At 37.1% G+C, this 60948-nt stretch overlaps 1 protein-coding gene across 1 annotated transcript; it reads left to right on the top strand.

The window, feature by feature from the left end:
* The first annotated feature begins 9252 nt into the window (after window positions 1-9252).
* Window positions 9253-59857, top strand: IFIH1 (interferon induced with helicase C domain 1). The gene is made up of 16 exons (XM_081143444.1): window positions 9253-9985; window positions 16264-16432; window positions 21375-21521; window positions 32118-32222; window positions 38331-38551; window positions 42948-43158; window positions 44034-44251; window positions 45841-45957; window positions 47857-47980; window positions 48513-48782; window positions 49121-49380; window positions 51980-52129; window positions 53649-53810; window positions 56958-57148; window positions 57606-57699; window positions 57800-59857. The coding sequence occupies exons 1-16, from the start codon at window positions 9533-9535 to the stop codon at window positions 57977-57979; spliced, it is 3072 nt and encodes a 1023-aa protein (XP_080999570.1). The 5' UTR covers window positions 9253-9532; the 3' UTR covers window positions 57980-59857.
* Window positions 59858-60948: the final 1091 nt, after the last annotated feature.

A 60948-nucleotide genomic window follows, 5' to 3' on the forward strand; every position in this document is an offset into this window, starting at 1 on the left:
TCAAAGAAACTATGCAATAAATATTTTAGAGATTGATTATGGACTCCAAGTTAGTTCATTTGTTTGCTGTGTGTCACTGGGCAACATCATACAACTTCTACAAATCTTAGTTCTTCCTTTGCAAAATGGGGATATTCCCACTAGAAAATCAATTAGTTTTCTGCTTTTGTAAAATAAAATACTTCAAGGTTATACTGAATTATAGCCATGGTTTTATCTTCCCATTAGAAAATATAGATTACCTCCTTTTTCTGTTACCTCTCAAAAAGTTTATAGTTGTACATAATTACAATGTTACTTGAAACAAACTGAACCAGTTTGACCTAGTTAAGATTTGATAGTAAAACTCCACAAGGTGGCAGCAGAGGCAACGCCATCATCACAGGTCTTGGTACAGAGGAGCCTAAGGAGGAAAGCAGGGAGGGAAGGCCTCCCCACTTCATTCCTCTCGGAGAATAGAGTGAATACAGCGGAAAGTCCAAGGCCTGGCGGGGCTGCTTTGTGTCTACTGGCTCCTCAGAGGAGACACTGTGTCATTAAGGTTTCAGGGAATATAATGAGCCACAGGCAGTGCTCGCCCCTACCAGCCAAGAATTGGGGTTAGCTGTCAGAATTCATTTTGTGAGGAAGCTCAGGTATTCTCTATAGTTCACTGTGGTGTTCTACAGATATTAAATGTTAATATTATTCTTAATTCCTTCTTAACAGCATGAAGCACATGTATGTATACGTAAGCAGTTTATTCCTGAAAAACCAAACCATTTCTGTAATGAATAAAATCAAATTTCCCTCAGTTCATGCTTGCAGCTTTACTTACATTCATCTATCTACTAAAATCATAATCCTTCATCTTGAAATATTGTAAAGTAGTTCATTTATAGTAATAAAGTAATTTAGACTATGCTATAATGTTTAAGTATCTCCATCATAGTAAAATATGTCCCTCTTGATGTTTTTACTGCAGTTCAGGGAGAAAGAATCAATGAAATGACCATCTGTGCTAAATAAGTTCTAAAATTTTGTTCCAGTTTTAAGGATTGGAAAGAACTATGCAAGCTCCCCTAGAGCTGTTAAATCTATACACCTTCAACACATATATGCATACAGATGTGAAAATGCAACACACATATACACACACATTCTAATTAGAATTTCAGAATAGAAAAATTTAATTCTTTTCATCAAGATATATTTTATAAAATATTTTCAAAGTGATTTAAAAAGTTATAAATTTTAAATTGATTTAATTTTAATTGTGAATTTAAATTTTAAAATTTAGTATAATATTTTATTAAATGTGATATAACTTGCAGCCTCAATAAGTCAATCTGTCATTCTTTCATTCTTTTACTTATTTTACTCATGCATTCTTTCATTTATAACAACAGCACATAATATAATTAAAGTCTCTTTCCCTGCCTCAACAATATGGTGTGTACTGGTTCCAGAACTTGCCCAGCTTTTCTAATATTTATTTGGTTCTATAAAAATTGATGGGGTAAAGGCAACTCCCCACCCAGAACTCATATTGCTACTGGTCAGTCCTAGATAAGTGTGAGATAATCTGAGAAGGCTCTGATACAATAGTTCTATTTTTGTAAGAATCCTTTATACATGATGCTCTGGTCTCCTAGAACAGAGGTTTTCAAATTCCTTTCTAAAAATATGTAACCACAAAATATAAAGCCAATAGAAGTTGACCTGCTGTCTTTGGAGTAAAAGTGGGGACCAGAGTCTCCTAGCCCACTGAGCCTCTCTCCATCACCCTCCAAAGTACCAGTAAGTCACATCAAGTCTCCTCAAAATACCATTAAGAGTATTAGTCACCAAGGGTATAATAAATTTACAATAACAATGGCTATGCAGTTCAACTTACTGTTGTGTGGAATATGAATTTCCTGATAATATTCCTCTTCATGGTTGGTAAAGTATAAGAAATTTCATTTATTACTGTGACCCAGACAGCTTTTTGCATGAAATAGGGCTTCCCCCTCTGTTCCTTTCTCTTTGCTCAGCCGTAGGTTGGAGAACTATCTAGGGTCTAAGCAACAGCAAGGCATAAGATAAGCAAAAACGTTCCCAGTCACTCAGATTCAGATTTCCGTGTTACTTTCTCTTTCTACAGACATTAGGTGACCTTTTTAGTTGAATTCTTATGTGATCAAATTTTTCCAAATATAAGTTAGAGGTTTACATTCTGAAGTGTACAAGGTGTTACTACCATGAAGATATATATACTTTCGATGATGCATAGTAGGTTTCATTTATTCTAAGCAAATATCTGACAATGACTAGGTCAATGGACTTGGCAGATAAATGTTCCAAACTACGACATCACTTTCAATGAATTGCTGAAAATGTATGTTCATTTGTATCATAGCTTCAGCTAAACTGGATTAGTATGAACGCTTCAGGAATATGTCTACAAAGCACAATCGAGTTTTCTAAAATTTCCTGGTTAGACCAAGAAACTGTTCACCTACTCGCTAAAATTTATTTTCTATACCCCAGATCTTTAGTTTTGGTGCTTTCACAGTCATTGGTGGATATGTGCAGAGCAGCGAAAATTTGAGTCTTCCGATGTGCATGTTCCCAGCTAAGGCTGGACAAGGTGATACTCTTCCTTTTAATTTCAGCTCTCAAGCTATAAACACGTGTCCTTCTCTTGTTATATTTACTGCCTTTTTTTTTTTTTTTTTTTTTTATCTTTGTGCTTTTGGCTGGTGATTTCACTGTTTAAAAGTGAATGGTCCTGAAGAGTTATCTAGTGTTTCTAAGCACAGGAAAACTGCAGTATGCCTCACAGAGAAAGTGTTAGATAAGCTTCATTCAGGAACTTTACATTGTTGCTAACCATGAGTTCAATGTTAATGAATCAACAATATACATTAAATAAGATATCTTTAAACAGAAACACACACAAAAGCAAGGTTATATATTACCGTAATCGGATTTAGAAATGTTGTGACCAGAGGCTCGTAAGACCCCAATTCTGTATTTCTCCAGGAGCTGTGGTTCAGTATTCTCTAACTCAGCGCTCACTACAACTTTATAGAACGTAGCTGCTACAAATAATGAGACTCAACTATACTCTGAGTTGGCCTGAGGTTAGTGAAGGCCCTAATTTCTAGTTCTGAACTCTGGCTGAAGAGTGGAATCACAAGAGAAATTGAAAGGAAGATAACTGACACTAAAGTTCTAATCGTGATGATTCTGATGCAATGGATGGTTGTGTACATCTCTCCATGTGAGTCTGATAGGCAGCTAAGCTTGAGATCACTTCCTAGCTCACTTTGCTGCCACAAGGAATTGAATGGCTGCTTTGGTACTTCCTTTCAGCGATGCTCTTCAGGGTAATGAATGTACTCACATGGGAAACCACCTGGAAAACAAGTTTTCTAGCCTTCCTGAGGTCATCTTTATATTTTAATATCTAAATAAAATGGCTTGAGCTCCTGTGACAAACACTGCCTTATTAGAAACTAGATATTTTAAATGCTTTGAGCAGATAGCACTTTATTTTAGGGGAGGTGGGCACAACCCAGTTCCAGCCAATGAGATATATGAGAAATTTTGCAAGGGAAGGTCTCCTGGGACATTTTTCCCCTTACTGTTGGGAGGAGGCAAATGGGAGAAATGCTGTGCTTCCATACCCTATAACCAACTTTTAACTGAAGTTGGAGGAATAAATGATAATGTTTGGAGCTGTTGCAGCAATTTTGCAACCATGAGAGAAAAACTAAGAAAATTAAAGGACACATCCCAGAATTCTGACCTCAATGAATCACTGGCTCTTCTTAAGAGAGAAAAAACAATCCCTCTGACTGGGCCACATTTAGTCAAGCATTCTTTGCCTTGCAACTGAAAGCATGTCTACTGAGAGGGCCCTTCACATCTCGCGGAGCATGGTAAGTCTGGCATAGTTCCTCAACTCTTTGAAGATTCCTAGAGGGCTTAGGCCCTCCTTGTCTCCTCTGGACAGACTTCTCAATCCAAGCTTCCTGCCTCCCTTTCTTCAGATGCACTTTCTTTGTGCACAGCCCTGCTTGATAACTCGGGGCCACTGACTCTGCTCCTTTATTAATCAAAGCATTACAACACAAGCATGTTATATTGGCTGACTTTTATGAAAGATCTGGAACTAAGAAGGGTCAGTACAACAGATGCAACATAGGAATGAACTTGTTATTTAATATTAGGCCTTGCTGCCCAAATATCCTGGCCATCCCTGCCATAGGGAAGCTCTCACAGGCTCTTCCTCCCCTTGGCATGTTAGCATGATCCCCCTACGGAGGACTCTTCCTTAGAGATCTCTTCCCATCTGAGACCATCTCAGCTCACTCTCTGTTGAGCAAGTGTGGAATGTGTGCATGCATGCACAAACATACTAGAGTATTGGTAGAAAATACACTTAAAATATTTAAAATGCCTCTCTCTGGGTGATGAGATTACAAGTAATTCATAAATCTTCTTCACTATTATATGATATCTTGCCTGGAATTTCTACAGTGAAAATAAACTATTTTTTAAATAAAAAATAAATTTTATTAAAATATTTAATTCAAGAACATGTCTGGACAGCATGTCTGACAATAGGATATGAAATATATTCAGGTTCCATGTGTTGACTCAGTATACTGACATTTGTCATAAAACAATAATAATACCAGTGACTTGGCATGTTCTAGTACTTGTAAGATCGAAATGCCGAATTGCCCATCTCTTTCCAGAGTTCTCTCTCCTTTCACCTATATATCTTTCCCCTCCATTCCTCGTAACCTTGCTTTTCAAATTCATCACAATCTCTAGCCTTTGATAGGCTCTGTAGAGCTGTGGTTTTCAAGTACTTTGTTCTTGATCTTTATCAGTAATAATATTTGAACATGAATCTTAATTTATATTTATTTAGAAAATCTTTGCATGTACAACTCTAACAACATCATAAAGTATAAATAAAAATTAAAAAGTAAGGAATCAACGATGAAAGAAGAATTTTAAATGTAATTGATATAATTTAGTGTGTTAATAATAAAAATATTTTTCAATTGACAATACTTTGTTGTTTTTTTAAATTTTAGTTCAAGCCTTTGTGATTTAACAATTCAAAAGTTTGGGTCAATTTATGCAAATATTTTATTTCAATAACTCATTCTATAGCACTCCTATTCCTACTTCAAAACATTGTCAGTTATAATATTCCAGAGGTGAAATATTTAATTAATTCTATGAGGTGGTACTAAGAATTAGAACAGTCACCCCTCAATCAGAATGGACACAGGGTTAGAGAGCAAACTCCAAAGTGTCTACCAGCTAAACGTCAACCATGATTTCAAGGAAAAAGCAACAGCACTCTACATTTGACTGTAGTTTGCTCTTAAGCATTTATTTTAAAATAAAGTCAAAGAAGTACAGCCAGTCAATGCTTTTGAAGTAAAGGTACTGTTTTCACAAAAACATGTGCAGGTAACTGTTTTGGGAAAGACTTAAGCTGTGGAGGAAGCGTTTGGAAAAATGGATATTTGGAAAAATTTCTACTGATGCCTGATTCTTTCTTTCTTTCTTTCTTTGGCCCAAACTGTTTGTTATGTAGAAAAACTTTCACATGTACACACTTAAAACCAGACCTTTATAACTGAATTTGTGGACGTAATTAAAAAATGTGTATCATGAATTTCTCTTTCTATTTTGGACCTACTTATGTTTTTGAGATATAAAGTAGTGGCCGTGTCTTTTAATAAACTTTTCTGCTAAATCAGCATACCAACTTCTGTTTCTTGCAAAATGGAATACCTTCTAGAAACTCAATGACATGACTAGTTATTATATAGTGTTTATATACATAACTAATTTATTTTATTCCATAAAGTGTACATTCTTTGAGGAATAGTACCATCTCTTATTCATTATTTGTGTAAGAATACTGGCAGTCATTTATAAAGAAAATGTAATATTCCTGGCCTGGTGCTAAGTGCTTTACAATCTATCCTTTCAACAACCTTAGGACGTGGTACTAGTATCATTCTCATTTTACAACAGAGAAATTTGAGGTGATTTTCTCAAGGTCACGCAGCAATTAATAGGTGGTGCTGAGATGTGAATTCTGACATCCTGAGCTCTGAGTCTCTATGCTTAGCCACAACTCCATATGTCTAGGCTAAATTAAAGTTACAAAGAGTACGCTCTTAACTGACATAATTAATAAACAAATGAAGGAAAAGAATGATAATTCTAGAAGGATTTCCTCATTAAACTAAATTTATTGTCATTTTCTTTGGAAAAGGCATCACTGCCATGTGGGGCCATTAAGTTGTAGCTCTGGTTTGTCAAAAAAGTGGCAGCTACGATTTTTACTACTTCTTAATTGTAGGAAACTCAAATAAAAAGTGTAACAATGGGAATCTGTTATCTAGTATAGTCCTGACATACTGCTTAAAGAGTAAAATGCTAAAAGATGGTTTTTTATAAACTGATGGAGACTGAAATGTGTCTTTTGAGTTTAAAAAGAATAGGCAGGTCTAGAAAAAAGAAAAAGATCTAGATCAGCAGGATTTCTATCTCAAAGGAGAAAGGAAACGGAAACTTGCATTTAGAAAACAAAAAGGAAAGATGAAAATGAAAGCTATCAGAAGAAACTGGACAAAAGAAAACATAACTATTCAAACAAAAAACAAAATAAAGTCAATCATGATGCAAAAATACAGATGAAGAGAAAAGATACATTTTGAGAGATTGTGGTTTGGCTTTTGGTTCTTCAACCTCCTTCCTCCAGCAAGGGGTGCTGTCAAGATTGTGGTAGATTCCTAAAAAGAGGTTCCCAGAGGACAGAGTTTTTGGTTTGCTTGCTTGTTTGTTTTTGGTTTAACATACTGAACGAAACATACCCACACAGAGTGGGGGGCACTTTCATGTAATAGCCCCAAAAGATATCTTTGTAAAATCAATAGCTGAAATTAATTTAAAAACTTCTGTAGAATCATCTCATTTGATTCCCTTCAACCTACGTACAAGGTTAACTCCCAACATCAAGTAAAGATATAGTAGTGCTTTATGAAGAAACAAAATATAGTATAAATGAGGCTGGACTCTAAGGCCAAGGTGAACTTCAGCAGCTTTCACTGTGTGTCTAAGATTAGGCCCTCAGCTAGAGTCAAAGCAAATAAAATTCCCATTCAGCAGGGAAATCATCAAGGGCCTATTTGTATGGTACTGGTTACTGTGTAAATATGTTCTTCCTTCAAGTAGGGTACAATCACTTGAGGAAGGAAAAGGCTTAGCTATGATATATAGAAATTTGCTATAAAGTGTTCAATTGGATATTTTATATGCCTCTGGTAAACACAAAGACTGTATTTCTTTTTTTTAATAAAAATTTTTTAATGTTGACATAACTGCAGGTGTCCTCCTTTCCACCCACTTTGTCCATCTCCCCTCACTTCTCCTCCCCCTCCCTTGGCCTTCACCAAACTATTGTCCACGTCCCTGAGGTACGCATATATATTCTTTAGCTACGCCCTTCACCTTTATCCAGTCACCTCCTTCCCCCTCCCCTGGAGCACCTGCCAGTCTGTTCCATGTATCCGTGCTTCTAGTTCCATTTTGTTAGTCAGTTTATTTTGTTCATTAGGTTCCACATATTAGTGAAATCATATGGTATTTGTCTTTGACTGACTTACTTCGCTTAGCTTAATACTCTCCAGGTCCATCCATGCTGTTGCAAAGGGTAAGGGTTCCTTCTTTTTTACAGCCATATAGTATTCCATGGTGTAGATGTACCACAGCTTTTTTATCCACTCATCTGCTGATAGGCACTTGCGCTGTTTCCAGATCTTGGCAATTGTAAATAATGCTGCTATAAACATATGGATACATATATTCTTTCTGACTGATGTTCTGGGTTTCTTAGGATACATTCCCAGAAGTGGGATCGCTGGGTCAAAAGGCAGCTCCATTTTTAACTTTTTGAGGGAACCCCATACTGTTTACCACAGTGACTGCACCAGTCTGCATTCCCACCGTCAGTGCACAAGGGTTCCCCTGTCTCCACATCCTACTGAATTTCGTTTATCAAGTCAAAATCATGGCCAGGTTTCCCTGGCCTCCCCAAACATCATTAAATATGCTTGCTAACAAATTACTTTTCCTAAATCCATATTTCTGATAGCTTAAGTGACCCCTCCAACCTCCATAAAATTCTGGACCGTGGGGTTCTCACTATGAAGCATATATACTGCCCCCACAGCCACCCAGGGTGGCAGAAAGCCTGGGGAGCAACCTGAAGGACGCATGTTTATATGGCTTCTGTACTAAAACGAAGCTGCCATTTTTCAGTGTGGGTGTCTTTTTTTTTTTTCCCTCATGACATAGACAAATGTTGATGTTTACTACAAGTTGGTACATTAGTTGCTAATTAAGTTCCTAGCTGCTTCAGCCAAAACTTGCTGTATTGAGTCCAAGAAAAGAATGGCAGCTATGTCAAAAATAAGGCGTTGGGGATTTTGTTTTGTTTTATTAAAGGAAAGTTGTATATTAAAGAATATGGGGAATGTACATGCTGGGAGAAAGGAAACCTTCAATCTTGGCTTCCTCCTAAACTGAGCTGGTGGTTCAAGTCCCTCTGCGTCTGTCACGAGGCCCTGGCCAAAGCCAACATACAGTACACAGTGCAATGTACAAACGAGGCACTGACGTTAACTTTATCATGACTCACTCAGTTTCATATCCACCCAGAAGTTCGCTGGGGGCAGCTTTAGTTCTTGGGGATGCACCCGCAGGACGCTGGGTTCATATCTAGAAAGGGCGCAGAGGTGCCTTCATCCTGGGGTCCTGGGGTTACACCTCTCTGGAAACGTCCCCTTGGCTTCATCCCTCCACCTGGCCCTTGCAACCTGCCTGCATGTCCCCGCCAAGGCGAGCTCGCTCCTGTGGGCGTCAGTTTTTCCTCACTTCCAGGCTGGAAAGTCCCGAGTGGGGAGCGCTCCGGGCCCTCCACCTGTTAGCTGACAGGGTGGCGCAAGGCGGCCGTGGGAAAGAAGGCGGATTCACGCGGCGGGGTCCAGCCAGGAAGACAGGAGCCCCCAGGGAGGGGCCCTGCCGGCGCGCCCGCGCCTCCCGAGCCCGAGGGAGCCCGCGGGGCTTTTCCAGGCGCCGCAGCGGCCAAAGCGCCCGCTCGCCAGAGCCCACGGCGGGCGGCCCTGGGGCCCGGCAGCCCCGCCCCGCCCGCGGTTACGTCGGGAAACCGGCCGAGAGGAGAATAGAAACCGAAACCAAAGCGCCTGACCCGCAGCGGGACTTAAAGCTCGCGCCCGAGCGCGCCGCGGCCACCGTCGGGTTTGCGCCCCGGAGCGCAGCGCCGTCCGCCCGCAGCCGCGCGGTCCCCGCCCCCCTGCCCGCCTGCCCGCCTGCCCCCTGCCCCCCGCCCCCCTGCCGGCTGCCACCTCGCCGCCTGGGGGCTCCACCCGCAGCCCCGCTGCTCCAGAGAACAGCCGCCTGTCCGTCTACCTGGGAGACCCTCTCCCCTTTTTAAGAAGGAAAGATGCCGAACGGGTATCCTGCAGACAGGAATTTCCAGTATCTCATCTCGTGCTTCCGGGCCAGGGTGAAACGGTACATCCAGGTGGAGCCGGTCCTGGACTACCTGACCTTCGTGCCCGCCGAGCTGAAGGAGCAGATCCAGGCCGCCGCGGCCACGCAGGGCAACATCCGCGCGGCCGAGCTGCTGCTGAGCACCCTGGAGACGGGGGCCTGGCCCCCGGGCTGGGCCCGGCTGTTTGTGGAGGCTCTGCGGAGGGCGGGCAACCCCCTGGCCGCGCGCTACATGGACCCCGAGCTCACGGACCTGCCCTCGCCATCCTCCGAGAACGCCCACGACGAGTGTTTCCAGCTGCTGAACCTCCTGCAGCCCACTCTGGTGGACAAGCTTCTGGTCAGAGATGTCTTGGATAAGTGCCTGGAGGTGGGGCTGCTGACCACGGAAGACAGGAATCGGGTAGGTGTCAGTTCAGATGGAGGTGGGCCCTTAGCAACTTGCGGCCGGTCGTTTTATTTGCCCCATTCCAAATGTTCTTGGGCATCTTTGGGTCATTCTGGTTCCTTGAGAAGAGAATATCTAGGCGCTTAAAACAAAATTTTGAAAATCTAAACACAAAAAGGTTATTTTTTTTCTAATTCGTTCACTGAAGTTAGCTGAAGAGTTCATTCTACAATAATAATGAGTGCTGACAGGTAACATTTATCGAACACTTACTATGTGCAGTTAGTATATTTTGCAGAATGTATTGTCAGAATTCACTCTCAGAATAATCCATTGAGGTGTATAATGCTATTAGTTCTATTTTACAGATGAGAAAACTGAGGGAGGTTAAGTAACTTGCCTAAGATGGTGGCAGAGCTAGTGATTTGGGGCCTGAGGGTGTGGAATTTTGTATTTTATTTAACATACTTCCATACAACAGGGATCAGCAAAACATGACCCATGGGCTAAATCTAGACTACTACTGGTTTTTGCCAGTCCCGAAAGCTACGAATGGTTTTTAGATTTTAAGTTTCCAGTGTTTATGAAGAAAGTTTTATTAGAACACAGCCATGCCCATTCATTTACATATTCTGTCTGCTCTTGCACCTCAGGAGCAGTTGGACAGAGAACATACAGCCCACAAAGCCTAAGTATTTCTTATCTGGACTTTAGAGAAAATATTTACCAATCTCTGGCCTGTATTATACATTATGCCATTTAGTCTTGGTCTAAAAGGGGAAATTCCATATAACACACATACATGTTTTTCTGTAAAGTTTCAACGTTCTCTGAGAATCAAAACTTGGAGATAAGTCATTGAAAACTATGTCTCTAGTTGCAGTTTTTCATATTAGTGAAGAAGTAGTGGGTTTTCTAGGTGGCATTTTTTTTTTTTTTTAATATATCTTTATTGGTTTCAGAGAGAGGAAAGGAGAGGGAGAGATAGAAACATCAATGATGAGAGAGTCATTGATCAGCTGCAGCCCGCAACTCAGGCATATGCCCTGACCGGGAATCGAACCCCGATCGCCTGGATCCTAGGTCGATGCTCAACCGCTGAGCCACGCCCGGCCGGGCTCTAGGTGGCATTTTGACAGTGTAAATTCCACAAGTGAATTTACACTTAATGTAATGTTTCATTGTTCACGGTTTTCCAGTGAGTAAGGGTGTACCATGAAGTGTAGAAATGGTGACCTGTTTGAATCAGACGTATTTAGGGTCATAGGTTCAAAAGTCTTATTTTGAAAGACAAGTAGGGAAATAAACCCATGACTGAAATCAAAGGTTTTGTCTAACATGCTATGAGTTTGACATTTTTTTTCATTCTTTCTTTTTGATATATTAATTGTTTGTATCTTCATTACAAAGTTTGGGGCCTTGGACTCATATCAGCCTATGATGTGACTTAGTCTTTAGTCGCTACAGTTAATGCTCCTTTGTAGATTTGACAGCCATGGGGCCTGTCCAAAGACCGAAGCCTGCATCTAATGGTGATGGCTGGTTTTCCCAACAAGTAAATTACTTTACACTGTTGTCTGTAACGTTTGTGTAGTTTTGTGTATTGAGAACCAGCTAGAACGCATTATAGTAGTCCAGCTGGATATGACAAATGTGTACATCACTGTGGCAGAATCTTAATTTGGAAGACAGTATGCAGCCTTCAAGCCAGCTGGAGATGGAAGATGGCATTTCCAGCCACAGTAGCTGTTAGGAAGTCCAGAAGCAACAGAGTCCAGTAACACCACAAAGCTGTTTATGTTTGGTGGGTATGATGTCCCGATTGCCAGCGAAACAGCACTTCTCTTTATTTACTCTAAATACTTCTGCCTATCAGCATCACTTTTGTCTTGCCTGGATTGAATTTCCTCCAGCTAGATTTTATCCAAGTCCTTGGTTCTGGCAAGCTGGAGGCAGCTAACAGTAATGCAGGGAGTTGACACAAAGAAGATATAGAGTAAAGGGACATTTGTGTACTGATAGCAGTTAAGGCCAAAGCAATCCAAACTCTCCCCCAGATTCCGGTTTCAAAGGAGGCACTGAAAGACGGAGGAGCCATGTATTCAAGGCTCTCTAAGGAGGAGTGGTGTCTCTGTGAGATTCTGGAGTGATTGGATACGCAACATTTTACATGTACCATCAGGATAAAAAGTAAGCCATGGTGGGCGATGGAACGATGTCCTAGGTTTAGAAGAATCTGTTGGTACCAAGGTCACTGAGGGATGCTTATTTTAAATGGCAAAGTGCAGCGGAAAAGCATGGACATTTGGAATAGAAAGACCTGGACTTATTATCTTTGTCTCTTATCATATGTGTTAATTTGGGCCAAGTTTTATAAGTACCCTGATCCTAAGATTACCCACGAGAATTAATATCATAATAATTTATCGTCTCACAGAATTTTAGTGAGCACAAGATCATGATTATGAAAAAGCTACATAAATAGTAAAAAGCTATTTTGCTATGACGATGGTGATGATGATGATGACTTTTATTACCATCCATGTGGCTACATTTCCTGAATTTAGTGTTTCAAGGATTTAGGTAAATCTCCCATGTTGAAATTGAGATCTTCTCCTTAAAGTTCCTGGATTAAACTGTGATTTGAAGGAGAAACTATATCTTTCATCGTTAAGCTCCCAGAACCTACCCAGGACTAAGTATAGGGCTGATACTTAATAAATATTGATTGATTAATATTTAAGTGATTGTTTAAATTTGTTTCCAAAGAGTTGTCTAGAATTAGAGATGCAAACACATGATATAATGAATCATGTCAGGCACTGGAGAATAGATGGATGATAAACATAAGAATTCAAAATTTGCTTTTTTGGACAGCTCAACTAATTAGTCAGGACTTCTAAAAAATCATATTTTATTTTAATTATTTTCCTGTTTTCCAGTAGACATTTTTCACTTGGTCTTTTAGTTTAGGGTTCCAATCTCCACATGCCAGTCCCTCCTCCCCATATATCACAGCTTCTGAAAATGATCCTAGATTGAATTTTGTGTCCAGTGATTACCCAAAGAAACTTATATAATTGATGTATTTATTCATTTATCTGGTTTAAATTTATAGAATGGCACAAAAGTGCCCACGATAATGAAAGGATTACTGAGTAACACAGATATTGTTTGTGCTTTCACGGAGCTTGTGCTGTAGTGTTGACCAGCATTCATTCTTCCAACAAATGGTTAAACAATGTCTAGCTTATGCCAGACACTATTGTGAATATTGGTGACTCAGCAATAAGTACAAGAGTCACTTTATGGATCATTATAATAGAATGATCGCTAACTGTAGGGAGTGCCCCTGTACTGATCGGCTTCTGTTTTAGGATGCTTATTGGAAATTTTGGCCCATTCATTGACTTAGACAGCCATGAACTCTGGAAAAAAAATGATCACATAAACATTTCCATAATGTCTTAATATCAGTCTGAATAGCTGAAGAGAGGTGCGTGTTTCAGCCCTGGCCAGTTCAAAGCATAAACATTTATAGTCCTGGAAGACCCCATTTAACTTTTGTTTGCATAGGGGAACCAGAGATGCTATGGTCAGTCCAGCCGGAAACCTAGTCCAGTTCTCCCTACATGAAGCCAAGTACTCTAGTCATCCCCCACCAGCTCCCTGTATTACTAAATTAGGATAGATAAAAATTTTATTAGCAGGAAAAAAAGTATTAATAAGAAACTAGCTATGTTAATATGACAATACATAATCATTGGTAAGACTTCGTGGGAAACTAGTTCTTAAAAATTCTTTGTTTTTAATGTGAGCTTTACTTCCTGATTTACTGGTACTGAGAGTTGAGCTCTTCTGTATTAAAAAAAAATTACCATTGTATTTAAATAGCTATCTAAGGTTATTACGAGGGAGAGAAAGCATTTTTATCAAACTGTACAATCGTGTTGGCAAATCAGTGCTTAATGGAAATATCATTGGTTTCTCCATTTCTGTTGGAAAGAAAAAACATAGATCAAAGAATTTAGAACATGAAAGCATTGAATTGCATTATTCACAAATTCATATTTATTTTATATTCTTTAAATTAGTTAACAATGTATTTGCAGACATTTTAATTTTCATATTCCGAGAAAAAGTTCAGTGAGGGAGGGACATGAGTGGAAATCATTCATTATATGTCCTGTTGCAGCTTCAAGTCTAAATATCTACCTCCCAAGAATTTCAGCAATCAAGTGTATGTATTGGAATCTAATATCTTTACTGTGTTTTAGGAGAGCAGATTAAGCTTAAAATGTTCTGTGTTTGCTTCAAAGGATATTGATGTATTTTCTAGCACCCAAAAGCTCAGAATCTTGATGAAGCTGAAAAATTGCACAGATATTATATGTCATTCCACATTCAAATAATAAAAATACTTATAGGAAAAAATAGCATAGGGATCCTTAAATGCCTGAACTCACTAAGGACAAAGCAAGGTCTATAAATGTAATTTTACAGTAAAAATCAACTAATTAATAAAGAAAATTTAATGGACATAGGTTTAGGTTTTTTAATAAAAGTATTTATTACAGTGCCTTATTCTGTTTAGAGAAATCCTTTCTGATTAAATTAGGTGATAATAATAAGGACATTACAAACATCATCTAAGACAAAGAATTTTTATTAGGCGATTAATGGAGTTAGAAAAAAAGGTAAGAAATGAGCAGGAATCTTCTTAGAAGATGCTGTGGGAGAGATGAACTGAAATCACCTAAAATTTATTAAGTTCAAGTAGTCATTTTAACCCTTCTTGCCAGAAAACAAACTTAAAATTAGGGACAACTTTTATTTATAATTATAGTACAGGAAGGCAGCATTGAAGTCAATTGCCAGGGATCAACTTCTACCTCTGTCATTTACTAGCTGTGTGTCCTGGGAGAGGTAACTGGACTTCTCTGCACCTCGGATTTTTGATCTGCAAAATGGGTTAATATTGTTACCTTCTTTAGGTTGCTGAGTTTATATATGCAAAGCCTTTATAGTAGAATTAACTATTAACTAATAGGACTGAAATATCCTTTGGGTAGAAGCCATACTGTACACTTATGTACTAAGTAGTGTTTGCTGATGAAGTGTTTGTAAAGGTAGATGTTTTCCCTAGTCATCCATAAAAATAGCTAACACTGAATTTGTGCCAGACATTGATCCAAAAAAGCAAATTCCTGACTTTAAAAACTTATGGCATATATTTATAGGGACTAGGAAATATAAAAATTTTGTAGGAAAACCTAATCTAGCTAAACAATCCAAATTACACATGTAGAAGATATGCAGATGTTGAAAAGGACCTTGAGAGTATCTAAGTCAGTATTTCTTATTGAAGCTGATGATTAGAATCATTAAATGTTTTAAAATGCTTTTTCTAGTTTCCCAGCATAGACAAAATAAATCAGAATTTTTGAGAGTATATCAGTATTCATTAAAGCTCCCCGGGTGATTCTTGTGCAGCAAGGAGGGAGAATGCCTGAAATTTCTTTTCAATTGCTTCATTTTACACATATAGAAACTGAGGCCCAGGGTGATATAGTAGCTTGCCTAATGGCACAGCAAGCTGATGATGTCTTGTCTAATTGTTTTCTGGTCTCAATGTATTAGTCCTTTCTCCAAATGTTTGGTGCTATATTAAGAACTGGGGAAAAGCACTGTGATAATGCTTGCACAAATGATCCACATTTAGAAAGATTTGCTTAGATTGATCTGAAAGGGAAACTCAGTGAAGGCCAAGGATTGCAATGAATGGATGTAGAAATAATTCTGCTCACTACTTTCAAAAGGGAATAGATACAGAAATAAACGTGCCTCATAATATTAAATAAACACCGACTTAAGAAAAATATTATGGTAATAAATATTGCAAATATTAAGTAAGCAAGAATATAAATCTGTGATAGTAATTGCTTCATAATGGTAATAGTGCAGAAACAGAAGTTGGATAAGAAACGTTTGATTTCCCATTTGCAGACTCCATGACTTAAAAGGAAAAACCAAGGCCCTAGATATACAGACAGAAATCGATGCAAATAGACATAAAATGGCTAGAGATTAAAGGCCCTTTCTTTTGCACCCCTTATTCAGAATGGCTGAGGTAAAACACGCATTGCTACAAGTGGCCCTGCTGTTTTCTTTAGTGTTTGAAATAAATCTTTATACTTATGCTTAATTGCTCAAGTTTTCTAAAGGCTAGTTCCTTTTGCAATTAGTTCAGAGGGTGTTTGATCTTCTTTAATTTTGCTTTCCTCTTAAAACAGATTTCTGCTGCGGAAAATAATGGAAATGAGGCAGGTGTTCGAGAGCTCCTGAGAAGGATTGTGCAGAAAGAAAACTGGTTTTCTGTGTTTGTGACTGTTTTGAGGGAAACGGAAAACGAAGCCCTGGCCCAGGAGTTAACAGGCTCCAGCGCCCCGGACAGCGGTGCAGGTATTTCTCGTTCTGTGCATTTTGCCCGGTGACTGAGAGCTTAACGAAGCTCGTAGACGCAAGGCCGAACACTAAGAGTTTTAGAATCAAAATTTCAAAACTGAAAGGGAGTTGAGAGATCATCTCTTTTATTTTCTTTACAAATGAGGAAACTGCTGCCTAGGAAAAGATTAACTTACAGAAAACCACAAAACTCAGCAAAATGGGTGAGAATATTGGCAACTGACTCATGTCCAACACCCTTTCTGCTACCCATCTTATTTTAGAAACGAGATGACTGCCTGAAATTTTTATCAAGCTATTTTAAACATTGAACAGACACAAACAAATAGGAAGAAAATGTTTTAATGGTTATTCAACTCTGCTGCATAGTCTCCTGGATATTTATATACATTTTAAAGGAATTTATTAAATATTTGATAAAAGGTCTGTAATAGCCAACATACTTCAATATCACTTCATGTGAGTTTTTAAAATCATTCAATTATAATAACAAAGGTAACATTTTATAGCCTTTCACATGTGTTATTTGTAAAGCTAGTTTAAATTGCCTTTTTTCTTTCAGAGTAGGTATCTTATGTTTTAGAAACTACCGTATGTAAAACAAGTTGAAAATTAATTGGTAGTAACTGATTTAAATGACTTAGAATCATTTCAAGCTCGCATCTACGCATTCAGGCATTCAGCCAGTCCTTCAACTACATTTCATGAGTGCCAAAGATGTGCCAGACACTGTGGTAGGGGCTGGGGATAGAGACTTAGAAGAGACATACAAATTCCCTACTCCCATACACCACACTTTCTAATGGTATAAGATACCCAGTAAACTATTTCCTAGGTTATCGATGCAAAATAAAAAGATAGTTACTAAATTATTAACAATATGTTATGTTTTTATATTATATTAATTAAATAGCTTAATTTTGCCCAGTGGTTTTAAGTACACACACAGATATACATATACATAAAGATGTATATATATCTATATCTATCCACATATATAATATATATATGTAGAGCGAGAAATAATATTTTTACTATGAGGTATAAAAAGTTCTAACATTTTGGGGTCAAGGTCTTTTACCTTCGCCCCAAAACAAATGCTTTGCAGTGTCATATGTTTGAGACCCCCCTAAAATGAGAATCTGAAGAGGCCTTGCAGCTGTCCCTTCTCTCTTCAGTTATTCAGGGATTGAGGAGTGGAGCCAGGGTGCTTGCTCAGTCAAACTTGGTCAGTCCAGCTTTCAAAATGCAGGTGGTAACTCCATGATCTGTCCACAAGCAGGTTCCAGGGTTTCTACTGTCATTGCTTCTGTCTCCACAGCAAAGCTTAACTGTATAAAAAGTCCTTCTCAGGCCTGGCCAGTGTGGCTCCGTTGGTTGAGCATCCTGCTGTGCACGTAGAGTCACAGGTTCGATTCCCGGTCAGGGCACTGCCTGGGTTTTGGGCCTGATCCCCACTAGGGGGCATACAAGAGGCAGCCAATCAATGTTTCTCTCTCCCCCTCTCTCTCTAGAATCAAGGGAAGCATATTTTAAAAGGAAGGAAAGGAGGGAGGGAGGGAGGGAGGGAGGGAGGGAGGGAGGGAGGGAGGGAGGAAGGAAGGAAGGAAGGAAGGAAGGAAGGAAGGAAGGAAGGAAGGAAGGAAGGAAGGAAGGAAGGAAGGAAGGAAGGAAGGAAGGGAAAGAGGAAGGAAAAATAATCTATGATCTAGTGTAGTAAATTGGTGAGGGTTGGAAAACTGTAGCCTATGAGCCAAATCCTGACTGCCACCTGGTTTTAAAAAAAAAAGTCCTCAGTCAGAAGCATCTTTGCATTTTTACTTTGCTTCAGTTCTCTGCAAAGGCCTCAGTTGCAACATCAAGATTATGGTTTTTTTGCACTTATGCATTACTGCCCAGCCATTGTTTCCACAGCATATCTCCAAGGCCAGTTTGCTAAGTCTGAAGGTACTTCCAGCCAAAGCTACGTACAGTGATGGGGTCAAATTTCTCCTACACACCTCAAGGATGAGCTGGACCCCAGTCCCAACCACCCATCTCATGGCGAGTTTCCTTTCAAGACCCTATGAGAACACTTCTATTCATGACAAGCATTCTAGGACTTGAACTTCAAAAGGAAATGACTACAATTTGGTTCTCCCTCTCCCCTTGGGAGATTTTGGCCTCTGTGTATGAAAGGATATTAGAAAGGGCAGCCTTTAAGATCACAAAAGACCTTCTCATATCCATCCCCTAAATTTGAGGGTACTATTGGTTTCACAGTTGTGTACAGTGGCATAATTGCTTAGGAAAGGGTCTAGAAGATCTACTCCAAAGTGTTGTCTAGAGTCTCCTCTCATAGACAAGATATCTAGCAATATTTCTCGCTAAGATCTTTTTAAGTTCTACTTTACAAGGTGCCTTATTAGAAGTTTAACATAATTTTTTCAAACTGTAATTCTTTGAACAATAACAATCTATGTTCTATGTAGAGTATGTATAGTAAATCTCATGTAATACCAGTGTTATAACACATCTCATCATGTACACCTAGTATTCACATATCTTCCCCATTACTGTCTTTATTATATGCTATCACCTTGTATTACGATTAGGTCTTTATGCCTCTTTTAGAATGGCTCAGGGACTAGACTATCCAGATTTTCTCAGCCCATGTACATATCCTGGCTTGCCAAGGACAAACATTTTATGAAAGTGGAAAGTCCTTATAAAAAGAAAAATAGTGACACCAACTCTCCCTTCTACCCCTCCCTGGGCCCATGGCAGGGTCCTCTCCCAGCTGGGCTTCTCCCTCTTTCATCCCAAGTGGGTGATGATGGATATTGACTCAGATATGTGGGCTCTTACGAGACAAAGGCAGGGAGAAGAAGAGAAATGGATCTCTAAGCTTCCTCGAAAATCAGGTGGCAAATGCCCATCTCCAGAGATTGGCATTCTTCCACTCCCTTGCCAACTTATTCCAAATAACTAAGACTTACTTTTCATTTCTTAAGGACACTTAATCAGTGGAGTCAGGGATTTAAGTATTGTTTGTTGAACAGGACATCTTATCATGAGAATCTAAGCATTTTTCTAGCAGATCTTGATGACCGAAAGTTAGCTGTGATTATTCGTGTGGTTAGGAGCTGCCATGGACTAAATTGTGTCACCCCAAAATTCATATGCTGAAGCCCTAATTCCCAATGAGACTAAATCTGGAATAGGGTCTTTAGGAGATAATTATGGTTAAATGAAGTCAGAAGGGTGGGCCCTAATCCAGTAGGACTGTGGCCTTATAAGAAGAGGAAGAGATATTCTCTCTCTCTCTCTTCCTCTCTTTCTCTTCCATGAGAAGATATAATCAGAAGGTGACCTTCTGCAACCTAAAGAAAGAACAAGAGTTCTCACCAGACATCAACCCTGCGAGCAAAGTGATCTTGGATTTCCAAACTTCAAGACAATGAAAAAAATTCTGTTGCTCAAACCACTCAATCTATGATATTTTGTTAGGATGGCCTGAGCTCACAGATATGGGAGCCCGGGCTCTAAATCCTTATACTTACTGAATCCGTGCTCCTTCACGTCCCTGGATGTGTGACTTTTGTTAGGTACTTGCCCTCTCTGTGCCTCAGTTTACTTCCCTATGAAATAGGGATAATAATGTTATTTATTATGGGTTATTTTAAGGATTCAGTGGTTTAACATATAGAAAGTGCTTATATGGTAAGCCCCCAACAAGTTGACTTTTATGATTATAAACTCCAAACATACTTAATATGTAGCTGCAAACATTGTAAAGTTGTCTGGCCAAAGACCAAGTCCAAAGTCACAACAGTTTTTCAGGAAATTCATCACGCACATGACTCATTTTCTCCTTACTTTGTAAGATGGCCTGATCCAAAGTGATACTTAAAAATTTGTTTTCTCTATGGCATCAGCCTTTTCTGACAGATTGTAGCCTCAGAAGGACAGAAAGTCTTGTTTTTCTTTGTAACCACGCTTCCCCTTAAGAAAATACTCCATGTTGGTTGAAGGAAGGAAAGCCGGACGGGGGAAATAAAGGGAAGAAGAAAGAAAGGATATGGAATATTTTATTGAATTTTTAAAAAATCTCCAGAAATTTGTGATACATGCATTTAGGCTGACATTAAAGCATATGTACATCTCCCATAAAACACAGTGAGGGAACAAAATGGCAAGATCACAAGCTAAAGAAAAACTACCACCACATTTTCATTTTCATTAATTCAGCCTGAAATGTGGCTTTGCATCACTGACGAAGGGGCTCACTTCCTTAAGGCGATGGTCAGATAGGAAATTGTAGCACTTTTCCTGTGAATAGTATAATGCTTATTATACAGTCTTTTTAGACAAAATTTAATCATGGCAAAGAATTACTCACTATGTCCATATTAATAATAAAAATACTATGTCAGAACAAAAAACACATTTTAAGCCTCTCAGAATATCAAAATAGTGAAGTACATTGGGCAAATCTCTAAGAGAGACCCCCACTTTTTTTTAAAGTAACAATAATATGTATTTATAGTGTATAAAAGCTTATATTGCAATGCAATTTACAGTCTGTTTAGAATTTCACGGTATTGAAGTATATTCAGATAAGTGTCTATTAAAAACCCTCATTTCATTTGTTTCCCTCACCCGAGGGCGTTTTTCCATTGCTTTTAGAGGGAGAGAAACATCATGTGAAAGAGACACATCAATTGGTTGCCTCTCGCACGCACCCCTACCAGGGGCGGGTAGAGAACCCGCAACCCAGGTACATGCCCTTGATCTGGAATTGAACCCGTGACCCTTAATTGCATGGGCCAATGTTCTATTTATTTAGCCACACTGGCCAGGGCCTCCATTTCATTTTTAAAATAATAATGATTTTATGTATACTGTATAAAAGCTTGCATTGTGCTATTTCTTATATTCTAATATTTTTATTCCATAGAAAATGAGAATTTATCACAAGAAGATGGTCTTGAAGTTAAAGAGCCACTTCTTTTAGCCACAGATGAACCAAATCCAGAGAAAGACGCCTGGGACATGCAAAATAATTCAGTGGAATCATCTTTTACGGATTCTTCTGTAGTTTCAGGTACTTGGAAAACCTGCATACTTTACATACACGAATTACTAAGTCACAAAAAAATCAGTGGGTGCATTGATCACATCAGGGTCTGTTAAGCTGAGTGAGAAAATTTGAACTTTGGGGTTTTGTGAGCATTTTTATTAAAATAATATTTTTAGAAGAGATTAAATTAAAATAATTCCTCTTGGTGGCTAAAAATGTTTTCAAAACTAATGCAATATTAATGTTATGAATATGAACACATTTGGTTCTAATTTTACTTTACAAGACATCTGTGGGCCTTGTAAGTGATAAATATCATAAGCATGCCCTATATTTTCATGGCTTTCAAATACTTTATAGTCATGTGCCACATGAAGACGTTTCGGTCAATGATGAACCGCACGTATGACGGTGATCCCACAGTGTCATGATGGAGCTGAGAGACTCCCGTTGCCTGGCGCTGCAGCTGACCTCAGGTGCGTGCTCACCTGTTGGTGGCGACGATGTCATACGGAGGGAGCTGCCGGGCATCCAGAGGCCCAGCACGTGCAGTGACCTGCAGTGCATAATACTTGTGAAGACATGACTCTTTAGGTATTTCCTATACTAGGCTTTGTATCACTGTTTTAGAGTGTACGCTCCCCACTTACACCTAAACGGGTTTGCTCTAACACAGTACGTCCTGTTAGCCTGGCCGCGGCCTCATACGTCTCGTTTTACTGCATTTCTCCATTGCATCATTTTCTCTTGCCACTGATTTAATCTTCTGCTGTTTTGCACAAGAACATGCTGCAAAGGCATGCGGCCTGTGAGTGGGCAGCTGCCCCCCGGAACAGGTATGGAGCAGGCTGTGCCCTCCGTGAGCTCTGTCGTGTCCGCACAGCGACAGAACCCCCCGACGACATTTCTCAGGAAGCGTGCAGTTGTTTTGCAGCTTGTTTCACCCAAAGCTCTGATAATTAAGTCAGGCCATCACCCTTGCCCCTGCGTTGCTGACTGGGGTGTCTCAGAGAGGGTCAGCTGGGTTGCAGGCTCAGACCAAGGCTGTGGAAAGGAGGGTGAGCAGGTGTTAAACTGGTGCTGGCTCGAATCGCAGTAACTAATTGGTGTGAGAACCAGATACCACTATGCCCACCTTTTTCATGTAAAACAGATCTGCCCCGATCAAACTAATTTAATTTTGTTCTCTCTGATTTGCTCAAGATATAACCCTTCTCTCCTCTCCCATGTCCTCAAAAGGGCCACATTCTATTTTCTCAAGAAATACTTACAGGCTGTGGTGTGCTGATAAATATTTAACAAGAAGCTCTCTGGGGAAAAGAAAAAGGCCCTGATTGGTAGCATGTACCAATCTCCACAGTGTAAATGCTCCTACTAAGGTTGATTTCAAGCCTCCATCATGATGTCACTGAGCACAAAGTTGGTGGGAGACATGCAGTAGCAACCATTAGGTAGCATTTCCACCACACAGATGCAATAGGCATAAATGGCCTCGACATCACAGATAATATAGTAAAATGATCAGGAAACGGTGGGTTTTAAGTGTTCATTACCTTTGTTTTAATATAATTTAATTATAAGCTTGTGTAATTTAATTTTTTAAAATGCTGGTTCACAAAATTCCTGAAAATTTAACAATCGGCTCTTGTGAGCTGATATTAAGCTGACTCCAGCATACCACTGTAAAGTTTACTATTTTCGACTCAGAAAAGTAATATGGCTGCATTGCAGCAAATTTAAAACAGAAACATAGAAAGAAAAAGTCACCCATACTCCCACAGTATAGATAACTCTTAACAGGTGGGTGTGTAGCCTTCCGGTCTGTTTACACACCTGGATGTTTATATATAAGGACATTTCTCCGGTGCTCATTAAATGTTCTTCTACAGAATGGCTTATAAAAATTCTGGATGCATTATAAAAGATTATCTCGTTGTTGAACATTTAAGATGCTTCCAAATTTCTGCATCAGAAATGATCCTGCATCTCAAATAAGGGTTTTTCACCAAAAGTTGCCTAATGCATCTCATCAGATTGTACCTTACGTATGGAGGATTCTGAGTCTCTAAGTGGACAAAGTTAAGGCAAAACCTTTTACAATTTCTGTTTTCTTACTGTTTAATATAAAACTTAATGCTGCATCTTGTGGGGGGAAAATCTGGATCTTAATAATAGCCGTAGGGAACAGAAGGGGTTTTTTGTTTTGTTTTTTTCCTCCTGGGTTTTCTCCCATCTTCTCTTCCCTTCATTTCTTTCATTTAACAGATATTTATCATGTCCCAGGAATGTAAATCCAGTGGGGGAACAACAGAAATGGCTTCTGCCCCATGTTGCTTTCAGCCGACCCCTGTGTCAGCCAAACAATAGTCATTATATTAGCTGCGTAGTAGGTGCTATGCCATAGGACTACAGTAAGTGCTATGAAAGGAAAGTGCAGACTATTAAAATATATAATAGTCTGAGAACATGCGACAGTAGAGTAAGACGTACAGTAATCTGAGGACTCCATCCCATACACAGGCTTTAATGATCATCTAGTCTGAAAGCGCCTTGTGATGTAGATTTAGGAGCAGATTAGTACAATACCTTACTTAGGAAAATGTAGTGCCTTTGCTTTAGCGTGTAGACACTGCTGCTGTGGATTTTTCCAAGTGTCTGTTCATTTTCTTATTGTTCTTCGGAACTAAAAGTCCTGATTTAAATAACTTGTAAAATGCCATTAGCCCAAAGAAGTTATGGGAGTTCTTTTGATTGAAATTTTTATTGCAAAATTTACTATGGAAGGATTTTGCCAAATTAGCACTTGGACAGAATTAACAATCAAAATAAATGTGAAAGTATTCTATAGTCTCTAACATGAATTTACATAATTTTGTTTTGCATATTTTATTGATATTGATCATGTATAATCTTTATTTTGAATTCTAATGTATTGTGTTAAGATTTCAAATACAGTTACCAAAATGGCAGTGAAAGAAACTTTTTACTTAAGGTGCACATAATCTGTACATATGAATTTTCATATGCAGAAAGAAAACATTTGACTTGAATTCTTTCCAATTTCAAATGAAGACTCTGTAATTTTATTTCTAAACCAGTTTCTAAAATATTTTTCAATGGATACAAATGTTAATTATTTATAATTTTAATGCAAAGATTCTTCATATATTGATAGTTAGCTCCTTTTACTCCTAATATATATCTGATGGGTGAGACAGACTGCCATTAACAACAGTGGCCTGCCCTGAAATCAATTTTAATCACCTTCGCCTTTATCCTAGGAGTGGTAAATCAGAATTCCCCAGGATAGATCTGGAGGGTGATTTCATCACGTCTCCAAATTGGGGTTGGCGTTTCTTCTTCCTCCTTCCAACTGCTTCCCATTTAAAAAGTGGTTAATAATTAAGATATGCCAAAAGTTTTCTATTTTCTTTTTTTCCAAGTTAACACAATAATTTCTAAAGAATATTTGAATAGTTCTCAGACTATTTTAATTATAGCAAGTAAGTAATTATCTGTATTTTAAAAATTCTATCAGTGTACAGTAAAATCGACTGTAAAATCAGTTTTAGTTGTCTGCTACTGTTTCTGTCACAAGAGAGTAGTTATTTTACATCGACATTTTAATTATACTATTTTAGGAATTAATGTTCCATACTAAAATTAAATTAAATTAAATAGATTCACAACTAAATAAAATTTATTGTGTTTGGAATAAACTTACCTTCATGCAGAGTTCTGCAGAAAATCTCCCAAACTTCTTTTATGTTGGACCTTCCTGTTGTCGAATTAGAAAATGCAAATACCTGAGGCTGGCCAGCAGAGGGCGCCTTTACATTTATAAAGAGAGCGGAATTCACTGTTCAGTATAATGTAACGGTGTAGAATGTGCCATGTGTGAATATACAGTGCGCATGAGTATGAATGCATGTGTATATTTTGATTTATATATTCGTTCACGTGAAGATTTTAAAATTCCACCCCAGCTAATGAGCTTACCAACCTGCTTGTTTTCAGACTTTAATACCTTCTTTTTCATATTCCCCCATATGTTCCACTCCCTAGGTTTATCCGGTGACATTATGCTTTGGAATATATTGTGGATATATTTTGCATAGATCATGTTCTGTAGGAGGGGTTTAAAAATTGACCTTTATGAAACAGCCTCTTTCTCCCTGGCCCAATCTGTTATAGCACTTTTGTTGTTGTTGTTTTGTTTTGCCTTTTTATAGACCAAAGTCCAATCTTAGATTTGTTCTGTACTATTTTCTGTTAAAATGCCACAAAATTTATCCTTGCACTTGAGGACCAGAATAATGTTCTATAGCACTAACCTCTAGAAATTTAGAAATTCTTAGAATCTCTACAAATAAATACCATATAGCAGTTGAGATCTTAGTGGGGAAGAGAATTGATACAAAAGGTGTAATAACATTGTGTCAGAATAGCCTATACTGTAGCATCCTCCCATGCACTGAAGGGTCTCGGGCTCCATCCCCAGTCAGGGCACATACCCAGGTTGGGGGTTCGATCCCCAGTAGGGGTGAGTACAGGAGGCAACCAATTGATATTTCTCTCTGTCTCTCTCTCCCTTTCACTTCCTCTCTCGCTAAAATCAAGTTTTAAAATGTTTATAATTCATCATTTGAACAATTATAAATTATTAGCATAATGCACGTGTGGTCATCTCAGTTGATGTTCGCAGGAAAGCCCATAATCAAAGGAATATACCCTTTGAGGTGCTAGAAGTGGGTGATACTGGCTTGCAGGAGCCAAACATGCACAGGACTTCCTAACTCCACACAGTGACATCACAGTGGTAGCTTGAAATCAGCCATGGAAGAAATATTTACATTTCAAAAGTCAGCAAACACTTAAATCGTGGCTTTTTCCCTCCAAAGAGCCCTACTTTTGAACATTTCCCAGAACCCCCTTAAATGTATCTTTCCACATACTTTCCTCATGTCTGCTTATGTCCGCTTAACTTGCACAGCTCTTCCCAAAGGGTGCTTATCAGCTAAAGAAGTTGGCAAGTCATCACCTATCTTGCCATCCCTAAACCTTGTTATTGCCAAGACTTGCTTTCCATGTGGTCTTCTGACTTATCACTCATAACGGACTCTGTTCCCGAAGGTTTTGCCGCTGTTACTGACTGGCAGTGAATGAATGGGTCTTTCTAGTGGGCATGGTTATCCCCACAACCCTGTACTTTAATAACTACCTTTCTGAGACCCAACTCTAAAGGCTAAAGGGCATAGAGATACAATGTAAGCCAACATCCTTGCACACAACTCAAATTTCATTCTGGCTGAAACATTTCAGCAGTTTAAATTCTATAAATGGGAGCAAGGAGCTCCAGGGATAGCCGTGTGGTCTTGTGGCTCTAGGAGAGTTTTAAATTTTTTTCTTTCTCTCTCTCTTTGGGAAACTCATTTCCTAGAAGCTTGGATCCAGGAGAGAATATGCAAGGTGGGTGGAGGTGGCTTCTCTCCATTCTGTGGGAACACATGTTCCCTGGCATGGAGAACAAACTCTGACAGACCAAAATGTGAGCGTGTGTGTTGCGTGCGCACGCACAAATCCATATACATGGAGCTGAAAATAAAAGTCATCTATTTCCTCTCAAAAAAGATTAAGTTATGTCAAAAGAAAAGGAAATAGATATTATTAGTAAGAAAGCTAAGTACACTTCAGAAGTCCATGCTGTCTCCGTGTGAGTGCCCCCATGTGCACGTGTGTTGGGAGTCTTAAGGGTGGTCTTTGACTAGGCTTCAGGGGTTATGCAACTGGAGGGAAGATAGGAATGGCTGGAGATGTGAAGCTAAAGTGCATTACGAGGTCAGAAGGAAAGTAACGATAAAGTTACCATGACAAGTGGAATTAGGCTATTTGCAGACCCTGGCAGCACCGCCTTTCGGGAGAACGGGACCTGTTGGTGCCCTTCTTTCTAGGTGGGCACAGGGCCCTTGGCACAGCTTCCTGCTGTAATGCAAAAACCGTTTTCTAGCAAAGAGAAGGCACGACTGCCTGAGGCCAGGAGTAAGAAAGGAGAAATATTCTATGGACTAAGAAATGCATAGAATTTTCAGGAGGCTGAAAATAAGAGGGACACTACTTGGCAGGAACAGAAGTAAGAACTTTCTGTATCTTACCTAATGAAGCTTAGATCTTAGGTTGAAAACAATGTACTTATCAACTGATTATTATAATAGCATTTTCCAGCAGAGGGCACACTTTACATTGAAATAGATATAAAAAGGCCTTCAACCAAGAGGTTTTCAATTGAACTTTTTTAACTTCAGTATTTTGGGTTTCTAAATGGTTTTAAAATATTTTAAAGCATTTAAGGTCCAGAGGATGTTAAATATGAAATTTCTCAGATTCCAATTAATATTTCTGCCTTATTAGTAAAATGTTCAAGTTGTGGTTGCAAAGAAGCAGGTTTTTCCCTTTGGCTTATGGGCTGGTCTTAGAAACTATCATTGTAAGTGAAGTTTTTTTTGTGTTGTTAACAAAATTATTACAGAAAATCCTATCTTTTAACTGTATGAGCATCATTTTTCTTCATTTCAACAGAGTTTGATATGTATAGCTGCTTTTCTTTAACAGAAATAACCAGCATTTTCTGATCTGTTTCATAACTAGCTTTGATATTCTTCCTAGAGGAAATAAGACCTATATAAAACTTAACTAAATGTATTATGTAATAAGACTCCAATATTCAAAGCCTCTTTAAACTGCAATTTCACCAGAATTTAAGATTTGTTTCTCTTCATGATTCATTTTCTTGATCTAACAACCATTCTCACAATGAATGAAAAAGTAGAAACTACTCTCTGTATTAAAATTTTTAAAAAAGGTTAAATCACTTGTTAGCAGTGGCTGAGTGTAGATTTGGAGACCGATCTGTCTGACTCCGTAGCTGGTATTCCTTTCATGGTGACATCCAGTCTCCAATTGACTATTTCATCTGATGTATTTTATAATCATAGACACATGGCTTTATTCATTAGGACATAAGTTCAGATTGACATATTATAAAAAGTATAAAGAGTGAAACAAGATATTCCTATATAGTCCATTGCAGGAATTCTTGACTTATAAATTCAATAGGTTGGTTTAATTTTGGCATCACATGAGCACTTTCTCAATCTGGCTTTTTGGAGTGTGTGTGTGTGTGTGTGTGTGTGTGTGTGTGTGTGTGTGAGAGATGATTTTTAAAAATGAATACAGGAAGAAAATCTCTGGGGAAGGGATTCTCAATGTTATGGGAGTACAGTATATTTTCTTTTATTATTAAAGTTATTTCCTATAGTACTTATATTTCTCTGAAATAAAAACAGTATCAAAATCATAAGAATTTGTTGCCTGGAAACAAATTTATTTTTGTGTTGAAAACTGGAAACTTACATATCCTTAAATTGACAAATAGACCTCTATATATTCCCTTTCACTTTCGTAATGATCTCTAGCAGAATTATTGCAAAAAATTTTGTCAACAGGATGTATTCTTCTTTTATTTGTGTGCAGAAAACCATTTCAACATAAGTGTGTATGTTTAAATGTAAAGTAAACAAAAGTGTATGGATGAAATCAGAAATATTAGCAAAATAAAAAATCTAACTCTTCTTGCCAAGACAAGCTGTTTCAAGATTGATAGAAAATTTGACTTTGCAATGAAAATGTCTGGATGTTTAAAAAAACAACTTAATTTCACTTAGAAGTATGGATACAGGATTATTTGCTTGTTTATAAAGCTTCACACAGATTACCAGCCAGGCACAGTTTTGGGTAAAAGGCACTGGGATACTGGACATAGATTCAGAAAATGAGGGCTTCCAGCTCTGCCCTGTTCTAGCTGTGTGATCTGGATAAATGATTTAACCTCTCTGAGCTGTGGTTTCTCACCTATGGAGCAGAGGTGATAATGGGTATGTACCACATAGGATGCTGAGAGTTTAAAATGTAATTGACATTACATCTGTGAAAGCACAGAGCTCAGGGACACGTTGCAGATTTGTTAGATGAAAATAATCCACATAATGAACTTAATTAATACTACCCTATTTTTCATAATAGCTTTTTTAAAAATTTTACTAATTATTTGTGTACATTGCATTCAATAGATCCCCTAAATATTATGCATGTTAGAACAAAGCTTGGGGAAAATCTTAACTTTTACACTTACATGGAGCAGGTTTAAGATTATGGTTTAACTGCTAATTATTAGAAAATAAAATGGAAATCAAATATAATTTCCATTTGGATTACACTTAGTTGGAAACTTAAAGTTACAGTGTTAGATTTTAGATAATATTTGTTAGTATTTCTCAGTATTTTTGGTATTGTTTTCAGTGCTCAGTGCCACATTTAATACAGCAAATGAAAAGCATGTAAAAATTTACTTTTTTGCCTCAAAAATCTTGGTCTGTATTTCTAAGATCGAGAATTATCCTTGCAATGACATTTCCCCCTATCTTATTTTACACCTTGCCTTTTTCTTACAAATCATTTTCTCTTTTCATCAGTACATCTGCCCCAAACACTGTTCTACTTGACAGTTCTATCCCACACTCGCCTCTGAGCTTCTAACAAGGCATACCTCTGGGAATTGCAAAGTGCCATATTTAAAATCTCTCAGTGAGATGTACAGGTTTTCCCGTGTGATCATAAGGGATTCCTCAGATCCGAGTTTTAGAGCTAATCTACAACAACTGATAAGCACAGTATTTTCACATTAGTATATTTATGTTGTGCTAATGTACTTAAACAGTATGTGTGTCCATTGAGAATTTTTCTACAAATTTCTTATTAGCTTTCAAGAAAAATGCCTCAGATACTTTATTGGCATTGGCTGTACTTCCATATTTCCCAAGCTAAATAGGCTTACCCAGGTTACAAGGGGGAGGTCATGGATGTCACAAACGCCCGATGGAATACTAGTCAGCAATAAAAAGGAACAAATTGCTGATACAAACAACAGCATGGATGCATCTCGAACTGCCTACGCTAACTTAAAGCAGCCAAACATAAAGGCTATATATTGCATAAATCTATTTATATGACATTCTGGAAAAGAGAGACATATAGGGACAGAAACCAAGTCAGTGACTGCCAGGGGATAGCAGGAGAGAACTGACTACAACGGGGGTGGGGGGACTTTTAAGACGGAAAAATCTCGATTGTGATGGTGGTGACAAAACTGTAGACGTTTGTCAAAGCCCTCAGACTAAGCACCTAAAAAGAGTCACTTACAGTGTGTAAATTATACCTCAATACACCTGACTTTAAAAATATAACTGAAGTTAAAAATATAACTGGCTAAAGAAAAAGAAGGTACTTGTAGTTTTGGGGAGCTGTAATTGTCTCTTTCCAAGGAAGTTTTATCAATAACATATTATGTGTCTGTTTTTCACCCATTTCTATTTCCAGCCTAAATGTGTGACACCCAGACTAGTTTTCAATGGATAAAGACGACATTAATAGAATTTACTTAGTACTTTTGGCAGCTTTAGCTGAAATAATAGTTATCTAACAATTATAAGTATTATGAAATGTTATTAATTGTAAGAAGAACATTATTAAAAAAAAACTCTTGCCCTAGTAATACACCAAATACTTGAATTTTATTTCATTTTCCAATCATCAGCAATTAAGCTAAAGTGCTAAGATCTGATTGTGTCTAATATTTTTGAATGGTAATCCAGTCCTGTGAGGGGAAAGTGTGCTGGCCTCATTTTATGTAAGAGGAGGCTAGGCATAGAGCAACTGCAGCAGCAAATTTCACAGATGCTTCGGATTCCAAGGCCAACATTTGTAACCATCTTTCATTTATTGTTACCAGTTTAGCAATAGTTCTGATCCTTGAAGACTGGACTGCAAACATTCTTGGAACTAAACTGTAAGGAAGGAAGTCTTCCCTTGAGGGGGAGATTTTCAAAAGGAATTGATGCTGAGTACTAAAAACAGAAAATTGGGATTAACAGGTGAAGGCTGTGCACTTGCCACTCACTTTAACAGTAACCCTTTGACAGAAGCTTAGTTTAATTACAGTAAAAAAATTATTTACGACCTCACATAAGCTCTAGTAACAACAGCAGTGCTGGGTTTTAATTATAGTCTTCCTGAGCAAATTCTCTTTAATATTTTAAAGTTATGTTTGTTACTGAACTGCTATTTTCATAGAGTAAGTCCATGTACTTTATTAATAGTTTTGCTTTATTCATTACCTACCATTTTATGTGAAAATAACTCAATGGTTTCTATATAACACATATTTTTTAAATGACATTGTCAAGCCTAAATCTTTTTGGGACAAAATTCACATGAAGGGGAATGACAAAATCATAAATCCTTACAGATTTGCATTAGCTCTCGTATCGGATGTATGGTACTTTAAGTAGATACATGGATTTGATTCACTACCCAGCAGCTTCTCAGCCATAGTGGAGTTTACAAACGCAGCTTGCCAGAAACTCTTACCTTTTGTGCATAATTATCTGGGTGTGCCTTCCCTGCTTGCACTGAACTGTAAGTACTGTGTGCTGTAGAGGTGTGTAGCTAAAATATGTTTATTCTCAAAAATATTTTTAAAATATTTTAAAATGTTTTCCTTTGCAGAATCAGACACAAGTTTGGCAGAAGGAAGTGTCAACTGCTTAGATGAAAGTCTTGGACATAACAGCAACATGGGCAGTGATTCAGGCACCATGGGAAGTGATTCAGGTACTGCCTAACTGTTGGGTAAACCTTAAAAAGTGTGAAATAAGACTCCATATACTGGAAAGCATGGGGGCTGTTCATACCCTCCCTAATGTATTTATGCAATTAAAGCAATTCTTTTCTACAGTTGAAGGAGTGTTGGAATGTTGCCATTCACTTTCTTTAAAAGTACAACTTACAAAAGTCTTAGAATCCAGCTCTCTAATTTTGATCCAGTACACATCTTTTTGGTCTGGCATATGCCACATTTCATAGAATCATGTTATCTAGTTTATTTATGGAATCTGCTTCAATTAATTTGGCTGTTTTAAATTCTATATATAATTTGGTACATTTATTCCCAAATCCTAATTTTTTATTAAAATACACTTTAAATAAAACTTCAAGAGTTCCTCTTTAACGAAGAACTGGAAATTACATATACATTTAACGAGTTCCATTTTACATAAATATCTCTTACATAGGAGTAGTCTGCAAAATATTTCTGTCACGAAATGAGACCTTTCCTAGGTGTTTTCTAAATTGTTCTCCACATTAGTTGACTATCCCACCAGCAATAAATGAGAATGTCTCAGCACACTTGAGCAGTGCTTCCAGTTATCAGATTTCCTAACTTTTGTTCGTCTGATCAATTTCAGATCACTTCTTTCTGTTCGTGAAATGTGCATTTCCATTATTATTACTGAGCTAAAATGTCAACATCTTTTAAAAATGGGTGATGGCTCCTTGGATGTCTGTTACACACTTTTCTATATTTGTCTTTATGTTTGATGTATATGATCGTTAAAATTAACAGATTACAAACAAAAATGCTTTGCAGTGTGCCCAGCTAAGAAGCAGTAGAAAAATGGCAAGTTAAGAAACAATTACTTTAGTCTTTAATTGTTTTGCAATTGAGTTGTAGTAAATACTTAGAAAATATTGTGTACTTCAGATCACCCTGCATTCTCAGAAGAATTATAGAAATTTAGATCTACAATACATCTAAAGGGTCAAAATAATTTACATAAGGATACTTATCTGCCTTAAAACCTTTCCAAATTGAAGTGTATCACCTCTTTTATTTAAATGTCCAGTCTCTCAATAACACTTCTGAATCCCTTATAACAAACTGGTTTGAGGAAACCCAATTCACCAAGTGTCAGTCATAACATTAACTTTAACTAAAAAGGGTTAATTCATTTTCTGTCCAATTCAGCTAAATTCTTGCCATGTGCTTATTTCTGTGGATTTTGTTTTATTTTTTTTGTGGCTTGTTATACAGTTATTTAATTATAAATTTTAATTACATGCTATTGATTCTAGAATTCAAAATATATTCTAGCTAATATGTAACATTTTGTGGGTAGTTTCAAGCTTCTGGACCTCATCCTAATTTTTGTTTGTCTATGTAAGGGCTTTTCAACAATATTCATTTATTCAATAAATATTTAATGGCTATCCCCTATGTGCAAGGCATTTTGTCTAGTATGAGCTGTTAGCAAATGTAACTGTTTACTGATTTTCAGTCCTCAATGTGGCAGGAAAGACGTGATAAATCTAAATGCAACCTACTTTTAAAAAGCAAATACATTTTCAAAGGCAAATACATGTGAAGACCAACACATTGTCAAAGGGTACCCACTGACGTTTTCGATGGGGTCAGTGCTTAGGAAAAAGAATTGTTTTGCACAAAGGGTAGTAGAATTCTGAAATTATAAAATTATGATATTCCTTTCCCTGAGGTACGTGACATTATAGGATGAAACAGAAATCAATTTTTTAAAGGTTTAGATGAACTGCTAATCGTTAAACACATATTGAATCACTGAAAAGCATTGCAATGTTTGGGATAATATTTTAACCTTTGAGGTTGACATCAAAGGGATGTTCTTCCACATGTCCTCTGTCAGCCTTCAAAGGTTACATATGGGCCATAAGGATCATGGATGTGACCCAATAACCATGACATTATGTTTCTTTGTGAAGTATTATTCCGTAGTAAAAGATAATTAGTGATGCTTTTTAAGTTTAAATATTCTAATTATACTATGGAAGGCATTTTGTTTTCTGTTTCTCATTTTCAGAGCGATATACTGCTTAACACAAAGTAGCAAATTATTTTTGGAATACACACTGACTTGATATGTAGAAAGTGTTTCCTTACTATTTCAAGGTAATACCTATTAATATTTGTCCAGCTGGAATGGCATGTTTTTTGTGGTTACATACTATAGGTAAAGGAGTACTTTTTCAATTTCAAACACATGCAGTGACAGACCTTTTCTCTCCAAGAATAACTCAGCTGTCAAAATCAATGTGAGAATGAAATTTGCCACATGGTGTAGTTCCAATAGAATGTTATTATTTAAGCCCTATTTGATTCCAGTTTTTGACCATTTGTATGGTATAATTTCAAAGGCTTTAATCAGTATTTGTTGTAGAGGAAGGGCACAAAGTAATTCAAAGCCTGTGCATATTTTAAATACCATTTTCATTATTGCATTTAATTGATTTTGTTTTTCAAAGGGAGCCAAAAAGAAACCAACAACAAACAAACAAAACCCAAACATTTTTTTTTTTATAAAGGAAATTGGCTCCTGGCTCATTGACACCAGTCCAGTTCTCTCCTTCTGGTGACAGAAAAGAGAAAATTCTCTTTTTATTGCTTGTGTGGATAAATTCTTCCATCCCTGTGTCAGAGGATGCGATAAGGCAAGAATCAGACTGAATATTTAGCACTCACCCAGCGCTTTTTCTTTGGATGCTACTCTCACAATGAATCCAACTCTAATTTTTTCTGTATTCACTCTGTGCTTCTTTTTTAAACTTGGGGACACCCATTGAGTTTCTTAGACTTGACTCACAAATGTGGAAGATTATTAAACTATCTAATAGCCAGATCTGTTTAGTGGCAGTATAGCACACTAGACTCTGAAGTCCTTGAGGACAGTGACTATATTCTTTTTTTTTCTTTTAATCCTCAGTGCAGGATATTTTTTCCATTGCTTTTCAGAGAGAGTGGAAGGGAGGGAGAGAGAAACATTGATGTGAGAGAGACATCAATTGGCTGCCTCCTGCAAGCACTCTGACCAGGGCTGGGGACTGAGCCTGAGACCAAAGTACTTGCTCTTGGCTGGAATTGAACCGAACCCTTCAGTCCAAGGGCTGATGCTCTAAACATTGAGCGAAACCAGCTAGGGCTAGGACTGTATTCTTGAGAGCACAGGAATATAATAGGCGCCCAGTAAACAGTTACTGCAGAATGAATTAATGGTACATGACTAGTCAAGAAGCAGTGAAATGTCATGACTTTGATTCTAGACATAAAATTGAACACGATAGCCCTTTCAACAGTCTAAGTCTTCTTAAATTTATTAGTATAATATTTATATACATAAGTGATATTGATGTTCTACTCTTTTGACTTAGTTTTAGACTCTTGGGAAAGAGACTTTGGACATTTTTCTAAGATTCTCTTTAAAATTTTTGTTACTCAAGACATTAGTAATAAGCATGAAAAACAAAAGTGGGAAATAATGATTTTAAAAAGTACATTCAGCTATTTATGAGGAAATCAGATTTTTATTATTATTTTTTATATCTATGCAAAAGTGTACCTGAAGTGAAATTAATAAAGAGAATTTGATGATATCTTTTATCAAACTTCCTAGATCAAAGAGCAATTTAGCAAAAGTTAATTTCTAGATGTTGGTGTTAAACACAATTTAAAATACATCTTCCTTTGCAAATACTGTGGCTCTTTTAGAAAAGTTATGTGATAAATGCTCATACTATAGATGGAATATTGAAATTTTTATAATCTATGAAAGCTACTTAAGAAAAGTAATGATATTCTTAAATAACTTTGAATCTCTCATAAATATAATAGAAGATGGATTACTGTAATTGATGTAGAATTCAAACAAGCATGGGAAGAAAACTTGTAAATGTATAGAGTGTCCCCCCAAAAATGTATACACACTTTGAATGATTATAAAGTCAGTGTTTATTAACATACAGTTCATTTTCAAAATTTGAAAGAATCTACAGAAATGAATAATTTTTTTTTGGTCAATGCCTGTTTTCAAATTGATGACTGTTCTGGTCCAGGCACTGCTGATAGGACGAAGCAATGGAATCGCAAACATCAAGAATCATTTCATTCGGTATTTGTGGGCCCTCAATTGGTCAGCTGTTGCCGATTTTGTACCGTAAACTTTATCTTTTATGTATCCCCATAAAAAAAAAGTTTAGTGGCACTTTGAGATAAATTTTTGTTGTTCAGCGCTTAATCTGGCTTCACCCATTATTTGAAGTCAGTTAAACTTGAAAAGGAGCAAAAGTTAAGTGAGTTATTGGCTGTTAAAAGTGTGTATGCATTTTTGGGGACACCCTATGTTTTTAAATGTTGGTGACCTTGAAGGAGTTTTTCCTGAAAATCATATTAGATGAATCAGTAGCGGATCCAATGATAACCTAAATGTACTGCATCTGTGTTTACTCATCCATACACAAGGCAAATTTCCTGTCAGGTTAGTAGATGGCTCTTGCTAAGTGGTATTTGGTGTGAATTTTCCTACCTGCTCAGATGGTACTATCACAACAAGTTAAAACACAGTTAAATAGAATCATCCCTTTGCTGAAATGGAACCATCAGCAACCTTTTTGAAGTTAATGGGATTATGTTAGCTTAGTTCTATTGCGATCATTGATAAGAGAAAGAACACTTACTTCATGTGTAATGAAATACTGATAAGTGCTGTCATTTCATTTTTTATGATTACATAAAGCATAAGTGAGGCTTTTAAATTGATGTAATATTTATTTTACGACATTCCACATGATAAGTTATACATTTTGATATCTTTTTCCCCTGGCTAATATAGATAAATATAGTCACTTCTAAACAAAACATATTTAAATCAAGATATGCTATAATGATTTTATCCATATGTTTATAAAATTCATGTGTGTTAGCACTTACCTTATCAGTATTTTAAATTTAGAAATCTATATTAATTAGAAATATTTTTAATTTATTGTGCTTTGAGTTTCAGGAAACTAGGAATATGTGGAGACATACATATAAGGAAATGATAAAGATCACAATTCAAAACTAAATGGCAAAATTAGTCACAATTCAGTTTAACAGAGTTGTTTTTTGTCATTCAATGAAAACTTACAAATTAAAAGCTAGTATAGGAGGAGTTTTTCCCTTTCTGCATAAATATTGGTTCTGTTTAATCTGCTTGGTTCAAATGCCATAAATGGGATTGGTGTTTTTTTGCCATTTTTAAATACTTGAGATAGACAGATGATAGATAGATGATGATAGATAGATGATAGATGATGATAGATGATAGATAGATAGATGATAGATAGATAGACAGACAGACAGACAGACAGACAGACAGACAGATGATGATAGATAGATAGATAGATAGATAGATGATAGATAGATAGATAGATAGATAGATAGATAGATAGATAGATAGATAGATAGATGATAGATAGATGATAGATAGATTAGATAGATCAATCAGTGTGCAGGCTTTTGGTGTTCAGTTGTCAGAAAAAGTGTTTCAAATGAAGGGAACTAGCATCAGCTGTAATATCTTCTTTGTAATAAAAAGTAAGGGGGGATGCAGAATAAGGAGGACTGGTGGTTCCTCCTTACCCAGTTCTCTTGATCTGTAGGTGGAAGAACTAAGAGAAACATGTAAGGCATTATGGCTCAACAAAGAGATGGAAAGTCTGATGCATTAAGAACTATAACTGCCAATCTTTCACGTTTCTATACTTTGCTCTTGGCTTTGCCCATTCCGTGAAAAGATTCCCGCGTGTTGCCCCCTTTCAAAGGTCCTCTGTCCTATTAATTCACTTCCTCGGCACCCCCACCCCCAGCCTCTTCTGTGACATAGTGCCTGGGTCGTATCCTGCAAATGCAGACACAGCCGATGCCCATTTGGTGCAGAAAATAGAAAAGGGATTGGTTTGGAACATACATGAAAAGCAATTTAAACACAGAGGCCTATGTTCAGTGCGAGGGCTTCCTAGCCATAATCATTTTGTTGCCCATTCCCTTAATTATTTTCCCCCCTTGCTTTTCTTTCTTATAACTTCTTCCAGATGAAGAGAAAGTGGCAGAAAGAGCATCCCCTGAGCCAGAACTGCATCTCAGGCCTTACCAAATGGAAGTTGCCCAACCAGCCTTGGAGGGAAAGAATATTATTATATGCCTCCCTACAGGAAGTGGGAAAACAAGAGTGGCTGTTTACATTGCCAAGGATCACTTGGACAAGAAGAAAAAAGCATCTGAACCGGGAAAAGTTATGGTCCTTGTCAATAAGGTATTCAAATGGCACATAATATAACATTGTCTATTTTCATTTTATTATTTTGAAGCATTTGTATAGTGACATTTGTAACAATAGATCACACAGATTTAGTTTCATTAGGAAAAATATCTATTTATTTTGTCTTAAATCTTTGTTTTTCAAGTTCTAAGTAATATCTTAGTTAATAGCCTTTAAAATGGAATCTTTCTATAAAACCAGATTAAGTCAAATAGCTATAACTTATGTATAAATAGCATATTTACCCACATATTTATTTATTTATTTTTTAAATATATCTTTATTGCTTTCAGAGAGGAAGGGGGGGAGAGAGAGAGTTGAAACACCAATGATGAGGGAGTCGACACTGATGCGCTGCCTCCTGCACCCCTTGACTGGGGATCGAGCCCGCAACCCGGGCATGTGCCCTGATCGGGAATTGAATCTTGATCTCCTGGATCCTAGGTCAATGCTCAACAGCTAAGCCACACCCGGCCGGGCTACCCACATATTCTTTAAGGTTGACTGGTACTAATTTAAGGTATCATTGCATGTGAACAGAAATGAACTCAAAATATCACTGGAATCTAGGATCAAATACTGTCTTCTAGAGTCTCTTTAATAACTGGTTCTTAGTCAAAGGTGGCAAGTGCTCTTTATCCAGAATATATGTTATTTGTTTTAAGATAAAGAGAAAATTAAATTAATATTTGGCTGATTTGTATCAAGTTAAATAGGTAAACAGTTTTCAAATATTTGAGATATATATATATATAAAGTATATATATCATTAAATGCAACTGAGGTCTACTTTAATAATTCATATCTTGGGGCATTTGAAAGCCATCTTCACAAACAGATATAAGTCTCCATTTTAAACAAAGTCTAGTTATTTAAGCTATATTCAGATAAATGAGAGTTTATTAATTTATAAATTTATAAATTGTGGATGGTAATCTCGACCATTTTATTGAGTAAAATTGAGTATACTTTTCCATGACCAGAAAGTCTTTTTCCCCATTACTTATGATAACTAGATTCCTAGTTATTTCTTCACAGGAAATGTAGTAATAGACTATGCAACTTTCTTGTATCTTTTGTATTTTCATTATAAAAGTTTAGTTGCAACCTGCTTTTCAATACTAAAGAAACATACTCATAACCCATGATCTGAGTGATTTCCGTCACGTAATTCCAAATGCATTTTAAATGTATATGCGCTAAGCCAAAAGACCTCTCCTTTGTACTGTATGCACATTATTAAAACAGTTTTATTTCTTTTGTGGTAATGGTGATACATTAAAATTTTCATATAGCTTTTCATATATTCTCTTTATTAAGGATATTATCTCTTGGAATACAACAAATTTAGGTGTTTGATCTTGGACAAAGTACTAACTTCTCTCACTTTAGTTTCCTCATCTATAAAAGGAATTAAGATAATACTACTCTGTATAGTTGGTAGTTGCTGTAACCTAAAAAGCCTAAGTTCATTTGAAAAAGCTGTTTAACTATACCTCTTAAGTTTTGTTTGTGCAGTTAATTTTTGAGCCTAAATACAATTACTTATGTTCATTTCTTCATATCATTATGCTAATTGATCATTTCAAGTCTTGTGTTTTTGAATGCATCTAGTGCATCTTTCTGTAATAATTACTTGTCCTCTCAGTGCTAAGTTCTTGTCACAAATCTTTCATCCCACTGGACCTAGGTAATTCTTGTGAATTCAAGTTTGCAGCCATGTTTAAATGTTAAATTATCCTCATCAATTATTCATATCAATTGCACTGTTATGTAAAATAAGAATGTGAATCTAACTTCTGATCTGCTTCCCTACTGTTTTTCCCTAAGAATTACTAGAAATTCCTCCATTAGTTCTTCCATCTATGTCATAATTTTTTTCCATTATTATCCCATTTCTTTGAATTTTAATGTAATTTCAGCTTTAATTCTTTTTTATTGAGTCAGGAAATCTGTGACCCAGTAAGTCAACTTAACCTACATTCTGTTTTTGGCCCACAAACAAGATATTATAACCCTTGATCTAGAAAGGAAAATTCCTGTTCCCTAATACCATTTACTTTCATCTCCCTTTCTCCATCCTTTCCAAAGTTATCGCCTTCAAATGCAGGGAGAAACGAAAACACCACCTGTGTTTCCAGACTTTCTATTTCCTATCTAGGGCTTCCACATCATGAGAGATAAATCCCAGGTTCCTTCAGATGCTGTGATGCAGCCCCATATGATTCAGCAGAAGTGGGTAGCAGTTGGGTTTGATTAGTCTTGGCAAGCACTCTGTCACATCTCAGGAAAAGGCTCCAAAAGGACCACACACCTCCCAATTAGCCATGTCAGACTTGCATCTGGCTTTCTCTTGTCCTTCAACAGGAAGTCAGTGCCACCCAGAGTGAGTATCAGGATTTCCAGCACCTGCTACCTCCTATGACAGCTTCTTTTTGTTTTGTAGAATAGCTGCTGATTCTTTGACTCACCCTTTATGGACAGAACTTCAGGTCCCTATGTCACTTCGTGGAATAAAGATTCTTAAATCACTCGGTAGCATGAGGGTATTTAAAGACAAATGAAATGCAGATCCTGTCCCCAAGGAATCTAGTATAGGAAATGAAAGATGTGTATTAATAATTTAATAATACTGTATTGTATTTTACATTGTCTCGGTAAAACCACATGGCTATTCTTTGAAGTAACCATAATTATCCCCTTTTCACCCATTTGAAAACTGAGGCTCAGAGGTTTTCATTAGCCTGTCAGGTGTCATCCAGCCAATAATCAGCAGAACTGAGACTAGAACCCTTTTGTTCTGAAGTCAACTTCTCCCTTTCCACCATACTCACTGCTAGAATAAAAAGATGGGTGAAATATCAGGGAAGTTTTTTCTGAATACCAGCAATATGTCAGCTTCTGTTTCACTTAGTTATTCACAATAGCCCCACCATAGGCTAACATTTCCTCATTTTATTATATATGGAAATTGAGATGATCAAGTAACTTGTCCAAGGTGACACAATAGCAAGTAGCTTCAGTGGTTGTTTTCAGAGATGGCTTTCTTTCCTCTGGATTGTGCTCTCTTCCCACTAAATTTAATTCTCACTCTCTTCCACAGAATACTTCCTTCTTAGATTATCACCTCTGTCCTGTATAAGTGAAATGAAAAAAATAATTTGACTCCTGAAGAATGACGTTGAACTGCATGGATCCACTTATACACAGAATTTTCCCCCCATAAATACCGTAGATGTATTTCTCTTTCTTATGATTTTCTTATTAACATTTCCTTTTCTTTAGCTTACTTTATCATAAGAATACAGCCACTCCTTAGACAGAGGAGCGGGTCCAGGGTTGACTCTGGAGGTTGTGGTCTTAAAGAGGGAGACCATCTTCCAGCTTCTTGCCTGCAAAGATGAGCCTCTGCTGGCCAGGCCAGGGGTGCCTTCTTTATCCTGGCCCTGGCCCAGATGTTATCCATGGCATCTCTGGGTTTCACCTTCATGTTGATGGTCTTGCAGGTCAGGGTCTTCAGAAGATTTGCATGTTGACGTGTTTGTGAATGCGAAGATGCTGTAAATTGTCAATCAGGTCAAATCACCTCAAGGCCAACACACTCTCACTAGATAATGCCAGTTGTCTCTTGAGTTTCATCTCTTTGGCCAAAGCTCTTGGTGGTTCTGTTCTTTCTCAGCCTCCGAAGCTGTTCCAGTGGTCCATTCCCCCCCTCACCCACTCTCCTAGGCGATGCCTCACCTTCTCACTTTTTCCTCCCTGTTCAATTCCTCAGGCACGTTGCCTCTGACCTGATCCCAAAACAACCAACAGTAATAAATCATCCCTAAATGTAACACAACTCACCAGGGTCTTGTGAACTGTTATACTAAATTTAAAATACTCTCCTTGGTGTTCACAGCCCCTTTTAGCCTCTTCTCTATCAATTCAAAAGTTATTTTTTATCCAGCCTTAGTTTCAATTGATCTCTTCGCTGACCCATGGCTTACAAGGTTAAAATTCCTCCTAAACCCTTCTTTCGAGCAGTCGGTTACATCTTCCTCTTTGCTGTCACTTTGAATGTGTTTCCTTGGGAGAATTATTAGATGGTGTTGTACTAATTTGTTTTGTTTTGAGTCTTAGTCTGTGCGCTCAGCTAGACTGAGTTCCTGAAAGTTGGGAACCGTATCTTAAATATCATTGTGTCCCAGACACAAGGTCTGCACCTAATAGGCATTCAATAAGTGCTTACTGACAGGTGAATAAGTGGAATGGTGGCTAGGTTGTCATGCCTAATTAACTGATCATGTAAACACCTTTGTTAATGCTTGACACTTAGTAGGCCTTTGATCGATACCCGTTTTGCTCTGACGATGCTCTCTCTCTCTTTTTACTTTTGGCATTTTTAAAGGTCCCATTAGTTGAACAGCTCTTCCGTAAAGAGTTTCAACCATTTTTGAAGAAATGGTATTGCGTTACGAGATTAAGTGGCGATACCCAATTGAAAATATCATTTCCCAAATTTGTCAAATCCTATGATGTTATTATCAGTACAGCTCAAATCCTTGAAAATTCCCTTTTAAACTCGGAAAAAGGAGAAGATGATGGTGTTCAGTTTTCAGGTTGGTTGAAGTGTTTCTTCTTGAAAAAATTAATTACTATTAATTAGTATTAATATTAATGATAGTAATAGAGACTATGTAAATGTGGATTTTAAAAGATTAACTTTGGTTTATGTTGTCCTTTATTGTTTAAGTTTTCATTAAAACCCTTTTACTTCTTTGGGGAAGAACAAACAAAAAATTTAAAAAGTTTTTAAGTAGATCACTGTTCTGCATAAGAATATCATTACTACATCAAACAATCACTAGATTTTCCACTTACTTCTTAGTTCTAGGTACTGACAAGTTCTTTTTATATGCTACTGTATCCTGTTAGATCTGCTTTCTGCTCCATAGGACAAATAGACAATCTTTTCTATGTTGTGAGTTATTAGAAGAGAAGGTAGAAGAGAGGAAGGGAAATAAGTACAAATAAGCAAAATAATTAAATGCAATGTTAAAACATGCCAAAATTTCCCTCTTTAAGTAGTGTAGTTTTTTCTGATATAATAAATGTAAAATTCACCCACTTAAAATTAAACATTATAGTAAAGAACAAAAGTGTAATCTTGAGAATTTTGGGCAATCCGCCTGGGTTTGAATTCCATCCCATACACTCTTTAGGTCTATGAACTTTTCAAAACTCACCGGTTAAATAGGGATAATATCTAACAAGGATAGTTTCACAATTCATATACATAAACTTTTGTAAGTACAGGTGATTAGAATAGTCTTAAAAAGTGAAAGAGGGCAGTGCCAGTATTCCGCCCAGGAAAAGACATCCCCACAGCAGCTCAGTTTAGTAGCTTAAAGATACTTGTGGGGGTGGTGGGGGTGGTTTTTCTTCACTGCACCTTGCTGTCAGGACAAATGAACCTTTTGAATTTTCTTTTAAGACTTTTCCCTCATCATCATTGATGAATGCCATCACACCAACAAAGAAGCAGTCTATAATAACATCATGAGGCGTTATTTGAAACAGAAGTTGAAAAACAATAAGCTCAAGAAAGAAAACAAACCAGTGATTCCTCTACCACAGATACTGGGGCTAACAGCTTCACCAGGCGTTGGAGGAGCCACCAAGCAAGCCAAAGCTGAAGAACATATTTTAAAAGTAAGTCGTTAACTTTATGCATAAAAATGAAAACCAAAGTTAAAAAAAATACCAGTGTTCTTGGGCTTTTTTCTTTTCTTTTTTTAAATATATCTTAATTGATTTCAGAGAGAGAAAGAGAGATGGGGAAAGAGAGATGGAAACATCAATGATGAGAGAGCCATTGATCAGCTGCCTCCTGCACGCCCCCGACTGGGGATTGAGCCCGCAACCCGGGCATGTGCCCTGACCGGGAATCGAACCGTGACCTCCTGGGTCCTGGGTGGACGCTCAACCGCTGAGCCACACCCGGCTGGGCAGTGTTTTGGGGCTTTTTAAGTAAGGCCAGGTTCAAGTTCGATCAAGTACGTTAAAGAAGGTATTCTAGGATCATCAGTTAAGTGAAGTCTATTTGCTTTAGTTAAAGTAAGTATATTTAATTTTCTACAGAACAGTAAATTGCCTTAATAAACAACTATGACAGAACAAATCACAAAGATTATGGAAAGCTGATATAATTAATGAAAAGTGCAGGTAAATTAAATACCTTCTTTAAGTATCTCCTCCTATTGTAAAAGTTAATGATGTATTGCTTGGCTGAGATCACGGTTCGACTCCAGGTCGGGCACATGCCCGGGTTGCGGGCTCCATCCCCAGTCGGTGGGCGTGCAGGAGGCAGCGGATCAACGACTCTCTCACCACTGATGTTTCTATCTCTCTCCCTATCCCTTCCTCTCTCTGAAATTAATAAAAAGATACATTAAAAAAAGTTCATGTATTTGATATTGAGATATGCATAAAACTACGAACATTTCTAATTTTCATACTCAATGAATTTCAAAATTGTGTATTTTCTCCTACCTTTTTTGTTCTCTGTGATTCTCAGATTCAGAGAGATTCAAATTAAATGGGAAAATGGGGATATGTAATTCTGTAATTAAAATGTATTACTTATCAGCTGTCCCCAAATGGTAACAGCACATAAAGTGCTGTTGTTGATCTCAAGTGCTAAATAAATTCAGGGTACCCCAAGAGGTGTTTTGGTATCAAGGCAATTGCATTTGTATTTTAAGTTCCTTATTTTAAGTTGAATTGAGTAACAATCATGTAGATAGAGGTACATTAACTGGCTCCAAGATATATTTTATTACTGGGATTAAGGACAAATTCTAATCTAGATCCAGGCACATGGGCTTCAGCTGCTCCTAGCTTCCCACTGTGTAGAAGAGAATGATAATATGATCCATGGATGTCAAAATGACCTTTAAAATGCCTCATGTAATATGGTTTTCTCATTAACATTCTCTACTGATCTCTGCAAGTTGCTGTACTCTTTCCATGTGAGCTTTTCCAGCTAGAAAATAGAATGTAAGGAATGAAAATAAATACTCTTTTCTGGAATTATCCACCAACTTGATTTAGAAGCTTCTTTTTACTCTATCAGGACAAATGTTACTGGTTATTGGTTCATCAGATCCACAGTAAAGCAATACTAAAAATGCTATACTTAGCAAGTAATGCTATCTATTTCTTACATGAAAAAAATCTACATTGAATCAATTGAAAGGGAAACCTAATTATTTAAATATTTAAAAATGTCTCTTTTCCAGATATGTGCCAATCTTGATGCATTTACTATTAAAACTGTGAAAGAAAACATCGGTCAACTTAAAAACCAAATAAAGGAGCCTTGCAAAAAGTTTGTAATTGCAGATGACACCAGAAAAGTATGTGCTAAAAATGTCATGTTTAATTGATTGCTGATACCATACTCAATTGAAAGATGCAAAGATTGTTTTATATTGGCCATCTGAATAATATTATTTTAAATTTTTAGTAGTTTCATACTTGTTTATTGATGTTAGGCCATAAAATGTGCTGTGAATTGTATCTTCCATCTTTCTTTTAGTTTTCCAGTTTGTATGAGAGTAGCTCAGTAATTGATTGAATGCATTGACTACATATGAGCCATCCTGGGGTGAGGGTGGGGAAGGTAACATAGCTAACCCAGAGGGATTATACCATAGTTGTTTGTTTTAATTTATTTTATTTTATTTTATTTTATTTTATTTTATTTTATTTTATATTTTATTTTATTTTATTTTATTTTATTTTACTTTACTTCACTTTACTTTTTACTTTACTTTACTTTACTTTACTTTTTACTTTTTACTTTTTACTTTTTCTTGGTGAATTCCAAGATTGGTTTTCTGATATTCCACAGAACTATTTTGTTGCTATCAGATTACGGTTGGCTGGCAATGATAATGGAAATCCTACTAATTTGCATATTTACTTTCTTAAGAAAACACTGACGTGGTAAAGAAATGAAATACTTACTTTAATGGTGCTTTTGAGATGACTATTTTCACTGATAATAAACACCAACTGATACTCAGTTGGATTTCATGACCAGTACATATGTCAGTACTTTCTTTTGTAGCATATAAAGCATGATAACTTTTAGCTATATGTACTTATAATAAGTGTAATTATTGAAAATATACCTCATAAGGATATTAGGATTAAGTAGTATGAAATATGCATAATAAATAATATTGTGTTTGAAATGTAGTAGGCACTAAACCAATGTTAATGACCATCCACCATAGGTCAGTTTTGTTTTGGGTGGTTTTTTTTAGTTCTGGAAGAGTACTTATCTACTCCAGCTGAACTAGCACATTTGATATACTTTATTTCTCTTCACTTTTGTTATTTACTCAGTTTTACTTGATAAGTTTAAATGCCCATGTCTACTTATAATCATTAATAAACCAACATTCTTAGGATATTTTATTTTATTTCGTTTTATTTTTTTGCAGGGAAGTGGGATTAAATTGCTGGAGATATATATACATATATATATGTCATATATATATGACATACATATATGTTTAAAAATCTGCCACCTTACTCTTTAACTTAACTTTTAGTATACTTTTTAATGAAGTATAACACATATAAGAAAGTACAAATGTTAAGTGTATAATATAGATTGCTGAATTTTCATAAACAGTACACACATGTGTAACCAAAATCCAAATCAAGACACATTTGAATAGCCCCAGACACTCCTCATTCCCCCTTCCAGTCACCATACCCGGAAAGATAACTACTATCTTGACTTCTGACACCAAAGATGGATTTTGACTGATTTCGAACTTTATATGAATGAAATCATACAGTATGCCCTTTTCTGTGTCTAGCTTTTTCTAAGACTCTCTTCACTTTTAATTCTGGTATAATGCTGAAACCAGTTCTTCAAAGAGGAATATTTCTTAAATTAGATTGCAGGTTTTCTAAATAAAGTGGCATCGCTTTAATGTTTTTAAAAATTAGCATCCAAGGTTATCATTTATTAATTTTCTTTTGTAAAATTTTTAAACTGGAAATGTCAGAAGTGGTACAGGGTGTTAGTGTGGATGCGTCTTGAGGATAGAGACTCTTAAAAGAAAAACCGATAAAAAAATAAATGTATAAATAGGTGATCAGAGATTAACTTATTACTTTGCTTAGACAAGAATTCTGAGTCAAATACATTATAACATGGAAATTATTTTCACAAAGATAATGTTATTCCTTTAACAATATAAACATGTAAGAATAAGTGTGTAACTTATTTTTAGGATCCATTTAAAGACAGACTTCTGGAAATAATGACAAAGATTCAAACTTTTTGCCAAATGAATACAATGTCAGATTTTGGAACTCAGTCCTATGAACAATGGGCCATTAAAATGGAAAAAAAAGGTAATTGGTGTTTTGACTTAATGCTTAATACATCCCATGTTTATGCCAAGATTTCAGATGACTGCATCACATATTTCCAAGCAAAGTAAAAGCAAATGGAATTTCTGTGTTCTAAGTAGGACAAAGATAAACATTTTCTAATGCCTCATCTAAGGAAGGAGGCACCAATTAATTGTTTATTTTTATCACCAGAGTCTTTCAATTATTGTGAATTTAAAATATTAAGATAAATATTAACAGCTCTGTCTCCAGTTGTAAACTCAACTAATACTTTTTTTAAGCCATTCCTCTGACTAGGCGTGGGTCAGGTATGTGTTCTTGCTGGTGCAGAACTCAAGCAGCAAGTCTAGGAGTTGGAAAACTTGCCCCCTGTTAGAAGTCACGGCACATTTTGAGTCTTGCTTGCTCACTTCACAAACAAAGGGAAACCTATTTTAGAGTCAGTATTATAAACATATTCAAGTCCACAGCACAGTATTAAGTGTGTGTGTGTGTGATCATTATTTCATGCTACATAATATGTTTTTCACAGCTGCAAAAGAAGGAAATCGCAAAGACCGTCTTTGTGCAGAACATTTGAGGAAGTACAATGAGGCCCTGCAAATTAATGACACGATCCGAATGATCGATGCCTATAACCACCTTGAAACCTTCTATAATGATGAGAAAGAAAAGAAGTTTGCAGTCCTATATGACAGTGATGAGAGTGGGGACGATGGTGATGAAGGTGAAGATGAAGATGAAGGAAAGAAACCTTTGAAACTGGATGATACAGATACATTCCTCATGGCTTTATTTTTTGGTAAGAATCAATGTGACATTTATTGCATGGTCTCGTGCATTTACCTCTTTGGCATGAACTACTGCTTTTCAAGAGCTCTCCAAAAGTCCCTCTTAAAATATTTCATTTTGAAAGAAGAAATCCCACTCATATTTGGGCTATTTCTAATTGATATGAGCAGAGTGGCCATGAATTTGTATGATCATAATCAATCATTTGGTTATTTATTAAGTAGCCTGATTCTTAGATATAGATAAAAGGTTAGCTATAGTTGAACTACATCTCATTGCAGCATTACATTAAATCTTCCACTGTAACTATTCATATATTTTACTAATTTAAACTAATTATTTTTAAAGATAACAAGGATATGTTGAAGAAACTGGCTGAAAACCCAGAATATGAACATGAAAAGCTGACCAAATTAAGAAATACCATAATGGAACAATATTCAAGGACTGCAGGAACAGCAAGAGGAATAATTTTCACAAAAACACGACAGAGTGCATATGCCCTTTCCCAGTGGATTATTGAAAATGAAAAATTTGCAGAAGTAGGGGTCAAAGCCCATCATCTGATTGGAGCTGGACACAGCAGTGAGTTCAAGCCCATGACACAGGTATAAATATCTTTTGGGATTGCTATTCTTATGCTGTTACTACTCTTCACAAATTAGTTGTCTTTGTTTCATCTATTCTCTCGCCACCCCACAAATAACATTATGGAATGAAGCATTTGTTCTTGAAGTAAACTGTGAGTTTAATAGCAATCTAATCTCTGGTATTCAATAGGCTAAGCATTGTCCTAAGAGTCATTTTCTTCACATACTTGAAGGAACTTTCTAAAGTGAGTTTCCTTTGCAAAAATGATTGACATTTAAACTTAGAAACAAAATATCAAAATGGTTACAATATCATTATCAAGTGGAAAAATCCAATCTCCTCAAACATATGTGCATTATAATTAGAACTATGTAAAATATGTTTGCATAGGATGAGATCTGCAAGGGAACTTGGAAAAATTAAGACATTTTATGTGTTAGAGATTTGGGATTATGAGAGCTTTTCCTTTTTAAGTTTTTTTTGTTTTGTTTTGTTTTGTTGTCATTTCATTATACTACTTATCATGTGCACAGTAAAAAACACTTGGGAGAGCAAAAGGCGCTTGTAGACATTACAAGCAAGCGGCTTGTTAGAATAAAATGTTCTACTGAAGGCATATTCATCCCGAGTCTTGCTGGACAATGACAGAATACTTCAATTCTGACATGGCCATCGCCATTTGGTCCAGTGGAGCAAATTAAACTTGTTTTAGTGTTTGCTGAAAAGAAATAGTTCTTGAAATTGTCCACTGTAACTCTCAAAATACTCTCTACATGTACTCATGTTAAAGTTGCCTCTCACATTTATGCCAGAAAGCACTGTTGTTCAGGGTAAGGCATTTGCTTCCTGCCTTGTGATGCGAGCTAGTTTAGTGAATGTTTCTCTTTTTGCCCTGGATTCTAGGAATCTCACAGGAAAAACAAGTTTAAACTCACAGCCTCTGTGCTAATTCTTACAAGTAATGCATCTATATTCCTTCACTTTTGACCCTGTTTTTAAGTTTCCATTATATCAGCTTTAGTATTAAGACTTTGATTGTATAGGCCTCAGTTCCTCTTTGAAAAAAGAAAAAGGTGAGGCACAAACGGAAAGTATGTTTTCCAGCTGCTTTTTGCTACTTATTCTTCTTGGATTTAGGGGCTGCATCTAACCTGGAACACCCCCCCCTTTTTTTACCCCCCCCAGCCTCTCCTTGTAAACTGAGTTGGACTTACCGGGAGAGGAGCTGCCTAACTCTTGATGTGGTTTGAGGGTCTAACACTGTCTGAAATTCTTTCTATTAAGTTACTCCTTTTTGAATTAAGGCACTGATGCCTTCTGTTAAAATCCGAGGACATGTAAGTTTTTATCAGCAGACATGAGTGCTAGGGGGAGAAATGATCAGAGAAGACTGGAGAGGGAGATTTCTGCAGGATTCTGCAGCAGTTTGGAGCCAAATAAAGGCACATGCTGCCTCTGAGAAGAAAGGAAGGGGATGGGAGAACACACTGTTGGTCTGACATGTTTATTTTTGTTTAAAGTATGGGGGCAAAAGATAGTGTGAATGTGCACCAAAGGCAAACTGGACCAACAGCTTTGATGAGAGTGATTATGCAGATAAAGCTCTGCTGGCCATATGGGGCTAGGTTTAAGCTCACCCATTCCTCTGATGCAAGGGCCAGAGAGCATATTTAATTTCTTTACTTACATTAACTTTCAGAATTCAGATTTTTTTCATTTAAATATCATTTTTAAATTATGTTTTTCATAACTCGTTCTTTCATTTTTATTTGTATCATCCCTTTGAACAGATAATATATTTACCTCTGAAAATTAATAAGGCACAGGGCCCACCACTAACCTCCAGTTTTCTAGCTCCCCCTCCTGCAGGCAGCCAATGTTTTTAGTTTCTCAGGTGTCCTTCCAGGAATATTCCATACATTTCTTGCTTAAATGACTCCTTTTTAAAAAAAATTTTGTCTTTATTGTTGAAAGTAGTACAGATGTCCCCTCCCCCCCTACTCATCCACTCCATCCTGCAACCTCCCCTCTAGGCCTTCCCGGCACTATTGTCTGTGTCCATGGGTTATGCATATATGCATGTAAATTCTTAGGTTAATCTCTCCCCACCCACCCCACCCACCCCTGCCTGCCCTCTGAGATTTGTCAGTCTGTTTCATGCTTCTATGTCTGACCAAATGTGTGCAGTGTGTATTTCTCAGTGACTCAAAACTCAACAATTTTTAGAAGTGTCACTGCATATTATGCTTTGAATATTAAAGATTCTGAAGTTAATGCAGTAGTGAAAAACAAAGCCCATTTAAGTTTCTCATCTCTTCCTTTCTTCCTCCCAAGTTGCCCATCAATTGATTTCCTTGGCATAAATTATGGTCTTCCCACCTCCAGACTGGAAGATGGAAATATTTTTGTTATTGTGTGATAATCCCAGATTGGAAATCAAATGCTGTCTCACCATCATGTCTTTGTTCAATGACAAAAACAGATGGCATCAAATCCGCGTATGATCTAATCCTTTGATTTACACTGACCAGTTGCAATTTATTATTTCTTCCCCTAATTAGATGATCTTAATGTGTTTAGCACCACAAAATTTAATTTATTAAAATGTTTCTACAGAATGAACAAAAAGAAGTCATTAGTAAATTTCGCACAGGAAAAATAAATCTGCTTATCGCTACCACAGTGGCAGAAGAAGGTCTGGATATTAAAGAATGCAATATCGTTATTCGTTATGGCCTCGTCACTAATGAAATAGCCATGGTCCAGGTACACTCAAATATCTTTAATAGATTCATTTTTCTTATTTTGTTCTTATTTTAATTGCTTTATTTTAGTAAAATAGCACATATAGTTTTAAAAATATAGATGTTTTGCTATGAAAAGAGAAATCATTTCACAATGTATACAAATATTGAATCATTACGTTGCTCGCCTAAAAGTAATATATGTCAGTTATACCTCAATAAAACAATAAGGGAGAAATCTTGCTGAGCTGTGCACTACTGCCTTTTGTATTGTTGTTTTATTACAACCAGATACCTGTTGTATTTTAATTTTTGTTATTATTTTAAATACATTTTATTAATTTCAGAGATAGGAAGGGAGAGTGAGAGTGAGAAGGAAGCATCAATGATGAGAGAGAACCATTGATGAGCTGCCTCCTGCATGCCCCTACTGGGGATCGAACCTGCAACCCGAGCATATGCCCTGACCAGAATCAAACTTTGATAACCTGGTTCATGGGTCGATGCTCAAACCACTGAGCCACACCGGCCTGGTATCTGCTGTATTTTTAAACAACTTTTCTTTGGTGGTCATTTCTGTGTCCTAAGACTTTTTAGGAACATGACAGTGGCCCTATCTGTAAGAATCAAAACAGGCCCCCTTATTCCCGGGATGTATGTGATGTGAGCCCCCAGCTGGACCAGGAGTCTAAAGCGGAACGTCCCACAAATGTCCCACCAAGTAACACACGAAACCTTAGGGAGCCCTGTTGTTTCTACATTTTCCTTTTTTACTCTTTCAACTTCTGCACGTTTGAAATTTTTCATAATAAAATGGTGATGGGTGGGAGGCAGATATATATATATATATAATAAAATGGTGATGGGTGGGAGGCAGATATATATATATTGTGTGTGTGTATGTGTGTATGCAAAGAAAGAAAATAAAAATGAAATTTCCGTCCCAGTTTTCATTGCATTTTACTTTATCTTTTACCCACACTATGTTAACAATACAACTGTTACCTTTTGTTGAGTAAGCATAGGAGTTGTGCTGAATATTCTTCCCATAAAATTAACGAAAGGGCTGTTTTATACTTTAAATTGTATCTTGAATGGAAGACAAGACTGGCACCAAATCAGGAAGCAATTGTATTTCAGGAGTTGATATGTTAGTTGTTTTTTATTCCCCATTCATCCCTCTTACTGGGGGAAGGGGAAGTGGGACTCCCCTAGTCCAAGTCACTGATGATGGTTCCCAGGGCTTGAGAGAGGGACCCCAGGGAAAAAAAGGCTGAACAGGATAGTATCGTGTTATTGGGTCTTTTTGTGGGCTGTGTGGGGACCTAACCATCATCATTCAAGAATACTGTTTCTGCATTAAAGTGCATTTTGAGTTTCAAAGACTGGATTTATAAAGAATGGATAACAGCTAATGTTACTGAGAATAAAGAGAGCATGGGGAGGCTGGGACCCTGAGAATGAACATCATTCCAGGACCGAATGGGAGAGTTCACGGCAAGGCAGAGCCCTTCCTTTTCATGACTTCTCCATGTCCGCAGGCCCGCGGTCGAGCCAGAGCCGATGAGAGCACCTACGTCCTGGTTGCCCACAGCGGCTCGGGAGTTGTTGAACGTGAGACAGTTAATGACTTCCGTGAGCAAATGATGTATAAAGCTATAGACCGTGTTCAAAACATGAATCCAGAGGAGTATGCTCATAAGGTACTGTTTTTTGCTCTATCCCAATTTAGTTTTCACTTTAAAATGGCTGCATGTGGTTGACCATTGATATCTTTGTGGCTGAGTGTCGACACAGAAATTGTGCAGAAGTGTACGTTCCCGTCTGATGAGCTTTGCTTAGTCCAGATTCACATACAGAGAATCAAGATCCATACTGGGCAGAAATGGTCAGGGAGCCATTCCAGTGGAACCGGCCATAAACTTTGATAATATAAATTAAAGCTGCCCTTGATCCAGAAAGATGAGTGTAACTTACCCGTTCAACCCAACCTGGTAATTTTGGTTTGGTCCAGTCTGGTTGTACAGGCACATTTTTTTTCATTCCAGAAATATTTAGGAAATGCCTCATGTGTGCCAGGGAACATTCTAGAAACAGAGAACAGATAGACAAACAGCCAAGATAGACCCATGCTGCGTGAAGCTTATATTCTAATGTGTACATGGTGAGATCTGAGGATATGAAGAGAAAAAACAATAAACAGAAATGAAACCAGAAACGTATCATATAGAGACACTGCTGAAGGATTAGAAAAAGATGATGTGGGAAAAGTTGCTAGTTGGGAAAGGCCTCTTAGAGGGAGTGACTCTAGGCTAGATCTGAATGAAAAGAAAATACATATTATGTCATCTAGCTGCATTTCAATTTACTAACATGGAGTTATTTGAGTGGTGAGAAGAATTCAGTGAAGGAAGAAAGTATTTCTACAATATTTCAGGAAATCCCCCATACCACTGAATTAAAGACTGTAAGTACTATAATAGCAAACAATCCATTTAGAAGAAAATTCACACCCTTGCATATGGGTGTGAATGTTAGTTTCTTAACATTGGAATTGGCTCTACCCTAAATAGAGTTTCACGAAAGGGATGCTTTCAAATTGGTGTGTATTGCTATAACCAACTCCAAGGTTTCCTGGCCAGGTTTCTACACAAACTTATATTTTAAAACCCTTTTAACTATAAGCCAAACCAAACATGGTATAGTGTCAAATCAAACATTTGTGGCCAAATAATGCCACTGGAAAGTTAATGCCTTACATTTAATGTCCTAAATGAATGAGATCAAGTGGATGTTTTCAAAAATTGATGATGCAAGCCTAGTTGTATTGGGTAAACTCTAGAACAATCTTTGGAATTTGAGTCAATTTTTTCCAGATAATCTATAGAACACAATGCAATCCCTTTAGGGGCCCCAGAATGGAACTACCTTTTTAAGTCTCTTTTGGTTAAGTGATCCACCCTCCTAAAACTACTCCAGGTGGATGAGCTCAGAGCAAGGATGGCAATGATGCGAGGCACATGCCACCGCTACTCTGTTCAAAGCCCCCAGCAGATATTGCTAAGTAGGTCACTGCACTCCTTTCCTCTAATTTGAGAATCCTATTTACTCAGTGTTGGGTAACTGCAAATTAATGGTGAGAGTTGACACATAGGTGAGGTCTAGTTTTCATGTCTTATACAGTGATTATACTTAACTGAAAGCTTCTAAAAATGGAGCTCTTAAACGTTTTCCCTGGCGTTGAACCAATAACTTTTGCTTCATTATTACATTTTATTTGGACTTTGATTGTAGCTATGCCTGCCATATATTTATTATAATTTCTTTTCTTTTTTTGCTCCCCTAATTATTTTATATGCTTTATTGTTTTAGAGCTAATCTTTTAGTTTAGCTCTAAAATAGTATGGTTACATATCCATACATTGATCTTTTATTTTTGTTTTTTCCATCGAACTCATAGGTGTGTCTTAATTTCCCACATGTATGTGATTCTATGCCAAATAATCTTTTAACCAGGTCACTGAACTATAAATATCTTGCAAGAACAACCTAATTAAACTTTTAGGGAGCAGAATGTTTTAATTTATTATACTGTTATAATTTACATAGGAAACCAGCCTTTGTACTTGTCTGATTCCACTATTCTATAGCCCATAGGTTTGCTTGCAAGGCCTTGTTCTCTTTTCTGTGCTAAATATGGCTGTCCTGCATCAAGGCCCGAAACAGGGGCAAGAGCCAAAGAGATGGACCATTCATATTTATTCATCAGCACTGATGATTTACTTTTACTGAAAACATCCCCTAGGTCTTAAGGAAAACAATGGTTTCCTCCACAATTTAATATAAATTGGTCATTCTGAAAGGGTTCAGTTTGGAGGTACATTATTTAAGGACCAGGTTTTTCTACTGTGAAGTTGTGTAGGTGTGAGAACTAGCCAGTCCTTACTTCAAGTTTTGTGTCTTTTAGAAACTAGATTGTTTCTGTGATGAAGTCAGTTTCACCTCTAGTCACAGAGCCTGGAATACAAAGCGGAAGGGCCTATGCTCTCTCATAAAGAATGTGGGCAGTCTAGATTCATATTACAGTTCCACGATGTCATGAGTACCCCAGGCCTCTTCTCTCTCTTCTGTGCCCTTTTAGTAGTTGGCTTCCATTCTCAAGGTCAAAGATAGCTTTTAGAATTTTAGCTCCACATGCTCATTCTAGGTAAGAAGAAGATGGAAAAGGCAAAGTACACATGCCGAGGATCTGATACATAGAAGCCTTTCTGGAAACGCCACTTTACATTTTCTTATGTCTCGTTGATCACTGGCTTGGAAGTATAGTCATTTAGCTAGCATATTTCCACCCAGAATAAAATTATAGTTCTGTTCTTAGGAAGAATGGATGTTAGATTGTAAACTAGAAGTTTCTGTCACAAACGTGGAAAGAGGAGATTTCTCTGAGGAGATTCACTAAGATAATGAAGGGTCTGGAAATTATAACACATGAGGAATAATGAAAGAAACTGGGCAACTTGTCATAGGTAAGAGAAGACAATGGTTGATGTAATAAGAGTGTTTAGTTCTTTAAAGAGGTTCATATAGAAGTAAGTTTAGATTTATTTTATGGACAATTAAAACTAATGAAGTGGGTAGAGGGAGAGTTTGTGTGTGTGTGTGTAATATTGCTAAGGACTTTCTCACATGAAGGCTTATATACTAAATTGTGGACTATCACCTCATTATTTTTATTTCTAGAACATGGGCCAAGAGTATATTTCATAACTATCTAAGGTCTCTAAATTTAAGGATACTTACTTCAGTGAAACAATGAAAAAGACACATAGAATATTCTTTTCTCGATGCAGATTTTGGAATTACAGATGCAAAGTCTGATGGAAAAGAAAATGAAAATTAAGAGAAGTATCGCAAAGAATTGCAAAGAAAATCCATCCTTGATTAATTTTCTCTGCAAAAACTGCAGTGTGCTTGCCTGTACTGGAGACTGTATCCACGTAATTGAGAAAATGCACCATGTCAATATGACACCAGAATTCAAGTAAGTCCAGCAAGATTCAATTTAAGTTTCTTTACAGGAGGTGAAGCAGGTTGTATTGTAAATGTTCTTCCAAAATAGTACAAGTTAAACTTATTATTTTTCAGAACTTTTTTTTCTTTTAACGTCCCCAAATTATATCTCTATTTCAAATGTCTGCTTTTCAAATATACTGCACTGGGGAAGGAGGGAGAAGTGTAAGGCTCAAAGCCATTTTGATTCAAGGCGTATCAATGTGTATATGCTCATATTTGTTCTCAAAGTTTGGAACAACTTAAGTCAAGTAAAAATAATTAACAGACTTGAAAGAAGCCACAAAAGGCAACATGCCCCTTAAGAGGTGGGTGTGGAAGGGGCATCTGCCTGAGGTGAGGGCCAAGTTCAACCCCATGCACCCATGGCCTGAGTATTGGTCATTTGCGAATTCTCAGGGATGTTTCTTACTCCTTGTTAATTTCAGGGCACTCTACATTGTGAGAGAAAACAAAACACTGCAAAAGAAGTTTGCAGACTATCAAACAAATGGTGAGATTATCTGCAGAGCATGTGCCCAGGTGAGTAAATTGCTGTGGGTTTATTCTTACTTTGGCCGAAAGGAATTCTTCATTTAGTGTGTATTTAATTTTTCCTTTTGTTCTCTCTTTTGTTTTTCAGGCTTGGGGAACGATGATGGTGCACAAAGGCTTAGATTTGCCTTGTCTCAAAATAAAGAATTTTGTAGTGTTTTTCAAAAGTAATTCAACAAAGAAACAATACAAAAAATGGGTAGAATTACCTATCGCATTTCCCAATCTTGACTATTCACAATATTGTTTGTTTAGTGATGAAGATTGACATCTGATTCAAGATCTTTTTAATATATTGTCAACACTCAATATGATTTTGATTAATGTTTTTGTTATACGAAAGAACTGGTGTGAGAATTAATTGCTTTACTCTGAGATGAGCTGTATAGAGGAATATGTCATGCTTTCAATTATTCATCTTGTTTGTGGGCAGAGGTAAAGAAATTCTATCAATAACACTCTTTAGTGTGGAGCAGTAGTGTGGAGTACTGTGGAAAAAATGCCAGAGTATAAATGAGGGTCTAAGGTACCAATTTCACTCTTGTCACTAATTTTCAAAATAAAATTAGGCGTTCATCTTTCTGAACCAGTCTTCTTATTGGTGAAATGGTTGTAATATTATCTGTCTTTGCTTTTATTAGTTTTCTATTGTTGCATAACAAATTACCACAAACCTAGTGGCTTAAAGCAGCACCTGTTTATTATTGCACATGTGGTGTAGCTTAAAGGTCTCAGAAGGCTGGAATCAAGTGTCAGTCAGATGATATTCTCATCTGGACGTTCTCGGGAAGAATCCCTTCCAAGCTCTTTCCTTTGTTGGCTGTCGTTTGCTTGCAGCTGTAGAGCGGGATTCCTGTTTCCTTACTAGCTGTCCACTGGGATCACTCTGAGCTCCTAGGGCCTCCCTCACCACATGGCCCTTTCACACAACAGCTATTGCTTCTTCGAGTCAGCAAAAGAAAATGTCTCTCCTTCTCTCTCTCTCTCTTCTGCTAAGATGAAGTCTTAACTGTAATCACAAGGTTGACTATCTCATCCTGTTCCCAGGTCCTGCCCACACTTGAGGTAAGGGGATTTTCCAGGGCATATATGGCAGGAGGCAGAAATCTTGGAGGCCATCTTAGAGTTCTGCCTCCCAAACCACTTGCCCAGTTTTTGTTAATAAGTGATATATGTATACATATAAAACACTGAAAAATATGAAGTGCCATAAAAGGCAAGCTGTTATTAAGACGAGGTATCAGGTGGCCTAAGGCTTACTTCCTCAGTTTCCCTCCATGAACAGGAGGGAATCATGGTGAAACCCACACCAGTTATTAATGCCTGCAAGATCACCTGTGTCAGTGGAGATGCCAAGTGTTCACATAGGATTTAGCAAGGAGCAGATGCTGGATGTTATTAGAGAATAAAGAAAATATGTCTACTAAGTAAACTCTTGGTGACTGTGACCTTTTCAGTATTTCTGAACTAAGCATGACCATTTGGAGATGGATACAGGGTCCAGCGCTTTAGAATGTTCTCCTAGTCGACAAGCAGCCTCTTTCGGCATAGAAGAGCCATCTGATCAAGACAAAGCCACAAATGACCATTTAAACCCACGCTTACCCAGTCTCATAGGTGTTCTGCTTCACAGAAACACTTACCTCCTCTGACTAAGGAGAAACAAAGTGTTGGAAGGGGTGAAAAGAAAATTCTTATGTGGTTTTGATGGATTCATTAAATTCAATCTAACAGGAGCTTTGAATCTTAAGATTTAAGCAAGAGTGAATATTAACCAGTCAGAGCTCTTGGGAATGCATGAGGGCAAAAGAAGATTATGGTTTCTTAAAATACCTTTTAAAACCCCAGCTGAATCCACTAAAGTATTGCTCTCTTCTAAAATATTTTGGAAACTATGCAAGGAACCAAATGTATAAAATAGCTAAATGTACTGCTGTAACATATGTAGACTGTTTTTAAGGTGTCAACAAATATCAGGTTTTTTCATCTATGTTTTCCAGTAATTTTTGAATAAAGAAATGTGATTTCTACTTCAAAGTTTTAAAATACATGTTTCAAATGGTATAAAACTTAATATGTGAATGGTACCTAAAACTCAAACCACGGTGCATGTATTTCATTAAAAAACAACTGTGATAATTGTAGCATTTATATTGATTGTTGCTGGAAAGTTTAATACTCATAATATTTTAAGGTCATTTACAGAGTATGCTCATGACATGTAAGCATCAGTCTGGAGTTGAAATTCCTGGGTTTTAATCCCCACAAAACCTTTAGTTAGATGGGTGACATTGAGCAGCCTCATGTCATAGGGCCTGTGTTTCCTCTCCTGGAAAATGAGAGATTGGATTAAATGATTTCAAAGGTCTCTTACAATTCTACCATTCTCATAGTCCATGCTTCTGGCTTCCTGACTTTTATTTTAAGACCTTGTCTATCTAACACTTGCTAAGTATGAAGGTAGCTCATATCCACTAACGGGCATTGCAGGGTTCTCAAAGAACAGATACACTAGCTGCAATCATGTGCCTCAGGGCAGGTTTGAAAGGCCTGAAAGTCAGGAAATTTTAGAACAACATACATTTCCAAATCAACCTTGTGGATGAGAAATGTGAAAATTTATACCAAAAGTTTGAGATCATTTCAGACAATATGAAATTAAAATACAGTAACTTATAGTTTACATAAATATCTTGAATACAAGGTATTGAGGCAGCTAAAAAATGAATAAGAAATGCTTTTCCAAAGGATGATTAGTGCATATGGTAAGCAATTGCTGAAAGTGAGAAACACTATTAGAGAGGTGACTATTTTCCTCTCTGCAAAATAGTCCCTACATCTGAGAGCCATGCCTTAGGGAAAAGGAGACTTCCCTAAGGTATTGTTTTCAATTCAGTTGAACCTAAAGCCAAAGAAGATTTGGGGTTTCTGGTCACTGTTGCTTTGAAGGTGTGGGAGACTCGAACATACTCATGTGCTGATGGGAAAGAGAGTGAGAAATATTAGCAATGTTCAACCCCAAATCCAATTGCTTATTGGGTGTTACTGATATTTTCTACCAAGTGCTCTTGCTACAGTCTCTTCTGGTCACCCTGACCCTTTCTCAAATGTGGGCTTCCGCACGTGGTTAGAAACCCTTCTTCACCACCTCTTCAGTGCCCATCCCTTACGTTCCTTAAAGACAAAACCCATGTGTCACTTCCCAACATTTAGCATAGTTCACGTTTCCAGAACTAG

The sequence above is a fragment of the Miniopterus schreibersii genome (assembly GCF_964146895.1).
Source record: "Miniopterus schreibersii genome assembly, chromosome: 7".
Lineage (NCBI taxonomy): Eukaryota > Metazoa > Chordata > Mammalia > Chiroptera > Miniopteridae > Miniopterus > Miniopterus schreibersii.

Coding starts and splice junctions, on each gene's coding strand:
- IFIH1 (XM_081143444.1), top strand. CDS start 9,533: ATGCCGAACGGGTATCCTGCAGACAGGAATTTCCAGTATCTCATCTCG. Junction 21,522..32,117: donor GGATTCTTCTGTAGTTTCAG/GTACTTGGAAAA, acceptor TTTCCTTTGCAG/AATCAGACACAAGTTTGGCA. Junction 47,981..48,512: donor CATTAAAATGGAAAAAAAAG/GTAATTGGTGTT, acceptor TGTTTTTCACAG/CTGCAAAAGAAGGAAATCGC.